Raw genomic sequence first — 61,758 nt, 5'->3', positions numbered from 1 at the left:
TTCACCGACTTTACAGCTATTACCCCTGGTCATCGGGCTACTGGTATCTATCTATCAATCTCCCTGGGGAGTCTTTTAACTCCGCTTAGTGCAGCCGACACTTTGGCGCAACGGAATTATACCACCCTCGCAGGTACCCATTTACACCTGGGTGAAGTGTAGCAATCGCAGGTAAATTTCTTGCTCAAGGAAATTAGCAGTGCCCCTGGTGGGGTTCGAACCCGGGACCTCTCGATCCCTAAGCGCGTGTCCTACCACTGGACTACTGCTCCTACTATTGTACATTATTCCGAATGTTTTATAAATCATTTTTTGCATAATTATACTTATCGTATGCACTGTCCATTAGAGAGGGCTCAGATATCAAAATTTAAAAAAAAAATATGGTATCACTGATGCCCACCTGGTAAGGAAAGTAATTCTATTACAGACAAACAATACTTACAAGACTTGTAAATGTAATGTGACATGGTCAGTGGTTAATTGGATTTTACCAGAGTTGTATATCATAGATAAATGTGAGGACAAAAGACATTGTTCATCATGAACATTGGTAGGTTTGCTAGAGATTAGAATATAAAATGTATTTTCTTTGGAACATACAAAACAATAGTCAAAATGAACAAAGTCTGCTTTTTTCATTCATTGTTATAATTGTTACAAATAAACTAATATAGTTATATAACATGCTTTTTTCATGTCAAATTTAAAAAAAAGGTTTCTTTTAATACCTGGGATTTAAGATATTTAGTCCCAGATAAATACTGAAAGTAAAACTCACACTGGAATGAAAAAATAAATTGGGGGATGAATTTCAAAAAGACCAAATTCAGGAATAATTTTTGTCTGTTATACACGTTATATGGTGATACATTATTTATCAATATAATTGAATACATTGTACTGTTATCTGAATCTTAGACCGGTATGAGGAAATTCACTAACATAATGTTCATGAGAGTCAAAGATATAAAAGCTACTGGACATTGGCGATATATAAAGAGCAATTGTTAATTGATTTATTTAGAGATCAATATACTATTTTGTTGAGTTGCTTCAAAACCCTCTGTGTTCCTAAAAAACACCTCACGTTCAAACTGCAGACGAAAGTTTCTGTTATTAAAATGTCAGTGTTCAGCAAATCATCATTCCACTCAAAACCACCATAAAACCGATTGCCTTCAAACAAATAGCATCAACTTCTTATAGAAAAATTTCGAGAAATAAGGGTCGATTTAAATATTCACAGTGAAAAATGTCAGAAGAGCAATCAGGGCCGTCAAAAGGAAAGGAGCTATATACCGGAAAGAACCTACGGAAAAGACAATTTCATAATGATGATAATACTGTGATACAACAATTCGTAAAAAATGGCCTTCTTAATTTTTTCGATAAATTTATAAAAAGCGCAATTTATTGTTGAATATGTTTTCATTTCACTTCCTGCAAAATTCTCCAATCCGTTATTTATTACCATAGCGCGACACAAATGACCATTTCGTTAAGACTAAAACTACTTTGATAAATAGATTTTCGGACTTTCACAATGTTATGGCCATCTAGCTATTTATAGCTTTCGAATTCATGTACAATTTGTTCCCGTTCTCATTCATTAATATGACATGTTGCGAATCACCGAAGGGGAAACCAATATATGACTTTACATAATAGAAATCGGAAGGAGTTCTTGAATCCGAATTTATTTTTAGCTGTAAATCGAAGGGATTTATTGATAAAAATCGGCCCAATGGACAAAAAAAAATATTAAACACAAAAAGCTCCGCGCCTGTGGGTGATCTCATTGACCTCCTGTGCATCAAGATATTATCATCACAAATATCGTCTTGCATACATATTTAGAATCATTCAGTGCATTACTAAATTAAATACCCGTACTCTCGGTGATGGAAATGGCGGATGGACCCTCATTAACCCTATTATACATACATACATGAAAAAGATATCTCATTGTCTTATAGTCTATCCATGAATTTAAATAGGAATAATTCCACAATATCGACACTTGTTAAATGGTTGTTTTGACTCCGTCACATTTTTGAGGGCTCTTTCACATTGCCGATGGCGCCAGCGCCGTGTCAATGGCTCGATCTCATTTGAACAAATATTAATATTTTATTTTTAACCAAGCTGTTTGAAATATTTTTGTGTTGAGCCAAAGGTGAGGTAGGAACAATGTAACTTTCAATGTTATGTGGGCCAACATTTACTTTATGGTAGAGAAGGCGAATGTGAAGGCACGAAAAAGAATGTATTACCACTCCCATGAAAATTAATACATGCATATCCTACTAAACTAGCTTCTTTTTTATTTTTTATTTTTTTAACCATGTCCAAAAATATGTGATTAAGTTTAGCGACCGAATATCACTTTTTTCAATGTCCCGCAAAAAATGCGCGGACGGTTAATAGAATACAATGACTACTTATATATCATTTCAATACTTGAATCACTGCGGTATACCGTACCCCGGATATTGCTCGATATTATGAGGACTTTCATCCCATTTCGCGACTTTGAACGGGGAACGAAGGTAAGTTCAGCGACGATATTTTCCAAACTAATGGCTATTTCATTTATCTAAACGGGTTTTATATATCTAGAGGTATTTTTGTAGCTCTAAAAGACATAAAAGTATTACAGGTATTTGTAAAATTGATTAAATTACCCCTAAACGATCCACTGCTCACTAGAAAATACTGACCGCGATACTGTAGAATCGTTAGAAATTATTATATTACCAATATAAAAAAATTGAATCGAGCAATTTTTTTATTCACAATCCAAGTATGCTTTGTCCAAATTTCAGGCAAAAAGTGTGAAAGTTCAAAAAGATACAGGCCAAAAAAGATACAAGAAAGTGTACTGAGTATTGATTTTAAGTGTACAGAGTATTGCAAAATAGCCCAACTTAAGTGTACAGTGTATTGCAAAACAGAATGAGCACATTAGTTTGGAAAATCGATATTTTTGTCTATTTTTTACGTCTGTTTATCGATTCCATTTTATTTTGCTGATAATGTACTGTTTATATGATATTTATTCAAATATTTCAGATTCATTAATGCATTTTTAGTGTTATTACTGTTCTTTTTCTACGGGCAAATACAGAAATTTAATTTCCCATTTGATTGAAATTCACACTATGGATGAAATAAAGTGTGTGCAGGGTCCGAAGAAGGGCCGGGAGCAGGGTAGAACCATCAAAATTGACGATAAAAATCTTTAAATACATGTCTCAAGAAACTGTGATCAAGGAGACCCATCTCTGAAAAGAAGAAGAATAAAAAAACATATTTAGATGACATTAATAATTGGTTTTTACAGGGCATGTTTGCCTCAAGAAACATATTGACACACTTAATAAATTATTGGCCCGCGGGGTTAAGCCGTCCAAGCATGCCTTAACCTTTTACTGCATGAGCATATTGCGAAAAATGGCCGTTTTCATTGAATTAAGCCTCCTGTTACAAGTTCAAACTGCTATGAAACTATAAAAAAAATGCTTTAGTACTGATCAAACTGGGCACAAATGTTGGCTGGACCATAGCCTGTGGAATAGCATGCTCAATTTTAAATTTCCAGTTACTATTTCAACTTCTCAATTGATTGAGATAAAGTCTAAGGCTTTTCGGCGTTGATTACACGGTACCTTTAAATCGACCTGAGGCCATTTTAGCCCCCCCCCCCCACAAGTCCCAAATCTTCTCGGCGATTAGAGGGGCTACTGTCCCACTTCAAACCCCCAAACAGAAGGGGGCACATCCCCCTGTGGCACCCCCTTGATGTACCTCTTTAATGGGGGGTGGCGCTGAAAAAATTGATCACTGTTTTGAACAACATTTTCTCAAACGAAAAAAAACAGTGTTTGGGCCTAAATAGCGCATGTTTTACACTATTTGAGGCCTCAAGAGGGGTGGGTTGTAAAGCCTTCAAAAATCGCCTTTATGATGTGAAAGGTTTTAAGGAACATAGCCTTTTTATTGCATCTTCTGTCCTTTATCATAGTCTTATTTAAATCAATTATTTGGTTTTTTGAGCTGTACCGCTCGGCAGTCAAACGGTAACTCATTGCTAATGACGTAACAAATTTCACGTGCAGACGGCCTGCCGTTGCTAGAGTGCAGGTGCAAAATGACCGAAATTTACCTTTATATGGATTTTTTGCATAGTAGGAAGTCGGTTGATATTGGATATTGGCACATGTCACGGTTCAGAACTGAATAAGTGAACAGTTCTGAACCGTGACAAACACTTGCTCAATACCGTCTAATATTGACAATCTTGAGGCAGCATTAATGCACTTTGGATGCATTTTTTTACTATTTAAAGTAAGATATGCAATAATTATTAACAAATTCTGGAAAGGTTGATCATTTGATAGCAACGAGAACTTTGTAAACACAGAAAATTGCTGAGTTCGTTCGACTGAGATTTTTCATGAGCAGGAATGAAAATCTGGATTATTCGCAGATGTTTCCAGTAAAGTACCCCCGAATTCTGCCTATTCTGCACATATAGTGTAAATAAGTATACACAATAAGAAATATTTAAGATTAAATGAAGGAAATACTCTGTGTTTACTACTTGCATTTATAACCAATACTCGTTACACTAAAAAGCAATACTCGTGACACCGGCGGGCAACTCCAGCGCAATACTCGGCACACTGACATGTGTATTTATTCTCAAAACGCACTGTCATCTGAGGTTCTTTTGTTGATTGAACATTTACAACATAAACATTATCATCATTATCACATTTCACTCGATTCAAGTTTTTCTTTTAAGGTAGTATATGCACAAAAAAATCAAATTCGACTGATCCGAGCTCATTTATCACGTGAGCAAAGAGACGAATTTTACCTCCTTATTACATTTCAAAGCTATTTCTCAACATTTTTGGGTTTTCAATAACTAGAGAAATTATCGAAGTATTTGTTTTTCTATACAATTTATATCAAACCAGTTCAAAGTCGCGAAATTGGATGAAAGTCCTCATTATATCGAGCAATATCCGGGGTACGGTATACCGCAGTGTGAATATGATGGTATGAATAAGCGTAAGATGAGTCTTGTAATTTACATTTTACTTCACTATAAAAATGCTATATTTATTGTCATTTGAATGAATTGTTATGAGAGAATGATATGGATATGTTCCCGTTCACTAGGCATGTAAAACTCTATTCCCTTTAAATTTATCAAAGCATATTTATTAAGTGGTTATGGTTGTAACTACATATTTAAACAGAAAACAAGCAGTTACGGGTGACACCGCTCTGTCTACCAGGAAAATAAACTTTTTTGTATAGGTGTTAATTTATCATTTAAAGTAATTCTTAAAATAATGATACACGAAGCAATCAGTTTCGGGTGATACAGGCCTGTCTACCCTGAATAAAAAAATGTGGGCCTAAAATAATGATACACGAAACAAGCAGGGTCTTTTAATACAGGCCTGTCTTCCCGGAATAAAAAAAAGTTTCCATTTAAAGTAATTCTTAAGATAATGATACATGAATTTAAAATGTGTAAACAAATTGACAAAAAAGCATGAAAACAAGGTAAAATCTGCGTGTCATGTGTGAATTCATTCAAACTTTGTGCACCAAGAACTCCAAATTTATCCGAATTTAAGACAACATGTCAAACAACTTCAATATTAGTCTTAAAGATACAGACATCCAGATAGAAAACGCATTAAACGAACAAACGATCAAACTTAAGAAAGGTACTATATTTATAGTTTACGGACTGTATAAATATTTACAATATACATGATGTTAAAGTTTCCTATTACTCAAAATATGGCAAAATATACTAAATCATCGCACTTGAAAAACTGCCCAAAGTCGCTTACACATCACCCAATATTTGTTCTATTTTAAACACTGACGATTTTGCGAAATTAGTTTATTTGCCATCCATGACAGATCATTAAGCCTTTTCTGGAACATTAGTCGATACTATAAATAAAATTCTTACTAACATGCCTAAACGTTCGATGAAATCTACTAATAATTTGTTTTCTTGTTTCGGCGAATAACTTGATATGAATAACATACTTCTGAGGCCCCGACTGGGTAACCCTGTTTTATCTACCCCGTCACCAGTAATTGGAGGTGTAGGTCTGGGTCATCGATTACTTGAATCATGTATACATATGAACAATATTTAAATAATGTGCATTTTGGTATACACATTACATTATATATCAACATAGATTTATTATATAGTTACATTATTTTATCTGATATCTAAATATCTAAATGGGAAGAACTTTAACATGATTATGTATTATGTTTTTTAAAGAGTAACGTTACATTTGTACAAGATTGCTTGAATCTTGGGGTAAAATTCTTACATTGCTTCAATTGATAACTATGATGATGAGAATAAACATTACGTTTTTTACTTTAGATTGTTAAAAAACTGAAAAATAAACTTGACATACAATTAAAAACTCCCATAAATCGGGGTTAAAATGAATCATAGATGACAAATAATACACAATACATAATATAATTATTGTATATTGTTCGATACAATATAGCAATATACAAGAAAGCGAACAGCGATTTTAGTGTGGTACAGTGTAGTATAATAGCTATAAATAGACTGACCACGTGTACGCTATTTTTAGCTTTGACGTTCAATGATATATAAAAACATCTTCCGTCTGAAACTTGGCATATCTTTGCAACATTTACTAAGTGAAAATGGCTTTAAACTTTGGAACATATTTCGACGGTGGTAAAGTCGTGAAAGCTGGCGGTGAATCTGTCGCATTTAAACCGGAGGATCATGAAGTAATAGGTGAGTTTCACTGTTTATTAACAGAATACATAATGTAAAAATGTTAGCGTCCGTAGTTGAAGATCGATATATTCTATACTTGTGATCATAATAATAATTGATTGATTAAACATCTTTACATGCTACGTATACATATTAATGAATGATACATCTTAAGTATTTATCAAACAGTATGGGACAAACTGTGTCCGATCATTCTATTGTAACGGTCTTTATAACGTATCAAATCTTTGGTGTTCGGTTATAGGTTCGGGATTTAGTAGCTTTGCTTTTTTTGTCATCTAGGATGACTATACTGGTCAATGTTCATGTTTTAATTGAATGATTTCAAACAGGGTCTTAACTTTCGCTTTCGCTTAAGACAACAATATACGCCGATAAGTCATTGTTTTACAAAATTGTAAAAGAATTTCATCTGTTATTGACTTATTGTATCTTTTTTATTATAATATACTCAATACAACGGATATGTATAATATTCTCATCTGTTGTATTACATTATATACTATGTAAATATGTTATGTTCTCCAATTCGTGGGATAATGAAATATAGTAATAATAATAACAAAGGTCCGAGTATACATAGCAATTAAGATTATTTTAGGTATGTACTGGTCAGTGCACCAAAATAACTTGCTCTACTTTTTTTTGTAAAACGTAATATATAAGGAAAAAGTAAATAGTCTCTTGTAATTCTGTTAGAGCGGCTTTTCATGTATCCTATGTTTGTGTTTTATGATTTATATATATATTTTTATGTATACATGTAAAGATGAGACTGAAATGAATACACACTACTATAATATCATAAAGTACGTACGATTACAGATTTTATTTACAATTTTTCACACGACTGCTCAGAAGGAATTCAGTTATGAACTTATGATCAGTAAACATATTGTTTGGCAATATTAACCTGAGACTGATTAATTTTTGGGAGGGTTTTCGTACGGTACGGTTTTAATTCTCGATAAAATTAATATAATAATGGTTCTATGGCCTAGTGGTTCATATAACGGAATAGTAATCACCTAGTTCGTTTTTTTATTTCTTAGACTATTTTTTTCTTTCTTTAAATCATACGCAAAATTACTTGAGACATTCCTGTGTTTAATTTTTTGTTTCAATTTTCGTAACTTTAATAAATAGGCCTAAATACTTTTTTTTGCATTTCATAACTTCAAATATGTGTAGTCGTACAATGATTCGCATCCATAAAAGCATAACGGTTGAATTATTCAAGATATGATAAGAATATTAAATAATATACATGTATATTTATAAAAGATGTTTCTACAACATTCAATTTGAACTAAAAGTCTTATACCTTGTCTGTTAGGCAAGTGGTATGTATACAGTTGTGCCTACATGAGAATCAGTAATGTTCACTTCGAAGACAAAAGGTCATTGAATATTCAATTGTCTTAGGTCATTATTACCAAATAATACGATATTTAATCATTCCTAACTATCATCAATAGATAACCCTATAGTTTTGCCATTCTAAATCATTCAGTAAGTTTAGCTTAATGAATGGCTTACTGCGTTCATAGATGAATAATTTAATTATTTGGCAAAAAAAGAAAAAAAAACACTACAAGAATTTAAAATTTACGGCTAGATCTACTGTGTTTCTATTCAATAGCGAAATATGCGGTAAAACTTATTATTATCTACTATTGAATATAGATGATGCTTTTCTTCTAATTTTACAGGCTTGTATTTTTCTGCACATTGGTGTCCGCCTTGTCGGGGTTTCACACCTGAACTTGCCAAATACTACAACGACCTTAAAGCAAAAAACCGGACGTTAGAGATAATTTTTATCAGTTCTGACAAAGACGAGACTGCCTTCAAGGAATATTTTGCAGAAATGCCATGGCTAGCTTTGGATTTCAGGCACCGAGAAACAAAAGTGAGTCTTATTTGATAAGATTATGTTGTTGTTTTTCAAGTGAATGTAAATACGATATTTGAATATATTTAATGAAATAAAATGAATTATTTATTGATAAGAAATGAGGACTATATACAGGGAATTTTGAGAATAAAACAAAACCTTTCTACCATCCCCAACACAAAATCTTATATTATGTTTTGTCAATTTAAGTGATTGTAAAAACTTGCTAAACATTAACAGCTAGACCAAATTAATAATGTCATGGTTAGTCTGTAAGGAATTATGCGCACTTGCCTGGCTCCCTTATGGTATGTTTGCAAAGCTTCGTCATAGCTAGTGCTCATATAATGTTTAACGTGGTTTGATGCTATTTTAAAGGCCAATTATACCCCCAGAAATTTTATTTATTTTTCGAAACGTTATTATGTTTGACGTCCTGTTTATGTTTCCAAAAAGTTACACATTGACCTATTTTCTGAGCCATTTCTTGCGTCTGTTGTATTTTGCACTCAGTAAAATTATTGTTATAAAATTGTATATGGAATCAAAATACTATTTTATTTACATTTTGTTACTTTTATGACAAATAATTTCACATTTAGTGCTTCTTACTTCAGGTGATAAGCATATAACATGCTCCAAAAACATTATTAAATCGTTATTTAAAATCAAACCATGGCTGTCCTTTCTATGAAGAAAACATCGTTTCTAAGGCCCTATGTGCCTTAAACCAGTCGTTGTTTTAAGGCTATATTCACTTTATTTTCGTTTTTATTTCAGAACGAATTGGCACAGAAATTTGGTGTTTCGGGGATTCCAACACTGGTCTTTCTGAAAAAGGATGGCAGTATAGCGACAACAAATGGGAGAGGTGAAGTGATGTCAGATAAAGATCGCACTATGTCCTGGCTGTCGAAATAACTGCACATAACAATAACATTATAAAGCTGGAAATCATGTATGCACTCAGCAGAATGTTTCACCGAATTACTGTTTTCTGAAAGTAAAAATTCAAACAGCATTGACAAAAATATAATACAAATGTACAAACAAAACGTTTTGGTTTCACACAATGTTTCTTTACGAAATTTTTTTTAAAAGGAACATAATTATTTGCTTGTGAGTTTTATGTTCGCAATTTTCTATAGATGAAGTGCAATAAAAGTTATTTTTCCATATACATGTGTATAAAAAACTTGTATCGTTTATCTCGTTTTTGTTAAAACATGTAATGTATATTATATTTATTGATATATTTATGTTTCTTTGATTCTTTACTAGATTATATGCACACTTACAATAATCAGATTTTTTTTACTTTATTTTCTTTTCCTGACTCTTTCATTAAAGAATAATAAAGGACGTTTTAAAAGTCTTTGGTGGTTTCTTCATATTGTTCTGCGTTCTTTTATACATGTATATCCAGCTATCAAAATAATGATTGCTTTATCGTAGTCATGTGTAGCTCTACAAAGAGACAACCGAAATAACACATGTATACATATTCTAAAATAAACATTAGCCTCCTCTAACTGTATTTTAAGATTTGCTGGCTTAAAAAATAGTATATGAGTAATGTTTTATTTAATAAAAATGGGAAAACCTATGTATTCCTGAAATAGCAATTGTCATGAAGTTTAACTAGTTTATCTTTCTGACGTGTCCGATTTTGTTTTATAGTGTTACACAAGCGTAATATGTTTAGTTTCCATCACCTTTCCTTTTCTTCTTCTTCTTCCAATATACTGGCCACCTTCAACTAACTGAAGAACAAAATGAAACACAAATCAGATCTATACATATCCCGTTTCTGTTTCTAATATCGGTCTGTGATTTATATTTAATTAACAGAAAATGACGAAAAATACTGGAATTACCCAAACTCGAGTTTTCCCATTGAAGCAAAATTGTTGTTTAGCGTTTTCGTTAAAAGCATTAGACTGACGGCAGAGTAGGGCCGGAAGGTGATAATCGGTCCGCAAAATGAATAATGGCCCCGAGGGCATTACTAGTATTCAATTCAGGGCCGATTATAACCCTCTGGCAAAACTATGACGTGTATTAATGTCTTTAATACACTGGGTAGATCTAATAGTAATAGAAGCATTTTTTCTAAAAAAAAAAAAAAATGATATTCCATTCGTTAAATTCCTGTCTGTATTTCAACGGTACCAGTACAGTAGCTTCTACAGAGTTGTTTACTTTTGGATGTACAAAGTACACTAGAATCTAGAAGCAAGTTTAATTTTTTTTTCCGGAATGACTTTGTCGTATTATTTCTTTAAATTTCAATAGTTAAAAGACAGTGTTTGTACGAAATACGCTAAAGCTCTCATAATAAAATCAAGCGATTCGTGCTAAAAAAAACTTCTTTCAATTTTACAGTTAAATATAACGTCATTGTTTCAGTTTGTGCACGTGCACATGTTCAGCGAGCTGATAATGAGTTCTCAGCCCGGGGCAGCAAACTCATTATCGGTCACGTGACTCTCATAATTAGTCGAAATCATTGGCGATTTTGTTACTATACATAGTAACAAGTGTTTTGAGACTGCATATTAACATTGAAAAACTATTATCTACATAAAAAGTAGAAACAAGAAATATCTTTAAGATACTGGGCCGAAAGAGCCTGCTTTTACTTTTGCTCAGATTGGCTTATAAGCGACATCGCTTATAACAGGGCGACATCGCGACAACGCGCCGCATGACATCGCGCCGTTTGGCGTGCCGCCCTAGAGACAGGACGACAGTGCGACAACGCGCCGTTTGGCGTTTTGACGCGTTGTCGCTAGCGACAGGACGACAAGACGACAGTACGACAACGCGCCAACTAGACGCACAAAAGCGTACCAAATAAGCCACCATACTTTACCCCCACTTCTTTGAAGGGGAAGCATAATTATTGCGTTTTCGTCATCGTGTCTTAGGCCCGTATTCAGAATCGATACTTTCACTCACACTCAATGAGTAAATCCCATATAATTGCCTAACGGTCAAGACAGTCCTCACCTTTCAGTAAGGTGGTATTCAGGTTATAAAGTAAGTGTCGAGTGAACTCAGGAAAGTTGAGAATCTGTGAGATAAGGAATGGGCTACCTTGAGGTGTCCTCAATAAAATAATACTGAATACCACTTACCTTTGAGTATTGATTTTGAATAAATTTCGCCCCATTTACATTTTAGTGCATCAAATACGCGAACTGACAGTATTTTAGAAAATAAATGTTGAAAAACAGATACTTCGGGATTGAGATGATCCCATTAAATTTAATTTTATCAAAAATTTTGATTTTTCAAAGGGGTGTACCCAGTGTGATACAAGTAGTACACACTATTAAGAGTGTATTCAGCTCGCGGGATAACAGTACGAATGCCAAAAGAAATTAATTTATATGATTTCAAATTGGAAACTTCTTGAATTTCAATTTATCCATGAAAATGACTGTTCCTGTGTTTGTCAATGTGGCCATCAATGATTCTGGGAAGTCCTCGGATGATTTGTCGTATGCGTCTAAATATAGGCATATGAATTACAGTTAGATACAAGTTATATCACACTGTTTGAATTTTTGGATTGGCATAGAATTCCTAATCTATATATTTGAAGATATTTCAAAGCAAATATTTTAAGAAACATATCTTCATGACGTGATGAATAACCATGGCATAAAGTTAGCGTTGACGTCTGAGTATTTTAATTAAAAAACAACAATCAAAATCCACGTAGCAAAACAATATCTTGAACATTTGTTTAGCATGATTTATGTAAAATACACTTTACTAAACGAGTAGGGTGTTTCATTACTTAGATCCAGTTTGTAACTTTAATAACAGCTGAATAATGATTTACCGCTTCAGTCGTTAGGTATTCCAGCATCACAATCATAAAGGGTTGTTTTGTTTGTTTCTTTTTTTTTGGGTGGGGGGTTAGGTACAAAATCATTGAATTTGAATCAAAAAATTAAAAAAGATTAGGATTATATATTTGCAAATATCAACGACAAAGATTGAAATAAAACAGTCTTGTTAAAGGCACGTTATGAATCTTTCTATTTTAATTCTTTAGAAAAATAATTAAAAACTATTTAAAGTTGCACTGAACAAGCAGTAATGTGTTATGATGGTAGAAAAATGTAAACAATGTAGTTTTTTGACATCCATATAAAATGATAATGCAATATGATTATACCCTTTGCACAAGTTGAAATTTTGAGAAATAAAATTGATAGAATTTCTGAGGCATAATGGCCTTTAAAATGTCATAAGATGATTAAAGAAAGGAAACAGTTCTAAATGCCTGTTATAAGTCTTTCACTACTTTCTTTAACTTCTTTTTTTTGTCCTGTCTTTCAGGTTTTCCAGCATTATTTTGCCACTTTGGCATTTACTACTTGAAAACTATTAAATTCTCTTTAAATTTCTCCTCAGGCTTTCATTCTATTGTTTTATCGAACATTTACTTAAAATCGTTTTTTCTTTCTTTTACATTAAGATTTTTAATAATTAATTATTTGTATTCTTTGTATTTTGTATTAGGTGAAATACACTCTTTTAAACGACATGGTTACACTTTTCCAATGTATATCGAGTGATGTTATGCAATAAAACCGTTCAGTCAACTTTTGAAGTCTCCCTTACGAGAGGTAAGGTGAATACCACTTTGCACATTGTGAGTTACTTACCGTAAGTCTCCTCCAGCGTTACTTGAGGCGACCTTTCGTGAGTTTGAGTCGAGATGAGATTAAGTATCGTTTCTGAATACGGACCTAAGCCTTTTCGTTCCTTCGAGTTTTCGTGTTTTAGTGTGTAAGTACATAAAAATGCCTGCAAGCCTTTATCTAATGAATTGATTTGATGACACACTAAGAAAACTATAGTCGACTAATAACTATGAAACAATAATTACATTTTTTTTAAAATTCATTATATGCTCTTGTAATATTTTCATGTACATACATACAGTACTGATAACGCAAGGGTGCAAATCTGGCGTAATCGTTATTTTTTATCAATAAAATCATAACATCTTAAAATCTTCTATTATATAAATCATAATTAATGGCGATTTTCAAGGTATCTTGTGAAGGAAATATGGCTGATAAGGACAGTATCGAGTTTTTAAAGTGTTATCTCTTGTTGTATCTCTTGTTGTATGTCCAGGTCGATCCTTTCAATGTATTCTCACGTACAGTGCTCGTGGCTCGAGTCTGGTCGCTCACAAATTGCTAAGCGGAAAGCTTAACCAAAATGTTTTAAATAAATCCAAAATTGATGTCAATGCCACCGCGTCGGTAATAACAACAGCGCCGTTGTTTGTTGTTGTTGTGTTTGTGATTTTTTATTTCAAATTCAAGATTGAGCTTTGGAATATTGGATACCATCAAACTGCTTCAAAACGACAAAACTGTTACATTGTACATCAAAATGTTAAGACAACTACGAAGTTTTAAGTACTAGTAAAAAGAAAGTAAATATTATACAAAAATATTGCAAAAGATTTTTTTGTAATATAATGTTACAATTTCTAAACCTCTAAAGTTCAACTTATCTTGTAACGTATCTATTCCAATACGAATACATAGGACGCCGGGGTTTATGTTCAAGCTACAAAAATACTCAATTAAAACTTACTGTTTTTGTTGTTCTTTTTGTAGAAAGTACACGTATTGTAGAAGGCATATATTATAAACGCAGGTCAGTAAAACAGACTTAGCTTTTCACAGAATCAAGAATGGTACATCATTTCCAACAGTTCAAACAAGTACCCGACGTGTTTTTGGGGATATAATTATTATAAATAATATCTTAATTTAAAACACAATTTCAAAGATATATGAACAAATAAACAAATCAAGTTTTGTTGCTATAAAAGTTTATATTGTTGACCAGATGAGAATTTCAGTACGCTTTAATAAAAAGTTTCATTTAAAGTTATGTGCTACCTTGACTTTTTAGCTACAAACCTTGTTTTAGCGTAAGACACATTCTCTCAATATGCCAACTATTTGTACATAATTATTTCAAAATTCATGGACGGACACAACCATCTATTCAAAATAATATTATGACGTTGGATGTACGGGGTATGACCTTTACCTCCATGCTCAAAACTTGACTATTGCGTATGATTTTTTGTATTATATCAATCTTATATCATGTTTTGTACATTTATGCTAAATTATTGCGAAATCCATCCTGCAACGACAGCGTCATAGACCAGACGCGAGCCTGCATGTACGTGTTCTTTTATGAAAAATTCTTTTGATTTTGAACGCACAAGTGTCACTTTGAATTTTGAGCTAGAAACCCAACTCTTGCATGCAACACGTTGCTATGATGTCCAATATATATGTATCTGTGGCAAGTTATTCAAAATTCATCCAGAAATGGCAGAATAATTGATCAGACACGACCATCAATGCTCCTTTTATATAAGATAAATCACATCGTAAAGTTGAACGTGATCTGGACCTATGAGCTAGATACCTGACTTGTTATGAAAGAAATATTGACACGACTATCACTTGATGAAAATAATTATATCTTAACACATAATTATCACTTTGAGCGAGTGGCCTAATTCTTCCATACGACAGGTTGTCATGTACAACACATGCATGCATTCTTATTTAAAATCCAGAAATAAATTTTAAAAAATCTGTTGAAGTCAGTTGGGTTTTGCATGAATTTGTTAATATGCTACATATTAAAACAAAATTAATTTTAAAAAAATCAATACATAAATAGCACATCACAAAGAAGTATAGTTTTTATTAGAAAATGATATGAACTACGGTCAAAATATTTTTAAAGGCGTATGCTACAATTACATATAGCAGGGTTTTTTATTTAAAAAAAAAATTTGCACGATTTGAAAATATGACAAGAATTTGTAACAAGTAACTAACATCCGCCGCCTAAGGGAAGTTTTACATGAAGCAAAAAAATTGTGCTATTTCAAAAGATTGAGGTAGGGATCTGGACTTTAATTGCAATTTTTCAAAACTTTTTTTTTATCAATGCTAGATCTGCAGATGCCAGTAACGATAAATTTATTAAAATATAATGAAATAACTCCTTTGTATGTGTCAATAGATATACATTTGTATACTTGTTATCACTATTTTAAAGCCACAACATGTGACAAATACAAAATCAATACAGGATATGGTCAGTAACAGGGTATATTTCGCGTTCAGTCATCAATCAAGGTATGTGGGCAATTGACCAATGAGACTTCGACCTCCAAGTGTGACCTTGGCCTTTGAGGAAGGGATCTAGGTGTTGCGCATGACATGTCGTCTTATCATTGTTAACATTTGTGCCAAATTATTTTAAAATCCCTTGATTGATGAAAACGTTATATACCGCACATAAAGTATACACTAGAACAGACCATGTTAAGCTTTTGCAATCAAGTGTGACCTTGACGTTGAATGTCAGAATATGGCTGTTGCATATGACACATAGCCCCATTATTGTAAACATTTGTGCCAAGTAATTTCAAATTCCCTTGAACTATATAAAGAATTTTGAACTGCACACTCAATATACCCTATTGAAGACCATTTTAAGTTTGGACCTCTAAGCGTGGCCTTGATCTTGGAGATAAGAGTCCGGGCGTTGTGCATGACACATGTTATTATTATTGTCAACATATACAATTTAAAATTTGCTAAGGATCACCTTTTGACATTGCATATTTCAGTCCTATCATCATCATATTATAATTATATTTCCACTGACGATACATCTGTACGGGGACCTAATAATCGTGTACTTATCGATTTGTCATGTACACCTAGCACGATAAGCATGTGGAAAAGCATATCCATGGAAATTTGGTGTTTTATGGCTATGTGCTTTCTCATAAACGTGTACAAGCAGCAAGACTTCTCGTGTTACATTGTAAAACTGTGTTTGAAATTAACAAACTATGGCAAGTCGACAGGTTAGACGTCGTCTTAGTGAAGGTAAGATGAACAGGGGTATTGGAATGTTGGAGGCTGGCCGTTCACATAGGCATGTTTTCCATGTCCTTGGGGTATCCCAGAGCGTTGTCTCCAGGATTTGGAACCGACTGAAAATGTCTTGCGTGGCCACGCTGGAGGCCGGGGACGTTCAACGACTCAAGCCCAGGACCGATTTATTTACCTTCACGCCAGGCGCCAGCGGTTCTCAAACGCTAAGACCTTACGTAACGACTTCCAGAATGCAACTGATGTGCGTGTAAGCACACAAACTGTTAGAAACAGGTTAGCATGGTCACGGAGGCCAGCAATTCGCATTCCTTTGACACAACGCCATATTCAAGAGCGTTTGCAATGGGCACAGACTCATGTCACATGGGAAGTTAATGATTGGACCCCTGTCCTCTTCACTGATGAGTCAAGGTTTTGTGTGCACTTCACGTACAGACGGGCCAGGGTTTGGAGAAGTCCAAATGAACGCTTAGCTCCAGCATGCGTTGCAGAACACGACCGTTTTGGCGGGGGTTCAGTCATGGTGTTGGCGGGAATAAGCGCTCAGGGGAAAACGGACCTACATATCATTGAAAACGATACACTGACATCAGTAAGGTACGTCAATGAAATCTTAAACGTCCATGTTCGCACGTACGCTGGCGCAGTCGGCCCTGATTTCAATCTTATGGAATACAATGCCCGTGCACACAGAGCCAACATCACAAATCGATATCTTGCGGAGGCAACTATAGTCCGCATGGATTGGCCAGCGAGGTCCCCAGATTTAAATCCAATTGAGCATGCTTGGAATATGCTGCAGAAAGCATTTCTTCACGCGTCGTCCAGCCAACAACAGTTCAGAAGACATAGAGGAATGGACACAGATTCCTCATCACAAGGTCCGCAGGCTCATCAGCAGCATGCGGCGGCGATGCCAGGCCGTAATTAATGCCCGCGGACACCATACTCGGTATTAAACACCCTACTCCAACCATTTTCTGACTTGCATGATTTTTTTATTCCACTATGTGATCTCCAAATTGTTGATTTTCGTCCAGCACACTCTTATCACAACAGGCTCACGTCCAAAAACACTCCATTGTCGTTATTTTCATAAAAATCAATTCCTAACTAATTAAATTGAATTCCTTTTAATCAATTTTCACATTGTTTACAAATACACAAAAGTAACGCACTGTAGAAAAAGTGATCCTTCGCAAATTTTGAGTAGTATATATGCCAAGTATTTTCAAATTCCCTTGATGAATGAGAAAGTTATGCACTGGAAACAAAATATACCCTATACCAGACTATGTGTATATTTGACCTGTGCCTTGACCTTGGAGGTGAGCGGCTGGTTTTGGCATATGACACATCATCTTATTATTGTGCCATACAATTTCAAAATCCCTTGATCTATGAAGAAGTTATGGACCTGACACAAAATATTCCTGTAACAGACTATGTTAATCTTTGACCTCCAACTGTGACCTTGACCTTGGAGGTAGGTGACTGCTTTTTGCGCATGACATATCGTCTTATTGTTGTGAAGTATTTTTAAAATCTCTTTATAGATAAGAAAGATATGAACGGACACGACATATACCCTCAAATAGACTAGGTTCACCTTTAATCACCAAGTGTGACGTTGACCTTGGAGTTAGGGGTCTGGTTGTTATGCATGACATATCGTCTTATTTTAACAAACATTTGTGCCAAGTTATTTCAAATTCCTTTGATAAATGAACCGGACATGATAATGTGACGGACGGGCAGACGGACGGACAGACGGACGGTGCCTATTTCTATATCCCGCGCCTTTTCGAAGAAAAAAGGGGGACATAATCAAATTTCACGCCATTGAAGCGTTGGGTTGGATACTTGTGTATACTTATTTCAAAGGTTTGTAGTTGTAATGTTTGTTTATTCGAAAAGCATCCGGAAAACGGCGCTATAGACATTTGTCAGCATTTTGTCAACAGTTCGGGAAGTCTTCTACAGAAACATTTATATGGTATAAGAAACCCCACACATGTACCTATTAAGTCAAAAAAAAAGTTTGACACATACATTTTTGGATAGTTGGACACGAATAAGCCGAAAGCGTTCGATAAGGTTTACCACCACATTGCAATGGGTCAAATCATTCCAGTCCGTTGTAATAAATGGGGAAACGTTAGATGAGGTCCCTGTAATATCTGGCGCCCCAAAGGCTCTGTTTTAGGTCCCCTTCTCTTTCTGTTATCTATAAATGACCTGCCTGAAAATTTAGTTTCACAGGTCCGTTTATTTGCCGATGACACTGCTGTTTATATAGCTGTCAATTACAATTCACAAGAAAGGATCTTACATCATGTACATCGAGACCGTGACAGGTTCCAGCTATGAAAAAACAAATTGAACATGCAGTTCAACCCCTCTGAGTGTACGATGCTAGATATAACCAAGTCAAAACACCCATTCAAGTCATGGTGAAGTCATAAAAAAAATGTCAATGACGCGAAGTACTTGGGTGTTACTTCTTTTTCTGATCTGAACTGTAACAAACATGCCATTCAGGTTACCTATAAGGCTAGTAAGATATTAACTTTCTTAAAAGAAATATCACTTCTAAAGATTCAAGCGTAAGGGAATATGCATACAAAACTCTGGTCAGCTCGAACTGGTGTCCTTACACTCAGCAGAACATCCACGCAGTTAAAATGGTCAAGCGCAGACCTGCGTAATTGGTTACTAAGGACTTTTCTACATACAGCAGTGTCTCCCTTATGTTAGATAAGTAAGGTTGGCGTTCCCTAGAAAAAAGGAGAACTGATGCTATAGACTCCTAACGTTTTACAAAATTGTGCATGAACTGGTTGCAGTGCCCATACATGTTCAGCCCTCCCTCCGTCACAACCGACATCGCACCCTTTTTTTTTCAGGCAGATTCCACTCCATGTAACTACTACAAATATTCCTTTTTTTAGCAACTTTAGTCCTCTGGAACTCTCTTCCATATGGCCTTGTGCAGGTCCCGACCTTGGACAAATTTAAACAGGAGTGACCACTCTTTCCCGCCGTGTTTAAAATATAAATATTGTTTTTATCTGTTTTAGCTGTACACTTTCTCTTTTAAACTAACACTGTCAACTTGTTATTTCAACTTTCACAAATACATGTACAGTTTTTTTATTCTCCTTAACATTTCTTCTTTTAGACTCTCGCTCAGACACGTACTTGCATATAATACTCTAAAAGGAGGGTGTTGCAGTATAGATAGATATAGGCCGTTGGCGGGATAGAAAATGTTTTTAGAACAGAAAACAAATGCTTGAAATGAATAATACTCTTTTAGTCTTAACCGTCTTGTCAGCTCAATAAGAAGAGCTTTGGTCTGTGAATAGGGTTACCGGGTTTGATTCTCGGACGATGCAGGTCACAGTCGTTGTGATTGATATTAAAATCCTGTGTACGGTACTGTCGTATTCCGGAAGGTGAAATAGGAACACCACCATCACTACTACTTCAAAGGAAACATCAATATAATTACAAATCTAGGAAAAGTTACGTGGTAAAAACAGACTAAGTACTACAGTGAAGAAAGTTTATTTTCGTACAAATATTTGTTTTGTCACTCATCTAGTTGAATGATTACATCTTTGATTTAAATACATGATATAAAATAATGCTAAAATAGTAAAAATGGTTCATGCCTTCCATTTTCAGATGATTTAGTCGATTTTCTTTTCAATCAAATATTAGTTGAAGTCCACTATTGATGGAACAAGAACATACCCAACGAGATCAAAGGCATAAAATTAAATACAACTTTAAGGTATGACCCCCCATAATGGGTGCTATAATGAACTGAAAATTGACAACATAAGTCAGTAATATGCCTAAACGGACATCTGTATGCAACCAACAAAATTAACCATACGATTTACGAGTTATCGGCATATTTTTTAAACTAAAACTTTGAAGGCTTCCTTTTTAGAAATGAGGAAACTTTGATTAATCTGTAATATCATCATTATAAAAAAAAATGTTTCCTATCACATTGTAAAGAAACAAATAATTGCATTTAAATTACAAAAGCAAAATGACCGTTTCCACTAAACTGTCTGAAATACAATGTATGTATAAAAATGTTACCCTACCCCCACCAGCTATTTAATATTTCCATTCTAAGAGAGCCTTATTCAAAACATCCTTAACAAAAATGAGGGGCTGTTTTCAAAGTTTTCTTAATTTTTTGTAAAATGTTATGGGTTTATCCTGTCAAATATTAAATACTTTTACAGAGAAGTTTTGATTTAAATAGACTTTGAAAATGTCCGGTACCATATTTAGAAGTATTGCACCAATAAATATCTATATTGATTAAGAATTAAAACCAAACACTTTTCTGTCCAAGAAAGATCTGAGAGGTACATAAATAAATGTTGAAAGACAGAAACACTTCAAAAATACACTTCTGAGGTTTGAATCCAAGTACCTCAGTTCCAATGCAGTTGGCAGTAGTTCTAGGTTATTTGAATACTTTTCAAAGATATTGCCTATAAGAGGGATCATTCCTGAAGTATTTTTCTACATCAACGCTATATGCTGTTATATTTTTTCTTGCAAATACGATATATTACATAATATGTAACACAATAATAAAGTGTTTTTATGGACGTGTTATAAACATTATTTAATCTGTGGCTTAATTACGTGTATTTCTGGATAATCATTCTTTTATATAGGGAGTACTAGTGTACAGCACAAAATGAAATTAAATTGACATTGTGCTCATTGTTATCATTGTAAAATTGAGCTGAATCGACTAATATACATGTATGTAATTTTAAAAGAATTTTTAAATTTTCAATTACAAAATGTATTTTAATGCAAGCATGACAACATGAGGTAATAATACAATTACATAATAAATTAGGCTTCAGAATCAGACAGTATCAATATAATATGATATTAATTGTTAACATAAATGTTGCGGGAAAGTCAGTATTGCAACAAATACTTCAATACAGTTCACCACAAAAAAAGAATTTATACAATTTTTGGCTCAATTGAACCTTAATATAATTTCTTTAATAAATAAAGAAATTTGTTTGTAATCTGGAAGGTTAACATCAGTGTTCATAAGAAGATCAATAGAATGCATATTGAGTTTCTTTAAATAGTTCAAAAACATTTTCTGCTGTTATCAAAACACGGACACTCAAAAATATAATAATGGATAATAACCAATGGATCTATCCCACAATGTACTGTTACGCCTGTTAAGTTCGATGCTTTTCCAACATCCGGTTTCTAGTGGCAAATTGTTATTTCTTGTTCTACATATTATCATATATTATAAAAGATTTTGATTGAGTTTTACAATCAATCAGTTAATAAAACCGAGCCTGCAACATTTTCAATTTCGCCGTATTGGGCTTTCTTTAGGGATTCTTATTTTCTCTTTTTTACAAGATATGTCTCAAAACAAAAATTATGTTTAAATAATCTTTATTACGTGCATTTACTAGAATTCTCAGTACCAGAATACCACACATTTAAAAATATTCTGATAAATTTTGTTTGACTGACATCGTTAACAATTTATGGTTATGAAATTCATTGTAATTCCATATGTTCTAAAGTCCACATTCATACAAAATATTCAGAACAAATTTTACCCACTAAAATCGTAATCTAAATACAGTCTGGGAGTTATTAAAGTTATTTTATAACATACGATATATCAAACACGGTAACTTGTTCTGTCGTGATTTGACTAAGTCAGACCGATATCATATTCTACATTTAATTTCAATAGATAGTGGTTTAACACCAGTTTCACCGAACATCATACAAGTTGGTGTATTTGACTTTTAACCTAGAATATATTTTAAAATTCAAGCTGTACTCTTTAAATACGATCAATATTACCAAAACCCCATATCTCACATCCGTATAGTAGGACAGGTTTTACAATTTTGTTTAATAATTGTTTTGCATGTCAATTGGTAATTCTACAATTTTATAAGGCTATACATAGCTTTGTACCCCTGTTTCACGATAGATGATTTTGCTTTGAAAAAGGAACCACTTTTACTATAAAGAATATCCAGATACTTATACTCTTCTACAATTTCGAAAAGTTCATTTCCATAAGTAAAATTATATGGCATGTGTCGTCCACTTTAAAAACCAAAACTTTAGTTTTTGTTGTATTGAGTGTGAGTTTCCAGGTATCACAATAGCTTTTATAAATATTTAAACCATGATGTAAGTCATCTTCTGTTACAGCAACAATTACTGTGTCATCTGCGTAAAACAAAAAGTACAGTTTTATATAGTTTAAAGCGGTATCTTCAAAATCGTAAATGTTACATGTTACACCGGAAACAATATTGTTACTAAAATATTCATATAAATCATTTCAATACAATGAAAACATAATCGGTGAAAGATTTTCACCTTGACGTACTCAAATTTCACATATGAAATAATCAGACATATTACCATTAACACATACACATATATGTTTTTATTGTGTTTTTAAATTTTCCATTGATATTATACGAGGGGTGTTCGGGAAGTTTAAGGACTTTTGCTGTATTATTTTCCTTAATGGTGCGTTTTTATCCATATTTCACAAAATGTAATTTAAATATGTGCTCAATATGTAGTATAACGCTCACTAACAAGAATAGACAAATACCTCTCGAAACTTGTTTCTATAGGAACCGCATAACGCATACCCGGAGCACTCCGATTTTATCGTATTTAAGTTAATGGTACCGATATATTTAATTTAGAATAACTTTCTTAAATTACAATGGATAACGTCAAGAAAAAGCTCGAGCGTTAAATACAACGTCAACGTCATTTCCTGAAAATTCTACTCGTAAATCGTTACAATTGTTTGAATTACAACGGTTTTAACATCACTGGTGCTTACACAAATCAAGAGAAAAATGACGTCAATAGGCGACGTTGAAGTCCGGGCAATCATCAAGTTTTGTGTAGGAATAGAAAAGACACCAACGGAGACGTATAAAATGATTCAAGCATCTAGTGCAACAAAGAAATGCTGTAGATCGCTAGTATTTAGATGGCACGACATGTCAATAGAGGATGACAAGCGATGCGGTCGACCATCTGTGGTGAAAACTTGAGTAAAAGACACTTTGATTCCGGGTTGGAATTACAAATTGAAACCCGGAGAATAGTTTCGTCATTCGACAACATCTGGTACGAGGACACGTACGACAAATGGGTCAAGAGGCATAGAAAATGTATCGCTGTGAATGGAGATTACGTCGAGAAGTGAGTCGATATGACGATCGGGGAAATTTGACGTTAAAATATTTAGCACTGACGTGACGTTAGCGTGCTCCGGTTATGCTTCGGTGTATGTTTTGTTTTATTTGTAATTTACTTATTGTTTAATGTATTTCATTGTAATTTTTACAGCTGGCTGTAAAAGAATTAAATATTTTATGGTGTTTTTCTTGTTTTTTAATCCCTATTATTTATCAAACTACAGCAAAAGTCCTTAAACTTCCCGAACACCCCTCGTATGATAATAATTGTGACCATAAACCTGGCCTTTAAACTTTGTCGAAGGCACATTTCAAATCGATAAAAGCACAAAACTATTTCTTTTTACTATTTCTGAGCAAATCGAGTATTCAATACAAACAGGTTATCAAAATTTGACTGTTATATGGAGATTGACGGAACAAAATTTAGGATAAATTATAAATATGTCCAAAATATAAAAAGACCGCCCACTCCATAAATTGGACATTACAGGTATATTCCGGTATTTTCATAAATTTCCTTGGGCAACGAAAGTTGTTTATCGTTCATGCGAAGTAAATTATAAAATTGAAAGGAATGTATGTTAACTTAACCCCCGTTTACTCGATAAGCATAATGTCACTATAAGAAACACATATTAACTGTGAATATCCCGTTGAATACCAGATGTGAAAGCCAATTTTGCAAATCCAAGGCAACGAGTCGGTGTGTAAACGAACCATACTGTATAGTTAGAATAAATAGACTTACGCTCTAACTAATCAACATAATGCTCGTTTCCGTCAAAGATTTGTATATATTTCAAATTGTTATGGTATCAAACCCATGGTTTCTTTTCAAAATCATCAATACATCTGTTCATGAACGGTGGTGGTTTACACCTTAGAAAAACTCACATTTAGAAATGAAAAAGGCTCTTAACCAATATATTTTAAAGCAGACAATACATTCTTAAGATAGTTATAATTTAAAGTATTCAAGTAGAATTCATACGGGACCATGCAAAGATAAGCAAAAAACTTGATATACCACAAACATAACAAGAATGTTTTGCTGAACGGTCTATTATCGAAATATTAAAATCACTGATAAATATCTATAGAAACTATTTACGGCTATTATTTGACTTTCCTCATAGCGGCGGCCCTTTTGACCTTTCTTGTTTTTCATATTGTTCTTTTTTGTCCTTCTCGTCTGATATTGTTCCTGTTGCGGTCCCTAGAATATTCATTTTACACTGTTAAAATTTCTAGTTAACACATACGTATTAACAGCTGAGAAGTATTTTTATATGAAAAATATATAATATCCTACAGTGGCCCTTAATCGCCCACTCAAACATTATGTGAACTTAAACATTTTTACTTGTTTGTGAATATTACCGTCTAAGGACAATTGTTATTGTGTTTTGATAACGTTTGTTGAGTTGTTTACAAGATGGTGACTGATATTTAAAGCTCGTTTTCTTTTCAGCCAAACTGGAAATTTGGAAATAGTTTAATTAATTTGTTATCATGTCAAAGTTTCAAGTTATCTGAATGTTGCGATTTAAAACAACAACATATTGTGGTGAAACCAGTAATTTTGCTTGAAAATGTCGTCAACCTAGAGGCGGGAAGTCCATAAAATCTTTTAGTTTTGTCAGTTTGTCGTAAAAAAATCAGAATAAACTCTAAAGATGATTAATTCAACCAAAAGAAAATATCAATTGAACAGGAAACATTTTTTAAAAATTAAAATGCCGGTTTTCTGAACATAAGGTCGTGTTAGAAAGGCAAAATATGGCGTGACAAAACACTGCACAGATGACTGACGATCATTTAAGGCAACAAACATCGGAAACCGACAAGCAATTCGGAAAATTGATGTCATTAAAAGCATAGTTGTAGTTGTCCTTAAAAAGCAAAAGGGTTAGCATTAGAGAGTTGACCCTTCCCACTATGTCTCAATAATAGTAAAAAGATGTGCATAAATTATGTTGTATTCGAAATACAATAAATGTTACTTATTAAAAATCAATATGATATAATTTGAAAAATAGAATTTGATTACAAAAAAAAACAAATACTGACAAAACTCAAACAAGAGGGCTGCACAAGTACAATAACAAAGTAACTCAACAATACCTTATTTAACCATTTGTCATTGCCATACAAATATTCTGTCTTGTCTTCATTCTCTTTCTTATCATTTGTCTTCCAATTAACCTTTAAATAGCACATAGAAAATATGGTATTATACTTCTTTTAAAAATGACTTTATCTTAATTAACATAGTTGTGTCAATCTAAGTTTTGGCGGAAAAATTATAGCGGTTATAGCAAAAGTCAAGCACCATTCAACATTTGACCTTCAATGTCAATGACATTGATGAGTAAATGTCAAAATCAAAGAAGTCTACCTAGAGGTTTTGTCTAAAGTATCATCGTGTCCAAGTATGAAGACACTCAATTCATAAATTAAATAATAAAGTTATTGTCAATTATAGCAAAGACATAAATGTCATTTATGAGTTTATGTCTAGTTTAGTAAACTTGAAGGTCTTGATCAAACGATTGTTTCGTCGAAGTCTGAAGTCCAGCCATTTTGAAATATAAAAATACGACAAAGTTTTCGGATGGCTATGGCAACGGAAACATCAACGATAACATAACAGTAACAATAGCTCTTTTTTTTTCTTCGAAAGAGTCGAGCTAAGAAAATGAATTTTAAAGTAAACTGGTTGAAAACTTTCACAACGTCTACTTTCATGCTACAAGTACAGTAAGTAACAAGGTAGATTTGGTTCAAATCAATTTTACTCATTTGACAAGCAATAGGGACGACACAATTGTTTAGATCAATCAAGTGATATTTATATTGTTTCGGGAAATAAAATGAAAGAGCCTATTTCAAATATTATTAAATCTTTTCACATAACGTTTATTGTTAAAAATTATATAGTTCTTCATAAATATGCCTGAAGTCCTTATCTTTGAAGTGAAGCTCGAACATTGAACATTATTCAGTTAATCATGTAAATTCCTAATAAATAAAAACCTTTGAAATATACCTCAGATTTTGAATGTTCCGATGAATCTATACTTGTCTTGTAATCAGTAGTTTCCTTCTCATAAGTATCCCAACTTCCCTTTAAGTATCACAAATAAAGAAATGCTATGTAAAGTAACTTCTTTTGTTAAAATATATAATCTGTTCAAGCCTATTTCAAATGTTATCAAATGTTTTCACACATAACGTTTATTGCTAATCTTTGATATAAAAATTATATAGTTCTTCATAAACAAGCAATTATCATAGCATTGCAAGCAATCCATAACTCCCCTACCGGTTAGAACCCCAGCAACATTCTGATGGGCCATTGGCCATTCAATTTTACCAGTGAATGAATGACATAAATGAACTTAAATCTTTTGAGTTCTAAGTTTGTCTATATCACAGTAATGTGTTAAGTTTCCTTGCCTAGTAAGGAAATTATGTTTATACAACCTTGTCATATTATTACGATGTGGGATTTTAAAGTAAATCCTATAAGGAATGAAGAAGTTGGAGTGAAACATACCAATTTCTCGAAAAAAAATCTAAGTTCAAGGGGGACATTATTCTGGAAATAGTCTTGCTAGAGTATTTAACCTTCTCAAAAATGTTGAGTGATAATAAGAAACATATATATGAGGTTTGAAGTAGAAACATTAGGAAATAAAGAAGTTATTTAAAAAAGACAACATTTTTTTTCATAAAAAATCTAAGTTCAAGGGAGGTAATACTGATAATTTTTGTTCTAGAGATGTAAACCTTGTCACATATGATGTGGTTGATGACCAGAAACTTATATTTAAAGTTTGAAGTAAACACCTTAAGAAATAAAGAACTTATAGTGAAAAAGCTGAAAAATTTAAATAAAAAATCTTGAAATTCAGGCTATTTGTTGCCATAGCAACCAGAATTTTCAACATAGGAAGAAAAGAAAAAGATGTGCATAATTTCCATACAGCCATCTATCCATATATCAAGTTTCATAAAAGTATTCTCAGTACTTTTTGCGTTATTGCGGGATCCAGTTTTGTGGACGAACGGACTGACGGACTGACAAACGGACGGACAGACGGACGGAGGGTAAACCTAAAGTCCCCTCCGGTTAAACCGGTAGGGGACTATTTAGCATGAAACCCTTATCTTTAACTTGAAGCTCGAAACATTTAGCATTATTCAGTTAATAATGTAATATATCTAATCATCTTTGAATGTAAAAATTCGATGAATCTACACTTTTCTTGTCATCAATTGTTTCCTTCTCATAAGTATTCCAATATGCCTTTAAGTATCACAAAAAAGATTTTTTAAGTAATGTTACTTCTTTTGTTGAATTTAATTGAAACACTCCTAACATATAAAACAAACCTTTTTGATATAATTATACCTTAGACCTTGAATGACCCAATGCATCTCCACTCATCTTGATTATCTGGCCTACATTCTTCAAAGAAACCTTCAAATAACATATAGAAAGAAAAATTATGTTATGTAACTTCATTTTATATATAAAACAAGTATATACAAATTGCATTGATAAAAAAGATGAACATTACAAGATGAAACTAAAGCTCCCCTGCCGGATTTGTGCTTTACCATAACAGTCGTTGTATTTAAGTAAAAACATTTCAGTTCTATAATAAAAGTGATTCAATGGCACATAAATAGTTAACAAGAGCCACCGCCGGGCGGGGGCAACGCTCGACTTTTTACTTTCTCTAAAAGCAAACAAAGAAATGTTTGAACAAAATCTTAACGTTTCCTTTTTATAAAATTAATCAAGTTTTGTCACATTAGTTTTGTCTATATATTTTGTATATATAGATACATGTATATTAACTTATATATATATAAATAGAGACACGCAATTCTATAAATAGAAAATTCTATAAATAGAAACACACAATTCTATAAATAGAAAATTCTATAAATAGATACACGTGGTGGAGACACGTGGTGGAGACACATGGTGGAGACGCGTGGTGAAGTCACGTGCTGAAGTCACGTGGTGAAGTCACATGGTGGAGTCACGTGGTGGAGTCACGTGGTTTGGGTCACGTGGTGGGGGTCACGTGGTGGTATCACGTGGTTTGAGTCACGTGGCGGAGTCACGTGGTGGAGTCACGTTGTGAAGTCACGTGGTGGAGTCACGCGGTGGAGTCAAGTGGTGGAGTCACGTGGTGGTGTCACGTGGTGGTGTCACATGGTGAAGTCACGATAAACAACAAGGTCTTGTCCTTAAGTATGTTCTGTTATAATATGAAGTTGATCCCTTCAATAATAGCAAAGTTACAGCCAGTTACAGCCAAAACAATGACAATTTCAATAATTTGAACTTCAAAGTCAAGGTCATTAATGAGTGAAGGTCAAGGTCTGTCGGGTTATTTTTAAGGGTTATCCTTGAAGATTATTATGTTCAAGTTTGAAGACAATCCATTCAAAAATAACAAAGTTACAGCCAATAACAGCATGAACATGCAAAATTTGGACTTTTAACCTTGAAGGTCAAGGTCATTTATGGATGAAGGTCAAGGTTAGTGTGGTCTACTGAAAGGTCTTGTCCCAAGGGTTGTTGTGGCCAAGTATGAAGAAAATATACTAAGAAATAAAAAAGTTATGATCCAGGTACAAGTTTGCGGACGGCAACGGCAACGCCGCCGCGACTATAACAATACGTCTACTTTTTTTTCAAAAAAAAAAAGTCGAGCTAAAATATGATCACATGGCAGATACATTACAAAATACTGGTGGGAAAGGAAAACGTCAGAACATACATATTTACAATATCAATTAAGAACTTTTTAAAATAAACATCTTTTATTTAATATTATGACGTAAAATCAACCTATATAACATATTCAGTTAAAGGCGATGCACCCTTTAATTTGTTTAACTGTATCTTTCAAAAAAATCAAACAGATCTACCTAAAGGTTTTTAAAGGATTGTGGTGTCCAAGAATGAAGACAATCCATTCTTAAGTAACAAAGTTATTGCCAATTATAGCAAAAAACAAAGCAAAATTCAAATTTGACCTTGAAGGTCAAGTTAAGTCAGGTCAACTTGAGTGTCTTGTCTAAAGGATTGTTCCGTCAAAGTATGAAGTTTATTCACTGGGAAATAAAAAATAATATGACCAACGTTAAGTTTTTCGGACGGCAATGGCAACGACAACGACTACATGACTGTAGCAACAACCTTTTTTGTTCGAAAGAATAACTTAAATAGTGAAGTGTATGTAAACTTTTAAAGCATTTCATTCCAACACGTTTTGAGTAAGGGCTAGGAGTACAGTAACAAAGTAGCTTTTTCTTCTTTGTCAGTGACAAACATTTTGCAAGTGCAACAGATCATTCATATTGTTGTAGAAAACACGCAAAATGTATTCGTATATGATGTCTTGTCCCAAGGAATGTGGTGCCTAAGGTTGAAGACAACCCAGTCATTACTTATAAAGTTATAGCCAATTCAATCTTCTGTAAAACATTGTCCGTCCGTAAGGTAGATGAGTATGAGTATGAGTATGAGGACAAACCATTCATAAATTACAAAGTAATAGCCTTATAGCAAAGATCAAGCTAAAGTCAATTATTTGACATTCAATACCAATGTCATTGATGAGTGAAGATCATAATCAAACAGGTCTACCTAAAGTTTTTTTTAAAGGATTGTGGTGTCCAAGAATGAAAACAATCCATTCTTAAGTAACAAAGTTATTGCCAATTATAGCAAAAAATCAAGCAAAATTCAACATTTGACCTTGAAGGTCAAGTTAAGTCAGGTCAACTTGAGGGTCTTGTCTTAAGGATTGTTCCGTCAAAGTATGAAGTTTATTCACTGGGAAATAAAAATAATATGACCAACGTTAAGTTTTTCGGACGGCAACGACTACATGACTGTAGCAACAACCTTTTTATGTTCGAAAGAATAACTTAAATAGTGAAGTGTATGTAAAATTTTAAAGCATTTCATTCCCACACGTTTTAAGTAAGGGCTAGGAGTACAGTAACAAAGTAGCTTTTTCCTCTTTGTCAGTGACAAACATTTTGCAAGTGCAACAGATCATTCATATTGTTGAAGAAAACACGCAAAATGTCTTCGTATATTATTACCTGTATTAATTAATGATCCTCGATCGCCTAAAATATGTACCATTTACTTCAAGTGAATATACTCATGTGACAAGTTAAAGAGACGATTAAAATATTTAGACCAAGCAAGAAATATTTACATCGTTTCAGGAAATAGAATAAACAGCCCATTTCAAATGTTATCTAATGTTTTCACACATAACGTTTATTGCTTATCTTTGATATTAAAAATTCTATAGTTCTTCATAAATTAGCCTGAAACCCTTATCTTTAACGTGAAGCTCGAAAGATTTAGCATTATTCAGTTAATAATGTAAATATCTAAGAAATAAAAGCCGTTTAAATATACCTCAGATTTTGAATGTTCCGATGAATCTACACTTTTCTTGTAATCAGTAGTTTCCTTCTCATAAGTATCCCAATTTCCCTTTAAGTATCACAAATAAAGAAATGTTATGTAATGTAACTTCTTTTGTTAAAATTACATAATCTTTGTATTTTTTAATAAAGGGATTTACAGAAGAGATAGTAATTTTTACTTTAATGAAGCACTCCTTACATATAAAACAAACCTTTTTGATATAATTATACCTTAGACTTTGAATGACCCCATGCATCTCCACTTATCTTACTTATCTGGGATATATTCTCTGCCTTATCAAATGCTTTCCTAGTAACCTTCAAAGAACACATAGAAAGAAAAAATATGTTATATAACTACATTTTACATATGAAACAAGTATATCAAAATTGCTTTGATGAAAAAGATGAACATTAAAAGATATCATGAAGAAAGCTTCCCTGTCGGATGCTTGTTTTACCTTTACAGCTGTTTAAATAAAAACTGTTATTTGTGTAAAGAATAATTTCAGTTCTATAATAAAATTGATGAATGGCACATAAATAGTTAAAAACATAATCACATTGCAGATTAATTTCACAATACTGGTGGAAAAGGAAAACGTCAAAACATACATATTTACAATATCGATTAAGAACATTTTAAAATAAATATTTTGATTATTATCTTATCATGAATTTTTTATGACAGATGCAGTTAAAGGCATGGCATCCAACAATTTGTTTCAAGAAATTGCAACAACCGTATCTTCTTTGAGGTCTTGACCAAAGGATGGTTGTGCCTATGTTAAAGACAATCCATTTATTATATTTTAAGTTAAAACCAATTATAGAAAACAAAAATATGAATTTACAATGATTTAAAAAGGGTCGGTAAGGTAGTTATGCTACAGTATGAGGACAAACCATTCATAAATTACAAAGTTATAGCCTTATTGGATAGCAGCAGCAATGGCAACAGCAACGTCAACAACAACAACATGATTGTAGCAATAGCTCTTTTTTCTTAAAATGGGGTTATGAAAAATTACTATAATAGTGATCTGAATGTAAATTTTCAAAGTATTTCATTCACATACGTTTTCTTTCACGCTACGAGTACAGTAACAAAGTAGCGTTTTCCATGTCAGTGACATGCAAATAACGTTTTCACATGTCAGTGACATGTAAACATTTTGCAAGTGAAATAAATTTAATTATATTGTTGAAGAAACCACGCAAAATGTCTTCGTGTAATATAAACTGTATCGATGATCCTCGATCTCATAAAAATATGTACCATTTGCTTTAAGTAAATATACCGATATATGAATTTATAGATACGTTTAGTTTATTAATAAGCAAGTGATTTTTACATTGATAAAGGAAGTTCGTCAAACATTATTAAATGTTTTGAAATTTCACTAATTAAACAAGGCAGTCTGAAGGACAGCTAAATCCACCTCTGCAGCGGACATGAATGTGTACTAATTGACCTTTAACCAACCATGACCGTGATGCTGTACCATGCATGTCTTAAGCACATAGTCTCATGATGGTGTTTATTTGTGCCAAAATCTAAAATCTTCCATAAAGTCAAAACCGTTATATGGAGAAAATATAACCTTGATCATGGAGGTAGCAACCTGGATGTAGCTTGGGGGTAGCAAACTGGATGTTGTGCTTGTGTCATGGTGGGGATCATTTGTGTCAAGTAATTAAAAAGATCTTTGAATTATCAATAAGTTATAGAGCGGACATGAAAACTAGATGTTTTAACATTGGATCTTTGAGTGTGACCTTGGCCTTGGGGTAGCAACCCAATCATTGCGCTCTGAACATCTTCTCATATTGGTGATCACTTTTGCTAAGTTATTTAAAAAAAATAATCAGTGGAGTAGACACAAAATGTAGACATTTTAACACATGACCGTTAAGCGTGACCTTGACCTTAGGATAGCAGCCAAATTATTGCACTCTGCAAATTGTCTCGTTATGGTGATCACTTGTGCCAGAGACGAAAGTGTTACAGACGGACATTAGGACGGACGGACGGACTGACACACGGATGTCATTCTTATAATCCCTTATCCGCAGATTAATGAATATGTAGCGTGTAATGTGATGTGTAGCAATAGATACTGAGCTTTATTCTGTTATTTACTGGCTCAAAAGGATGCGCTGGCCAGATATGTCACTCTGAACACATTTTATTTTTCTTTAACCTGTATGCATTTTCAGTGTTTCTTTTACCTTACAATTGTTGAAGTAAAAACTTATATTTTGCTTATGAACCTATCAAGTCTAGAATAAATCAATCTCATCATCAAATCAGATCATCGTATTCCCTCCGTAACTCTTCGTCTAATTGGCGAAGGGTAGTGGAGCGACAATTAAGATATGATTTTAATATGAGATTGAGAATAATTTGACGTATTGACTTATTGAAAGGTAATAAAACTACAGATCGATTTCAAAATATTGATGATACACGTCAGAAAATACATATTAATAATTTTTTGAATGAACAAGTTGGTGATGTTTTTATCATGAAGTTAACTCGTTTCAACAAATAACGCTTAAAGATTTCGAAATCACATTTATAGCACATAAAGCAGAGACATCCGAAAATTTGTTTCATGAGAGGGAAAAAACTGCAATAGAGAACTGATTGTAAAAATTAAAAGTATTTCAATCACATACATTTTCTTTCATATAAAGAGTAAGGGCTAGGCGTACAATAGCAATAGTAGCTTTACGTAACCAACAAGTACACTATTTTAGCCATTGTCAGTGACATTCAAACATTTTGCAAGTGCAAAAAATCCATTCTTTCTTGAAATCCGGTAAAATGTCTTTGTCCAATATAAATATCCCTTGCTTGAAGTGATATACCAATATGTCAATTTATAGAGACGATTACAAATTTTAAGAAAGTGATATTTTCATTTTTTAGGAAATTAACAAATTATTGAATGTTTTCACACATAATCGGTTATTGCTTGCCATTCACGTGTAGCTATATATACTGAGATTTGTTCTGTCAATCAAGTATACATTCCTTAAATATAAAACTTTTTAATGTATACCACATATCTTGAATTTCCCCATGCATCTCCACTCTCTTTGTCTACATTCTCTTCCTTATAATTAACCTTTCAATAGCGCACGAAAAGAATATAACGTCTTTGAAATAAGCTTAACATAGCACATAGAAAGAAATATTATTTAAAATAACTTCTTTTTTAATAATCACATAAATATTGCATATAGAAAAGATTAACATAAGCCCTGAAATAGCTCACCTGTATATAGACCCCTGGGCCAAGGCCAATTTTAAACCAGGGGCTTTTATTTGAACAAACTTGGTAGACACCCACTAGAAGATGTTTCATGCTTAATATTTAATCTCTAGCTCTTTCGGTTTTCTAAAAGAAGATATTTTAATTTTTTTCTTTCAGTTGCCATAGCAACCAGAGTTCTGCTTGGAATTAAATTATTTGAACAAGTCTTAAAGTTGACTACGAAAGACACATTCCTGTGAAGTTTGGATGGAATTGGCTTAGCAGTTTATAAGGAGATGTCGTTTAAAGTAAAGGTTTACGGACGGACGGACGGACGCCGGACGAAAAGTGATCACAAAAGCTCACCATGTCACTTTGTGACAGGTAAGCTAATAAAAACAAATGTTCCGCTGCTTGAGTGCAATACCTCAAAGTTCATTCTTTGAAACTGATTTTGAAGACGTGCTGGTCAGATATGTCACCCTGCAGATATTTTATGTTTCTTTATAAATGAAGGTGATTATATAGAGGATATTGAATGAGTGTAAGTTCCATATTGAATTTATTGCACGAGTTGAATAAAATTATATTATGCGAGACTCTGGCGAGCATAATATTATTTTATTTAACGAGTGCAATAAATTCAGTAATGAACTAAAACGAATTTAATATTCTATTTATCACATACCCAAAATAAAGACCGTTTAAAATGAAATAAAAGTCATTTTTCATTGACGCGCCTATAGTATAACGCTAACATTTAGCGCTCTTTACACTATGTTTGTATAACGCTAATGACGTCACGTCAAAATATATGCACGACCGTGCAATACCATATTTACGGAGTCGCAAAATCGGCACGGGTGTGTGATAAATAATTTTCTTTCATTGCATTTTGGATTTTTGTTTTAACATTGTTGATAAACAGCCAATTTCAAATATTATTTTATGTTTTCATTAATTAAATGTGTAGCGTTTACCTTTCACGCGTGAGTACATTCCTAACATACAAAACATGTTCATATATACCGGATATATCGAATGTCCCCATGCACCTCCACTCTTTTTTTCTTCTTTCTCTTTCTTATTATCAAGCTTTAAATAGAACATAGAAAGAAATATTAGGATACGTAACTTCTTTTTTATTAAACACATACACATAGCATTTTAACTTAGAAATATTAACATAAGAACATAAAAGAAATGCCTCACTACCAAAATGAAATGTCTTAAAGTTTACTCCTTATTAACTGACTTTAAAAGATGTGCTGATCAGATATGTCACTCTGAACATATTTTAATTTTCTTTATGAATGATTTACCTTTATGCAGTTTGAATGTTTATTTTAACATTACAGTGTTGAAATAATTGCGATTTTTAAATGCAACAGATCCATTCTTCTATGTTGAAACCCCGTAAATTGACTTAATATCAAGTGTTTCGATGTTACTCGATCTAAAACTAATAACTTATCCATTGCTTGAAGTGATATACCAATTTGTAAACTTATAGAAACGATAACAAAAATTTTAAGGCAGTGACATTTACATTATGTCAGGAACGTAATGAACAACTCATTACAAATGTTATTAAATGTTTTCACAAGTAACCGTTTATTGCTCACCTTTCACGTGAAGCTATAAATTGTTAATCAAGTATACATTCCTAAGATATAAAACCTTTTAATAAATACCGCATATCTAGAATTTCTCTGTGCATCTCCACTCTTCTTGTTTACATTCTCTTCCTTATAATCAGTCTTTGGAATACGCTTTCAATAGCACATTGAAAGAAATATTACGTCTTTGATAAGCTTTAGATAATGCTTAGAAAGAAATATTATGCAGTGTAAATTCTTTTTATATTAATCACATAATCGTTACATATAGAAAAGATTTATATATGATAAGATAAAAATACATGTTTCGGTGTTTAAAATCCGAATTCAAATAACAAAGTTATGGGCCGGACACGAATTGGGACGTACGTACGGACGGACTGACGGACGGACAACCCGACGACTATATGCACCCCCGAAATTTTTCGGGGAGCATAATAAATGCAGAATAAATGACCACTAGAGAAGGATTAATTTTGACTGGACAATTTTTTTTATAACTTTTATAACTTTTTTGAATGAAAACACAAAATGTCACATTCAAAACATGTAAGGTGTGGATATTTGAAGTTTACAGTTTGGGACAACAAATTTTTTATACATTCTGATGGTAACATAAATGTACCATAAAAAAGACAATAGGACATTGCAAAAAATATGAAAAGTAGGCCAGTTGATATCCAAATTCAATTCAGCATCCCCTAGTCCAAATTTCAAGTCTGTATGTCAAAAAAGCACAAGAATGAAGGTCAAATTACATCAAAAATATCAAAAGTAGGTCAGCTGATATCAAAATTCATTTCGGCATCAGAAATATTTACAAACCTGGTCCAAATTTAAAATCTGAATGTCGAAATACAAGAAAGTAGGTCAAATGGTGTCAATAATACCTACAGTATCAAAATTGAATTCAACATCAAAAATTACACAAATTGCACCCCTAGTCCAAATTAAGTCTTTACATAAAAGACAAAAAAAGTAGGTAAAGCGATATCAAATATATCAAAAGTAGGCCAGTTCATATCAAAATTCAATTCAGGATCAGAAATTAAACCCCTTGTCCAAATTTCCAGCAGGTACATCAAAAAACAACAAACTAGGTCAAACAATATCGAATAATAATATCAAAAGTAGTCAGTTGATATCTTAATTCAATTCGCATCAGAAATAACATTCCTGGTCCAAATTTCAAGTCTCTGTACATCATTCCAAATTTCAAGTATCTATACATCAAAAACAAGAAAGTATGTGCAATGGTTTCAAAAATATCAAAAACAGCTCAACTGATACCAAAATCAATTAAGCACACGAAACTCAGGTATGTCCCAAAATTTATTGAAATGTGCTTTCTCCAAGTTTAAATCCAATTCAACAAAAAAAATGAAAAAAATACAATTTTTAACAAAATTCAATAAAAACAAGATTGCATTTGTGAAAAATGCTATGCCACAGCATTAATAGAACACTAAATATTAATGTAGGAACACATTTTTTTTTGTTTCTATACAATGGCATCAATCACTGACCTATCTAATTGTTATTATCAGATTAGTGGTTATATCTATTGTTACTCAAATAAAAGATCAGAGTAGGAATCTATCAATGCAGTTGAGTCTAGTGAATTTGGTGGTGAAAGTCATATTTCACATGGCCTAAATTCCATGACTGTACATCAAAGGACAACACAGTATACTAAGTCAAAATCTAGGCCAGCTGATATCAAATTTCACTTTACATCTTAATCTGTGCACATGGTTCAAATTTCATAGCTGCACATTAAAGGACAAGAAAGTAGGTCACATCATCAAAATCTAATTCACCTGATATCAAAGTTCAATTTTACAACTAAAACTGTGCACATAGTTCAAATTTCATGGCTGTACATCAAAGGACATTAGAAAGTAGGTCACTGTCCCCTTGGGCAAGGCAAAATTTTGACCCAAGGGTTTAATTCAAACAATCTTGATACAGGTTCACCAAACAACATTTCATGTCAAATTTCTAAGCTGTAGTTTTCTCCAATTCAGAAAACATTTGTTTTAGTTTCATATAGATGATATTATATACAAAATATCAAAGCTCTAAGCCTTGCACCTTCAGACAAGAAGATTTTTAATTTTTTACTATATGACATAGCGACTGAAAATCAATGACCCCCGGGGCAGGGCCAAGTTTTAAGTTTTTACTATATACATAAAGAAAACCTATGACCCCGGGGCGGGGCTAAATTTGACGCTAGAGCCAAGAAGATTTTTAAAGTTCACTATAAAATCTATATAACACACAAACACACACACACAGGTGAAGCGCTATATGCCACCGCATCGCAGATTCTGCGGTGGCATAAAAATATCACAACTTTCGTGTGTCCTTATTACAATAATTATGTATTTGTTGGTAAAGGTCATATGCCACTTTACTGGTGGAGGAAAGACCTCAGATGCCCCTCTGTGCATTACTTCAGGTACAAGCAGACACACAAGTAGAATCACCAGCCTAACATAACCTGAAAGGCTTTGAACCAACAGTGTTGAGGAGCAAGTGATTTAAAGTAGCCAAACAACGTAAACCACTCAGCCACAGAGGCCTCTTCCTAAAAGCAATATAGGTAGTTAGTCCTACTCAATCCTCTAAATTCTATATGCAGACAGAAATCTTGATGTATGACTTTAATGAAGGCCATTTTTCTAACTAATAAATAAACAAGGTCTCCATGTGCAATTCAAATTCTGAGAGATTTAAATGAGGTAAGCTGCGAGATTTCTGCAATATACATTTTCAATAACATGAAAAATTAATACCATGTTTCAGGAAAAAAAGTTACATCCTTGCTGGTTGGAGCTGGACAATATAAATCATATAAGTTCCAAGTAAATAGAAAAGGCATCACTTTCTATACAAAAGTTAAATATACTTTCTGTAGAATAAATACACATAGAACAGATGTTATAAAATGGCCTAACAATAACCTCTATCAACAATTACATGACTAAGATTATTATGATTTTTTTCGTTTGTTTGATATTTTACCTTTTGCCTGGGTGATGTTTTCCCATCTCTCCCCTCTGCAAGAAATTCCTCCAAGGTAAGAAATTCAGGTGGCGAGGCTACAAGATTGTTTGGCTTGAACCCTCCCTTATCATCACTGATAGGCTGACCCATACCTGTAACACAGTCATTCATGCATTATAAAACTTTCTTTCTTTTAACTATTTACTTGCTGGTTATGACTTTATCTACCAATGATACCAGTACAGACCAAGATCTGCCAGCATATTCAGTCTGTCTTATCATGGTCTGCACTGTTCACTATTTTGTCAGGACATATTTCTTAATATTCCCTAAATGATGACAGATGGACGAGTCCATTTAAGATATTTAGCAGAGTAAAGATCAAAAACAAATTGTCAGAAAGAAGATTTTTATGTTATTTTAAGAAATTTATTGTATTAAATCTTTTTATCATCATAAAGAATAACCTACACACAAAGCTTTTATATGTGTCAAAGTTAACATTTAAAGGAAACAACACTACAGTAAATTATGATTTTATCTATTTTTTCAAGTTGTAACATATACTGAACCAAAAAAGAAACTTTCGCAAAGTATGTGCCAGTTGTTCAAGGGTACCACTTAGATGTGCACACTTATATACATGTAGTAGCTTGTAAAACTCGTTTTGTTTGCAAAATCGGTCAGCTAATCAGCGTATAAAAGCCCGATATGTTTATTCAACGTAAAATTCGAGTTTCAAAAGGATTGAAAAACTATACTAACATATCTACATTCAAACTTGGAGAAAGTTTCTTTTTTGTTTCAGTATATATTGCTATGTACCTACACTGTACACTTGTCAAATATCCTAATATTTCTTGTATAGTAGATTACAGCTGGAATCCCCCTACCCTTACTTTACATTTTTTTTTTCATTTCAGTTTTTTGTTTGTTTTTACTGTTGAATAAATTTAAAAATCTTCTTGTAAAGACCCAAAAGGCCTAGAGCTTAGATATTTTGCATAAGGCATTGTCTGGTAGACCTCTACAAAGATTGTTCAAATTATAGCCCTGGGGGTCCAATTCGGCCCCGCCCCTGGGGTCATTGAATTTTACTATATGTACATATAGTAAAAACTTAAAATACCTTCTTGTCTGAAGGTACTAGGCTTAGAGGTTTGATATTTGGAATGTGTTATTATCTAAAGATACTCTACCAAGTTGTTCAAATTTTGCCTCTAGTGTCAAAATCAGACCCACCCCGGGGGCCATAGGCTTTCCTTATATGTATATAGTAAAAAATTAAAAATCATCTTCTCTAAATTCACAAAGGCTAGAGGTTAGTATTTTTGCATGAAACATTGCGTAGTGAACCTTTAGCAAGATTGTACAAATTATAGCCCTGGGGTCAAAATTGGCCCCGCCCCGGGGGTCATTGATTTTCAGTACGTATTGAAAATCAATGACCCCCGGTCAATAGTGATACAGATGTCTATTAGACAGTGTTAATAAAAATAAGATAATACACAAATATATTAATATTCATGTTACACATTATAAATCAAACAATACTTTATTATTTAGTCCATTTGGAATCATAGTATTTAATTTATGGATCCAAAAAGATTCTTTACATAACCGGTCCATGTTGTTATCCATAATTTCTATAGGCAAAAATGAAAAATCTGACAAGGAACACTTATCGTTTGATCCGAAATGGATCGCAACATGTGAAACTGGATTTACGTCACAATTTCTTATATCAAATCTATGTTTATTCATTCTGCATGATACATTTTGATTAGTTTGACCTTCGTATTGCTTTTTACAGCCTTTACATGTAATGAGGTAAATTATATTACGCGTAGTACAGTTAACATCATTGTGTAAATCAAAAGAACGACCTGTTATGCTGCTATTAAATTGTGAACCAACAATTATATTGTTACAATGTGAACATCTACTTCGTAACATTGGCTAGATAAAAATATACGATCAAGTAAAGTACTTCTCATAAGATAATCTCGAATGTTTTTTAGGACGTCTATATGCTAAAATAGGTTTGAACTTGGTATGTATATTTTTAACGCTTTCCTTATCAAACAAAAGTAATAGATCCCAATATTTATTTAAGATTTCACCAATATTAGGCAGAGATGCATTAAAACATACAGTAAAAGGTATTATTGAACTAGTACTTTTAACGACAGAACAAAGAGCATCATTTTGGGACATGTCTTCAATTTTAGAAAACGCTTTCTCAATAATAGATTTTTTTTATCAGCATTGTTACTGTCACTTTTAATGTTATGCACTTCACTGTCACTCAGAGCATAGTCAGACATGATCACATCCTCGACTTCTTGGGCTGTACTCTGGCATGGAGCACAAGAATCACTATCCTTCGGAATATCATTCACTTTATCTGACATTGAGTCCACTTTGTTTGATAGTTGATGAAATTCTGAACTAAGCTTACTAAGCAGCAATGACTGTCTCTCAACACTTTGAAGTAACATCTTGTTGTCCTTAATAAGCTGGGTGTTTTGATTTACAAGGACATTCACCGTAGAAGTTGATGGAGGATTCTAATACCACTCGGGCGTAAAGCGCGTGGCGTCAATGGTGATGAAGGTTCCGTTGAAACAACAACGGGCGTGGTAGGCGTTGTTACTTCTTCAAAGCGAAAAGCACCTGTTGTCACTGGCGAAGAAGGCTATCCTGGCTGTGTATTTGGAGACACATGGTTCTCTTCTGTTGAAGGCACACTACACTCGGACGTCATATCACTTGATGACATATCACTTGACGGCATAGCCAGACGAAGTGGTTTACACATCTTTTTTTGGACATCCCCCTGTAGAAGTGACCTGAAATGAAATATACTTTTAAAATACTGCTTATACATAATGGCAATTTTTATAAGCATTTTATGTCGCGCTACGATCTCTATTGCTATTGCTGTATCTGGCTACTATGCTATTTAACATTCATGCATATAAAAAAAGTCATACGCTTTTGCGACTCCATAAAAATGGTTTTGTATGGCCGTGCATATTTATTATGAGGAGGTGAAATAGGTATATACTATAGGGCGGCAGTGACAATTGTTTTTATTTTTATAATAAATAAATAGATATTAAAACTAAATTCGTGTAATTTTATGTAACTATGTGAATGAATTTATCTTATGCTCGCTAGAGGCTTGCATTATTTAATTCTATTGAACTTGTCCAATTAATTCGCTCAATATCATTTATATACTTAACAAGAGGTTCGACTGTATGCACCCCTAGAACAATTTTATGGGATATCAAAATTAAAAGACATGGAAGAAAGAAAGAACGTTATGTAAGTGTCATGTACACACCTTTCTTTTTTTCTGTTTTCCATCATCTTCCAGCGTTGTTTTCATAGCAGCATTGCACTCGTCGCTGGTACCCGCACTCAGAACTTCTGCTGTGGATGCATCTTTTTTGGACAGGTCCCATTGAACAGTGTACATTGTACGTCTTCCCAACCGTAATCTGTTAAAAGAAGATACAATTGTTTAATATCAAAATATTTATAAAAATATAGATGCTGTAAAGGCTTATTCTCAGACAGTGTAGCTAAATTGATTTTTTCAACAAATTGTGTATCAGATTTTCATCGGACTGTTACATATATATTATAAACTGCAGTGAAACATTCACTGCCACTTGTGAAATATTTCCACTCAATGAAGAAAAAAAATCCTATATTTAATAATTCGAATAAAGATTGACGATGTGATGTGCCATCATCTATATCAGTTTCCTATGGGAAAGGGTCTTTTCATGTTTGTTTGTTTGATTGGGTTTTACGTCACATCAACACAGTATGTATCATATGGCGACGTTCCAGCTTTACTGGTCAAGTTATATCTCGGGTACCATTCCGTGCATTATTTATTTTTATTTATGATATGTTGTAATCACTGTATAACATTAATGAAGTTATAATAAAGAATAAAATATTATATGCTATTAATAACTGATTTAGCAGTATTAATCATATTTCTACTGCGCGACTTATGCAAAACGGGCTATTTTTGACGTTTTGTGTAATGCCATCTTAAATATCATGCCATTGCGTGACAAACGCAGAACGGGATATTTTCACGTTTGACGTTTTGTGTAATGCCACTTTGCGCAGATTTTCTTAAATTGCATGTCATTAGCTGTGTAATGTCACCGAACTTTGGGTGTAATGTCAAACTACTTGTAAAATACACAATTCGTGTGTCAAATTCATTCAATATAAAATGTTTGCAATCCTTATCAAAACCATTATATTTTGAGTTTTTGTCAAGTAAAATTAAGTCAAGTAAATTATAACGTCATACGTAAATAAACAGCTTGTATAAGGCGATTATAGGCAATGAAGGTGCGTAAATTTTGTGTTGCAAGGGTAGCATGACCGAAATATCGTAGATTGCAGTACATTTTTTGAAAAAGGCAGACATCTCACACACAGTATGGGAACCAGTAAAATCTTTATTTTTAAATAATAATTTTAAATATGAAATTCATGAAGTAATAGCAAAGGAACATAACATGTATTAAGTATACGTCAGACAGGTACCATGGCTGTTGAAATCGGAAGAAATTAAATAGTTGGTAAACATGAATTTAATTTGACGGCATGGATGTTGTCAAAGTGCTCCATGATGATGTATATATAATTATGTTGTATGTAAATAATTTTAAAATACAAACGTAAGTCACAGTTCAGTAATTTTTGATAAATGTGTTCGCTAGATATGTATATTTATGCTGACAAAATTTGGATGTATTGTTTAACAATACAAATGCAGCAGATGTATATGACATGTATGAACTTCCCGGACATCCCTCGTAAACATTTAATTGAATATCAGTGTTGAAATTAGCCTTATAGCCAAACTACTACAGTTATAACGCTGGAAACAGCATTGGTGGCACTTTACAAAAACAAATTGGTTTATAATCTCACAACCTTCACCTTTCTGACATTCTCTTAGACCCAAACAAATTGAGCGCCTTCTGTGCTTTGATTTTTTAATGTAAGGCAGATTCACATAAATATGAATTGTTTTCAGTTGCCGTTATAACATTAATTCAAAATATTTATTAATCTTAATTTGACAATGAAATATGGTCATAATGTCAATTTAAGTAATACATAATTCTCTTTAGCTTACCTTTTCGCCAGTGTTAAAAAAAACCTGCTGTTCTGACTTGCAATTTCTTGTCACAATCGTATCTCACTAGATAGTGAGTGTCTCTTTGACACCTGACGCAAAGCCGACATGGCTAAAAGTCCTATAATCACCAGTCTCTTATCGGCACAAACACTTTATTAAAAAACTTTTAAATCCAAGTTTATCGTTTTGAAACAAAATAACAAACACTAGTATATCCAAGTATTTCCCTTTGGACAAATAATAACAAACTTTTGAAATGCACAATTATAGAAATATACAGTCACAGATTTAAAGCAGAATGAAGGAAGGAAGATAAGAATGTTGTAATATTTAAGTGAGCTGTCTGTGACACGCAGTTCTCAAATTACTCTTACTCAAATTCTAATTATGAAAACTTATCTTTGAAACTTTAACACCTTGCTTTAATTAACATACCTGAAGACGTGAAATTGGCGAGAGAAAAAAAGACAACTAGTTATGACAACCGGTATTTAAATTACATGTGCTCACCTTTCTTTGTTTTTATATATTCTTTGAAAATGTACATTGTAACACCTGCTTAGTAATTATCAGTTTCAGTTTCAGTTTTTATTTGGCAAATCGGCATATTTTAACATACCTTAACATACCTTTGGCCAATTTAATAAATACAATTATATTAATTATCGTATTGAAATCAGAATTAAGTACAGGATTTTATTACGCATTTGAACTTGAGACAATGAAAGAAATATTTTGGTCGCAAATTTGTAACTGCATCTTTAGAAATGCCATTAAAACATAGTGTGGTTTGTGTTGAAGATTTAAAATAAATAGAACAACACAGCCATATCAATTTTATCTTTCCTTTGCAGACACACCCGAAAATAGAAATAAAAATTATAACCTAATATAATGTAATCGGACATGCTAACATGTTTTAAATAAAAACTTGTTAATCCAATTGATAAGCATATTACAAGTACCTTGTTATCGATGATGTATTTACGTCATTTTTTTAACAAACAAATATAAAAAAAATGCAAACAAGTAACGTTAACTATATGTAACATACGACATTAATTTAGTAAAAAAAAGGGAAAAACTGTAAAAAAAAATATGTAAGTACATTACTTATTAACCGATTATATTATTGATTTTCTCGGAGAAACTCCGAATTAGCGCTTTTACCCTCTCTAAAACTCCGCGATACGCGTTGCAGTTGTATTTCCGCGATTTAGGAAGTTGATTCGCGGAGAAACAGAGATTTGTCTCTCACGTCGATCGCGGAGGAAGCACAAAAAATGCACAATCCGCGCGAGCTGTACTGTATGCTCCGGACAAGCTTTAGCTTTAGCTTTTCCGGACAAGCCCACAAAAGTAACCCCTATATGTCGCCTTTTCAAGGCGACACAAAAACTGTACAACTTAAGCCTGTGATTTTATACAAGGTGAAAAATCACTGACACCAGTACAAATGTATATACATACAAAAATGCTCCATTAATAAGCCAACCAACCAGTAGAAATTCAAAACAATACTTCCAGATTACTGATATACTTACAGTTAGCTTTGGGTTGTGCCTGTGACGTTCCATAGTGACTTTTAGAGAAATCACCGCTAGACTGACCAGTCAGATTGTCATACACTAAAAACAATTAACAAACATCTCGTTTAAACCCTGAACCTCAAAAATGTTTATAATGATTTTTTAATACACTTTTTACTATATATAGTAACAAAATTGCCCATGATTTCAACTGATTATGAGTGTCACGTGAACGATTATGAGTTTGCGGCCCAGGGCTTTACCCTGAACCTGACAAATGTTTGTAAAGCTCGTCTCCTGCTTGAATTTGAATCAATAATAATATCAAGGAATTTCAATAATTAATCAAGGTGTACAATAATTGAGCTTCCGACATTCGAGTGTTGATTGTAAAACTGTTATAAGTCCTTCTTTATTTCATGTAAGTTACTGCAGTTTTATGGCGAAGGTAGTATTGAACGTCTACTAGTAAGCATTTAAATCACAAGATGGGACAGAAATTGAACCATCTACTTTTTGTTGTTTTTATTTGGGGTTGGGTTTTACATCACCCCAACACATGGTGACTTTTCTACCTCAACCTTCTGGGAAGTAGTTGGATAGCTTTCTCACAATAAAGGATTTCAAAGAACTTAGCAGAATTTGAACCCAAATCATGAGGCGTAAATACCATTAAGTTATGTACATATTTTTCATATTCAAAAGCATTTATTTCTAGTAATTATAAAAATGTTTGAACTTACTTTTATTTGTTCCATATTGTACATGTGAGCCATAGTTTTTCTGTTGGTACTTTGTGTTAGCGGAAGTGCCGGCGTGGGCAGCATTGGTTACCTGGGGCATCTATAACAATATTGGTATAGGGTTCATACATTTTACCTCAAACTTACACACTTTTTAAAAAAAAGCTATTACCACTGTTAAATGTCTTAAATTCATTTGCCCATCTTTAAGTTTAAATATAAACAGAACAGAACAGAACAGAACATATCTCTTTATTTCTTTCCCAGGGTATATGGTAATACAACATGGGGATATACTATATAAACAGATATAATATTATAAACAAACTTCCGATAGTACTTTATCAGCTGATGAATAGTGTTTTATTCAAAATAGAATGAAGATTCAGTAACATTTATAGATAAAAATGTTAATTTTGGGGGAATCCTTCAATAAAGATTTAATATGCACATTATTCATCTGATGATATAGTTCTTATCTATATAAGTATTAAATAAAAACAACAAGAGAAAAAAAAACAAAAAACAAAAAAACTAAACTTTTTTAATTGACTTATCATGGAGCAGAGACCTTAATGTTAATGTGTTCAAATCATTACTATGTTAAAACAAGAAAAGAAAGAAAAAAAAGAAAAGAAATGACCAATAGCACACTAGAGTGTTTTCATTAACATTTTTTTATGCTAGTTATCCTTTGGAAAAACATAAAAAAAAAACAAAAAACATTTCAATGTACAGTAAAACATAAACACATATTAAATAATATTCTATACATTAGACAAAATTTTGCATGTGATCAGCATGCTATATAGAGACTTTTAAGTCATAAATTATACTACATGTATTGTACTTTACAAAATTATAGAGAGAGAAAAATAAAATGAAGTGTGTTTTTTTTTAAGTAAGATTAATGATAGAGATAATTTAAATTCATATAAGTCAATATCAGCCTTTATCAAGGAGCATAAATAATAATCTTACATGTACGCCCCTGTAATCTTAAATCGTTAGCCTAAGTACATATACAATTCGCAATGTTAAATAGTTCGTAATAAAACACGTTTAATTAACAACAATAATGCTATGATTAATTATATTTGCTACCAATGAGTGCTTTGCGCAAATATATATTTTCTATGAACTGTTTAGATCAACTAAAAGATTTCTAGGGAAAAAAAAAATAACAATGTAATTTCTTTAAGTAGGGAGAGTTTGTGGGCTATGCACGTGAAAATCATGGACTTAATACATGTAATTTTACAACAAAAAAGAATGTCATTCATAATTTTGTGCAATATTTACATGGATTTATTACAAGGTAAAGTTCTTTTGTCTGAAAACGGTAGCTATTATAAATGTATACACAATGTCTAAGTGCTGTAAGATGATTACACGTTCATTTAGATAAAGATAAAAAGAAGAAAGAAAAAGGAACGCAGTTATTTCTTCTATGGCATAACTTATGCTAGTTAAATTTAGACATAATAATGCCGGTAAATTTACTTAAATTAGAAAGAGTATTTTCATTTCTACTTGATAATATTCTTGCAAAACAATGGACGGTATCTGAAATATAAGTTTGCTGTAGGAGGGAGTTTCTTTCTGTATTAAAGAATGGGCATTTAAGTAAATAGTGTTGTTCCGAGCCTATATCTCCGGAGTTACAGAGTCCACACGTGCTATCTAGAAAAGCGGTTCCCCGTCCCCAACGCGCTGTTTCAATTGGTAAACGATTATTACATGTACGAAATCTAAATAAGGTTATGTAGCTTTCTTTTGGGAGTATATTGAAATATGTCTCGTATTCTAAAGTGTTTTTAAATGAGCTGTAAATTCTACCTTTATTCGACGCTTGTAGATCATTATACCAACTTTGTTTAAATTGATCAATTAAAGTTTGTTTTACAATTTTGTGGATATTTTTATGCACTAAAATTTGCTGGTTTTGCCAAATATCAGGTCTTCCTACATTAACGAGAATCTCTTTAATTTTACTTGTCCATTTAAATTCAGTATCATTCCGATTTAACATGTAATTGTAAATTTTAACGGATAGTTTATTTTCATTTCCAAGCACTAAACGTGACCAAAAAGAGATCATTTTAGCATATACATTAATATAAATCGGATGTCTTCCAAGCTCACCGTTGAGCATATATTTTGGGGTGCTTTTCCTAGCCGACGTTATTCGTCTCATAAAGACGTTATGGATTTTTTCAAGTAAATCTAGATTTTCAAAACCAAAAATTTCTGACCCATATGTAAGGATCGGCATAACAGTGTAATCAAATAACTTTATTATTAGATCAGGGGGTAGGTCTGAGTTATTTGTTTTTGTAAATAGAAGGTGCATTGCTTTATTGGCCTGTTGGCTTATATGTTGCCTAGCTTTAAGGAATGAACCGGACGCAGAAAATGTTAAACCTAGATAATGGTATTTGTCAGTTATTTCAAGTTCATGTTCGCCTAAATTAAAATGATATGAATTTCTATTTCTAGCTCCGAATATTATTACTTTTGTTTTATTTGGATTAACAGTTAATTTCCATTGAATACAATACGAGTTAAAATAATTTAAACTATGTTGAAAATCGACAGGGTTATCCGAGACTATCACGGTGTCGTCAGCGTAGAGAAGAATTAAAAGTTTAAGCCAAGGTTCATCTAGCTCAATACCAGCGGCACCGTGTGCCTCCAGATATGTTTGTAAATCATTTAAATATAAAGAAAAGAGGATCGGACTTAAATTCTCGCCTTGTCGGACTCCTATTTCTGAAGAGAAGAATTGAGAATGTTGACCGTTATGCTTTACACAAGATTTAATATTTTGATACATGTTAAAAATTGTTCGAAATAATTTTCCATCGATAAGGTTTTGCGTAAGTTTCTGCCAGAGTCCAAATCGCCAAATTCTATCAAAACATTGTGAGAAGTCTACATAGGCACAATAAACCTTTTGTTTTCTTTTCCTTAAGATCTCAATAAGTGCATGGAGCGTGAAAATATGATCAGAACATGAATACGAGCTTCGGAATCCTGCTTGATTTTCATTAAGTAAATGTGTATTTTCAATATAATTGGTTAGTCTTAAGTTTAAGACTGCTGTAAATAGTTTGCCTAGACATGATAGAATGGTAATTGGTCTGTAAGAACTAGTGTCTAGAGAGTTTCCTTTGTTTTTATAAATTGGGATAATGAACCCTTCGAGCCATGATTTTGGAATAATGCCGGAGTTTAGTACTGAATTGAAGAGTTTATTATAGACAGGTAAAAGCAGGTCTTTGGTCGATTTAATGTGCTCATTTAATATATTATCCGTGGGACTGCAAGCTTTTCCGTTATTTAAATTTCTTATACATCTTAAAATTTCAGCATCAGAGATAGGTGCATCTAAATATTGGTTCGAATGTTCTAAAAAATCATGGGATAGAAAACGATCATCTTCCTCATCAATATAGGGGTTTTTATTAATATTTTTAAAAAAATTGTAAAATTCTGTGGTTGATGGCGTGTCATCAGCCTTTGATTTCGGTTTAAGTTTTTTAAGGAATTTCCAGTATTGCTTCGGGTTTTTGTCATGCATGTTTCTTAACAAGAACTGTCTTAGGCTATATCAATCATGACAATACCCATGAAAAGCTACCTGTATTAAAATCATTGACAGGTGATTATCAATTATCACTTCTTGGAAGATTATCTATATCAGACAATACAGGTGAAAAAGTATGCATTTTACCTAAATCAGATCAATGGTTAATGTGCACAGAATTCAGATTAATTGAATTTAATTGAATTAAATTGACAATTAAATGAAGAATTTCACAAAGTAATTAATTAATTACAATTAAAGTAATTGAGTTTTGGCTCAATTAACAAATATTTTTAATTATATGATTTTTCATACTTAATTGTAATTAATTAAATTATAATTGTAATTGTACCCATCCCTGCTGAGGCCAGTAAGGCTCGACTATTCGAAAAAGTTGTCACAAGGGTGTTTTATTGAGTATGATAATGCTTACCTATCAAAACATAAATTGACCAAAAAGGTACAAAGGCTTGTTATTAAGATGTTTTATCAAGTAAATCACTGCTTTATTATTATGAATGCATAAAATTGTCCCAAAAAAGGCACAAACCCTCCATTAATTGTTGAAAAAGGGGAGAAAAATCAGCCTAAATGCAAGATAGAATTATGGATCTTGGTCAGTGACCTACAATTATGACCCTAAATGCATATGTGAAGTTTTAAATAAATATCTTTAATAGTTATTGAGATATGTAAAACTTGCATGTAAACATTAACCAAGAGACTAAGTAGAAAAGGGGAGATAAATCAGCCTAAATGCAAGATAGAGTTATGGAACTTGGTCAGTGACATACAATGATGACCCTTCATGCATATGAGAAGTTTCAAATCATAATCTCTGATAGTTATTGAGATATTTGACTTTACAAAAATCTGATGAACATTGTTACTATAAATAAGTATTGTAAGTTTCAATTGAATATCTCAAGCAATAATTGAGATATTTGATTTTACTAAAAACTTTAACCAACGCAGAAGCCGACGCGGACGAGGACGCCGACGCCTGGGCGACTACAATAGCTCTCATATTCTTCGAATAGTCGAGCTAACAAAACCATACATCTTTTCACGAGGAAAATTTCAAAATACGTATTTGACCAAATAGTCAACAGTTGCCTAATGGTTAATAATCACATAAATATTGCATATAGAAAAGATTAACATAAGAAGACCATGATGGACCTGAAATCGCTCACCTGTGTAATAGACCCCTGGACCAAGGCCAATTTTAAACCAGGGGCTTTTATTTGAACAAACTTGGTAGACACCTACTAGAAGATGTTTCATGCTTAATATTTAAACTCTAGCTCTTTCGGTTTTCTAAAAGAAGATATTTTAAGTTTTTTCTTTCAGTTGCCATGGCAACCAGAGTTCTGCTTGGAATTAAATTCTTTGAACAACTTTTAAATTTGACTACGAAAGGAACATTCCTGTGAAGTTTGGATGAAATTGGCTTAGCGGTTTATGAGGAGATGTCGTTTAAAGTAAAAGTTTACGGACTGACGGACGAACGGACGCCGGACGAAAAGTGATCACAAAATATCACCATGTCACTTTGTGACAGGTGAGCTAATAAAAACAAAAGTTCTGCTGCTGGAGTGCAATACCTCAAAATTCATTCTTTAAAACTGATTTTAAAGACGTGCTGGTCAGATATGTCTTAACTTAGAAATATTAACATAAGAACATAAAAGAAATGCCTCACTACCAAAATGAAATGCCTCAAAGTTTACTCCTTATTAACTGACTTTAAAAGATGTGCTGATCAGATATGTATTTTAATTTTCTTTATGAATGATTTACCTTTATGCAGTTTGAATGTTTATTTTAACATTACAGTGTTGAAATAATTGCGATTTTTAAATGCAACAGATCCATTCTTCTATGTTGAAACCCCGTAAATTGACTTAATATCAAGTGTTTCGATGTTACTCGATCTAAAACTAATAACTTATCCATTGCTTGAAGTGATATACCAATTTGTAAACTTATAGAAACGATAACAAAAAATTTAAGGCAGTGACATTTACATTATGTCAGGAACGTAATGAACAACTCATTACAAATGTTATTAAATGTTTTCACAAATAACCGTTTATTGCTCACCTTTCACGTGTAGCTATAAATTGTTAATCAAGTATACATTCCTAAGATATAAAACCTTTTAATAAATACCGCATATCTTGAATGTCCCTGTGCATCTCCACTCTTCTTGTTTACATTCTCTTTCTTATAATCAGTCTTTGGAATACGCTTTCAATAGCACATTGTAAGAAATATTACGTCTTTGAAATAAGCTTTAGATAATGCTTAGAAAGAAATATTATGCAGTGTAAATTCTTTTTATATTAATCACATAATCGTTACATATAGAAAAGATTACTATATGATAAGATAAAAATACATGTTCCGGTGCTGGAGTGAAATATATACCTAAAAGTTAATTTTGATGACGTGCTGCTCAGATATATAACTCCGCATATATTCTGTGTTTCTTTACAAATGAAGGTGATTCAATAACCTCCTTTTATTGCAATGATAAAAAGCCCAATTAATTTTTTTTTTCACTAAATAAATGTGTAGCGTGTGAGCATTAACAAGCACACATTCCTTACATATAAAACTATACATATGTTCATATATACCGGATATATCGAATGTCCCCATGCACCTCCACTCTTCTTTTCTTCATTCTCTTCCTTATTACCAGCCATTGAATCAAGCTTTAAATAGAACACAGAAAGAAAATTACAATACGTTAGTTCTTTTTCATAAAAACATTGCATCTTAACTTAGAAATATTAACATAAGAACATAAAAGAAATGCCTCACTTCCAAAATGAAATGTCTTAAAGTTTACTCCTTATTAACTGACTTTAAAAGATGTGCTGATCAGATATGTCGCTCTGAACATATTTTATTTATCTTTATACAGTTATTAAAGGATATCGGTTATTTTCCTTTATGCAGTTTGAATCTTTCTTTTAACATCACAGTTGCTGAAAAAAATGTTTTGCTCATGAACCAATTATGGTATATTCAGGTCTACAAAAGCTAATGCAAAGTAAAAGTAAAAAAAAACAAGAGCCATATCCGGGCGGGGGCAACGCTCGTCCTTTTTGTTTTACTTTTTCTTTAAGCAAACAACTTACCGGTTTAAACAATCTTTAAAAAGAAAATTAAAGATGTAAGGTATGTATCATTTCCATTGATAAAGACAAATTTGAGAAAATATAAGTAAAATTTTATCATTTGACCGTCAAGGTCATTTTAAAGTCAGTGTCACATTTGAATTATTCAACTTGCCCGTATGGTCATCAGAGTTGCTTTGTCCACCTATGAATCAAATATGTACATAAATTACAAAATTATGACAAAATAACTAAAATTCAATAATTTGACCTTGATGGTCAGGGTCATTTAAAGCTGTAGGTCAAGGTCAGTTCAACATTTAAAAGGTCTTGTCAAAAAGGCTGTTTTGTCCAAGTATGAAATAAATTCCATGGATTGATAACAAAGTGCAGCCAATTATAGCATAAATCAGTGAAATACAATCACTTGGCCTCCAAGGTCAATGTCATACATGGGTCAATGTCAATTTGAGTTTGATATACATTAAGGTACTGACCTAAAAGATGTTGTATCTAAATGAAGTTAATCCATTAAATAACAAAATTATAGCTAGTTAGGCAAACAAAAAGATAAGTCCCTAATTTGACCTTGACAGTTAATGTCAATTAAAGGTCAAGTTCACATCTAAATTATTCAATATGTTTTTTCGTGACAAGTCTAGTTTTGTCTAAATATAAATGAAATCCGTACATAAATAACAAAATTATGACAATTTTACCAAATTCAATAATTTGACCTAGGTCTATAAATTGTCATGGTCAAGGTAAGTTCAACTTTTTATTAAGTCTTGCTTTAAAGGTTGTTTTGTCCAAGTATGAAGATAACTATTGATTAATTACCTTCCAACATAGAGTCAATTATAGCAAATATCACTGGAAATTCAATAATTTAACCTTTTAGTTCAATGTCATAAATAAATCAATGTTAATTTAAATTCAACTTTTAAATTTTCATGAATTTGACCTTTATCATTAAGGTCATTAAATTGTCATTTATAAGTGAATGTATGTCTGGTTCCCTTCAAGGTTTATCCTAGAAGGTTGTTATGTTCAAGTTTGAAGATACTCCATAAGTTTGAAGACACTCCATTCAAAAATAACAAAGTTATAGCAAAAGCAAAAATAAGCAATAAAAAAACAAGAAAAATTTAGACATTTGACCTTGAAAGTCTAGGTCTTTTATGAAAAAAAGGTCTAGGTTAGCCTGGTCTACTTGAAGGTCTTGTTGTGGTTAAGTACCAAGAACTTAAAAAGTGATATCAAGGCACACGTTTGCGGACAACAACGGCTACGGCAACGACAACGCCGACATGATTGTAACAATACCTCTATCAATTTTTTTAGTCGAGCTAATAATCAAATGATAAATAAGTAAAAGAAAGAGCATCGAAACACGAGGCTATCTGATTTGTACGAGGGGCGTAGCCGAGTGTTTTGATGTTCTTTCTCTTTTGTATCATAGTCAAACATAAAAACACGTTCCCTGATGTCATAATATGAAACCCCAGAAAAAATCAACCAATGAACGAGGATCTGAATATGATATTTCTGTCGCTTTCCGTTTTTCTGCCGTCACAATATGTAAACCCCAGAAAAAATGAGCCAATAAATGGGCATGCTCTGGAGTGCGGGTAACTAATACCTGCACAACAGTTAACGCACTGTGCATGTATATGTATACAATTTGACTCTGACACATTTTCCATTTTCAACAGAAAGGTCCCCAGACTATGATACAAGTAAATAAAAATGTAAAAATTTAATGTCTAATTCTACACTATCGATTGTAAAGAAATTTTAAAATAACCTGGTGAATTAAATCGATAAGACATTTCTAAAGATCAGCAAAAGAAAATCTTGCAACCAAGCTGTAACAAAAAGTGTTATTTTATAGTTACGTTATAGTATTGATTTCAGAATTGTAGAAAAATATATTTCTTAATCTTAATCAGAAATTTAATGTTCGAGTTATCATTAGTTATAAAAAATGGCTGACGTATTATATGGCTCGGCATAAACGACTAACTACGGGTGTTATTTTATATAACCAGAGAGCTAGGCTAGGGTTTTATCGCAGACAAAGTCAACCGTTTATACTACCATATAATATGTCAGACATCTCTATAACAAATTAATAATGCAGCAGAATCGCTTTTTAAGAACAAAATTAAAAATTACTCTTTTACTTGACATCAGCTGTGTATATATAGAATATCCGAGATCAACGTCACGATTATTAAATAAAAGGCGAAGTTACAAATGTGCATTATAATAAAATATAGTTTGACGCGTTACATAGAATATTTGCAGTTAAACTTTACTTACATTATGGATATGCCCATGTTTTATTGTATTCTTCTGTGGATATTCATATTCACTTGTAACCTTTGCACATAAAGGATCGTTTTCATTTTGCTTGTCACGAAAAGTCAATTTAATCATTTCGCGCAAGGCTTCAATATCACACTTTATTTCGTAATGTCGACTTTTTGTACATTCTTTAATCGTCTCCAACTCTCTTCTATACTCTTCTGCAGACAGTTCTGAAAGCTTAGCTTCAGTGAATAGTTGTGATATCTTCATTTCTGCTTGTTTTTTCTCAAGAACAGACTGGCGTAATTTTATGTTTTTTAATATTTCTTCACATGTTTTGAGAGAATCCTCTATATTATTTTCGTCACATTTACTAACATGTTCGACATTATCAACCAACCTATTGCATATGCTATCGAATTCATCTCTTAATTGCAATATGTGTTCTTTTGCATTCTTTTCATAAGTTTTAATTTTCATCTTGTCTACACTAAGTGTGGCAGAATATGTATTTATATCTTCTTTCAAGCTTTGAAGTGTTTCATATGTCTCTTTTACTTCTGTACTTTCTCTGAATTGGTTGGCTATGCCTGGTATATAATCAACGTCGTTGCACAATCGATGTTTTGTAGTAATACATACTGGACAACCTAGCTGAGAATGTGTCTGGCAAAAATATTCAAGTACTTTTGTGGAATGCTCAGAGCAAGGTTCGGTACATTCATAGTTCAACTGTTCTTTCGTTGTCTTTGATGATGGCATATTTTCTTTATCAAGGAGAACATGATGACGCCAAACAGCGGGACGGCGATGAATCTTGTAGCAAGATGCACATAAATATTCTTGGCAATTTTCACAGAAGCCCTCGGCCAGTTGTTCGCCTCCTTCGTTTCCGCATGGATCACAGTTGATAATAGCATTGGTTCTCTCCGAATCCTTATAACTGATGTCGTTCTCTCTTGATGTTCTTCCTGTCACTTCCATTGTTAAACTATTTGTAATGAACAGTATATATTGGAAATAAAGTTATTAAATTTGAAAGAATTTCAGAAATATTACTTGCATCTGGGTTATTTCATATACACTTAACATATGTTCTGAGTACTCCCCTGAACTAAAACATAAAATACATGGTGTTTTATACATAGAGACTTTGTCTTCTTTATTGTTTTGGTGTTTAAATAATGAAAAATGGCGTTTGCTGCGTCCCCGAGTATGATCGCTTAATACAGGTTATTAAAACGTGCAATACAGATTTTTTCGCAGAGTATGTATACCAAATAGTAAATTATATGTATGACGTGTGGACGTTAAGAAAAAAAACACAAGATTCCCTTGTGTCTATTACAAAAAGGGTATTAAGTGTTGGTCTGAATCCGGAGAATGTCGTAGTTCGCGCATTTCTTTGTAATAAAGTCTTTTTATATAAAACGCATGGAATCCTCTGCCATTTGTTGCTTAAGTGTACTGCAGGCAGTTTTCTTTAAGGAAGCAAGAATTTTAAAATACTCAAGAGATTAGCCGTCAAGTTTGAGACGGTATGACGCCGAGCAGGAAGACATGTTTAACATTTTACGTAGAATATCTATACCAAATAGGTATTTTTTATGACGTGTGGACGTTAGGAACGCGTCACAGCTCGATATACGAGCTGTGACGCGTTCTTAACGTCCACACGTCATAAAAATTACCTATTTGGTATAGATATTCTACGTCAAATGTTAAACATGTGTACATAATCTCTTGACACTTATAACAAAAATATCGTCTTCCGGTATGGTGATAACAAAAACAATATCAATATGTTTAGGTATTTCTATTGAACATGTTTAGGGCATTCAGTTACTCGTCTAGCACAACAAATTTAAATCATGGATTCCGAATTTATATCATTTAAAATATGTCGCCTACCTGGTGTAGTCTGATGAACTTGTTAGCCTTTCCATAGATTACATTGTATATAGATTTGTTCAACTTTCTATTTCAGAAATGTATTTTCCATATTTGGTTTAAACATATTTTATTTAGAACATTTGTACATGTGTAAATAACAACGTAACAATAATTATAGATTTTCCATATTTCTATTGAACATTTCACAAATTACAAATCAATAATCGCATTCAAGTTTTCAAATAAACTTGAGCTAGAGTAACCTATTCATTATTTATATTTTATCGATATTCTAAATGTAAACATAAACAGAAAATCGAAATATTAACACTATCGCATATTTTCGTCACATGATAACTCGATAAAGGACAATCGCATCTTCTCGGCCATTGAATCCGTCAAACTTCAGATAAGAATTGCCGTATGGTGGCTGATTTGTTCCATTCGTGTTTTTGTCCCGCGGTCAAAATGGCGGGAGCGCGGAGCGAAAACTCGCTAATAAGCGAGGGCGCGGGGCGAAGTTTAAAAAATAAAACTCCGCCGCGCGCCCCCGCTTATACATAAAACTTCGTCCCAAGGGGGGGGGGGGGCAGAGCGAGATTTAAGAAATAAAACGGCGGGGTCGCGGGACACAAACACGCTAATTAGCGATGGCGCGGGGCGAAGTTTGATAAATAAAACTTCGCGTGCGCCTACGCTTATAAGCGTGTTTTCGTCCCGCGTCCCCGCCAAACAAAAAGTCGATAATTAACAAGTTAAAATAGCGGAGGCGCGGAGCGAAAACACGCTAGTTAGCGAGAGCTCAGTTTAATAAATAAAACTTTGTCCCGCGGGGGTGCGGAGCTAGAATTAACAAGTTAATGTTGTTCTCTTAGCGGAATCGGCCAATGATTTACAGATTCTATTAGATAATCTTAATATGTGGTGCGACACAAACAATATGACTGTAAATTGTGAAAAATCTAATGTCATACATTTTAGAACGGGAAGCACAGCTTTAACATCTTTTAATTTCAAAATTGGGGACAGTCATATTGATGTTGTTCATAGTTACAGATATTTGGGCGTTGTTCTCAATGAATTTTTAGATTATGCTGAAATGGCTAAGTCTATTGCATCGTCAGCTGGAAGAGCACTGGGTCTTCTCATAGCAAAGAGTAAATTGGTGGGGGGTTTTCAGTATACAACATTCACGAGGTTATATGATACTACTGTTTGGTCTGTTCTTAACTACGGTGCTGCAATCTGGGGTGACCGCTCATTTTCATGCATAAATGCTATCCAAAATCGAGCAATGAGATATTTTTTAGGAGTTGGGAAATATACACCTAATGCAGCGGTTATTGGGGAAATGGGCTGGAAACCATCATCAGTTAAACAGTGGGGTTCTGTAGTCAGGCACTTCTGCAGAATGTCAAAAATGGATAGTGGTAGAATTAACCAAAAAATCTTTGATTGGGCAAGACGGAGTGCTTCTTCCAGATGTAAGAACCAGTATTTTAGAATATGTAAGATGTTTAGAAGTATTGAGATAAATATTAATGATGTACATGTTTTTAGTGCTAAGAGAATAGTTGAAATGGTCGAGAACAAGTTACGGTCAGTTGAATTAGATAAGTGGAAACAGTCACTAAATAGGAATGATACCAATAGAAATACTGGTGGTAATAAACTTAGAACATATAGTTTGTTTAAAGATACTCCGGTTGTTGAAAAATACCTCAAGTACAATTTACCCTTCCATCATAGAAGTTCTTTGACAAAATTTCGTTGTGGTGTTGCGCCTATCCGGTTAGAGACAGGCCGTTATGAGAATTTACATGTAAATGATAGAACATGTTTCAATTGTACCACAAATGTTGAGGATGAGATTCATGTAATTTTACACTGCCCAGTATATAATGATATCAGAGAAGATTTGTTGGTAAAAATACGTCAAATTAATACTGTATTTGATACTCTGTCTGACATGGAAAAGTTATGTTATGTACTAAACAACTTTGAAATTGTTAAATATTCTGCCAAAGCCTGCTACCAAATACTGCAACTTCGACGTTTAAGGCTGTATAGGAGATAAATTTTTTACTTTAACTAATCTAGTCATTAGTGGTATTTTTACTGAATTTTATATGGTTTTTTTTTTTTACATGTTTTTAACAATACAAATTGTTGTAAATACATGTATATAAGTACAACAAGTATGAGTATGGTGCTTTTAAAGTTCTTTTATCAAGATATTTTTTATGAATAGGTTAAAATAGGAATATTGCTATTGATATAGAAAACATGAATGAAATTGTATGGTTTTAATGCCTATGTGGTATAATATTGATCTTGCCAATTTAAAAAGCAGCCTGGAATTCCCAGGTATACAGACTCCTTCAAAGTATTGTAATAAAGGAATTTATTATCATGAATTTTATATTTAACTTTTAAGGGTATTAGCTAAACGATTTTATGAATTAAAAAGTATTAATACACAAGGTTAGCTCAAACAACAATTATTGTCATAGTAATATTATTAATAGACAGACAGGCACAAACTTGACCTCTTTGATCATATACATATGTAATTCATGTTAGATTGTGTCAAAATATTGACTTTTTATTCTTAAAAAGTAGATATTTTAGAGATTATTTTAATAGTTTTACAGTCTCTTATAACTCCTTATGTAGGAGTGGCTTTGTGTTGTGTAAAAATGCTGTGTTTTACTTCTTAAATATATGTAAAGATGCACATAGATGAGACTTAAATAAAAAATATTTGAGTTGAGTTGAGTTAAAACGGCGGAGTCGCGGGACGAAAACACGCTAATTAGCGAGGGCGCGGGGCAAAGTTTAATAAATAAAACTAATAAGCGTGTTTTCGTTCCGCGACCCCGCCAAGCGAAAAGTCGATAGTTATCAAGTTAAAATGGCGGGGGATAAAATAGTGGGGGCGCGGAGCGAAAGCACGCTAATTAGCGAGGGCGCAGTTTAATAAAAAAAAACTTCGTCCCGCGGGGATGCGGAGCGAGAATAAACCAGTTAAAACGGCGGGGTCGCGGACGAAAACACGCTTATTAGCGAGGGGGCGGGGCAAAGTTTAATATGATCCTTCTCTTGTTAATAATTACCGACCAATATCTCTCATAAGTACTGTCAACAAAGTCTTTGAAAGAATCGTATTTAAACACACATTTAATTTTCTGCGTGATAATAATATCATTACATCTCTTCAATCTGGTTTTGTTCCCGGAGACTCCACTGTCAACCAATTAACATATTGATATAATCTGTTTGCACAGGCCATTGATTCTGGTAAAGAAGTCAGGGCTGTGTTTTGTTACATCAGTAAAGCGTTTGATCGGTTCTGGCACAAGGGACTTATTTATAAATTAAACTGTATCGGTATTTCTGGCCGTCTTTCCTCTTGGTTTTCTTCTTATCTTAAGGACAGAAGACAAAGAGTTATTTTACCAGGTTGTAGATCTTCTCTTAACTTTATTGCCGCTGGTGTGCCACAAGGGTCAATTCTTGGGCCTTTGTTGTTTCTTGTTTATATAAACGATATTGTTATCGACATCAATGCCAATATAAGACTTTTCGCCGACGACACCTTTTTATTGTGGTCGAAGACCCCGTGACTGCTTCAACTATCCTTAATTCAGATCTTGATAAGATAACTTCTTGGGCCGAACAATGGTTGGTAAAATTTAATCCCATTAAAACAGAATCACTAATAATAACACGAAAACAAACCAAAATGCAATCCATCCACCTATCTTTATGCATGGCACACAAATAAAAGAAGTACGCATTCATAAACACTTGGGAATTACTTTCGCTCATGATTTAAGATGGTCCACTCATATTGAATATATCACAAATAAAGCTTGGAAAAGAATAAATGTTATGAAAAAATTAAAATTCCAACTTGATAGGAAAACATTAGAAATAATTTATCAATCTTTCATAAGACCGATTTTAGAATATGGAGATGTGCTTTTTGAT

General features: G+C 33.0%; 2 protein-coding genes across 2 annotated transcripts; one reads left to right on the top strand and one right to left on the bottom strand.

Annotated features, from left to right (window-relative positions):
- The first annotated feature begins 6,678 nt into the window (after positions 1-6,678).
- LOC132750596 (nucleoredoxin-like) lies at positions 6,679-10,046 on the top strand. Its single transcript, XM_060740609.1, has 3 exons — positions 6,679-6,838; positions 8,554-8,753; positions 9,519-10,046. The coding sequence occupies exons 1-3, from the start codon at positions 6,742-6,744 to the stop codon at positions 9,657-9,659; spliced, it is 438 nt and encodes a 145-aa protein (XP_060596592.1). The 5' UTR covers positions 6,679-6,741; the 3' UTR covers positions 9,660-10,046.
- Positions 10,047-20,285: 10,239 nt separating this feature from the next.
- On the bottom strand, positions 20,286-58,181 carry LOC132750587 (uncharacterized). Its single transcript, XM_060740594.1, has 14 exons — positions 57,784-58,181; positions 55,885-56,863; positions 53,074-53,151; positions 46,840-46,939; positions 46,112-46,195; positions 39,398-39,531; positions 35,778-35,843; positions 31,717-31,803; positions 31,475-31,552; positions 28,424-28,492; positions 27,056-27,133; positions 26,131-26,211; positions 25,118-25,222; positions 20,286-23,002 (listed from the first exon to the last, which is right to left on the bottom strand). The coding sequence occupies exons 1-14, from the start codon at positions 57,816-57,818 to the stop codon at positions 22,991-22,993; spliced, it is 1,986 nt and encodes a 661-aa protein (XP_060596577.1). The 5' UTR covers positions 57,819-58,181; the 3' UTR covers positions 20,286-22,990.
- Between the last annotated feature and the right edge of the window lie 3,577 nt (positions 58,182-61,758).

The sequence above is a fragment of the Ruditapes philippinarum genome, unplaced genomic scaffold, assembly GCF_026571515.1.
Source record: "Ruditapes philippinarum isolate M1 unplaced genomic scaffold, ASM2657151v2 ctg2143_1_1_1_1, whole genome shotgun sequence".
Classification (NCBI taxonomy): domain Eukaryota; kingdom Metazoa; phylum Mollusca; class Bivalvia; order Venerida; family Veneridae; genus Ruditapes; species Ruditapes philippinarum.
Note: the sequence above shows the minus strand (reverse complement) of the source record. Positions and strands in the feature narration are given on the sequence as shown.

Excerpts from the sequence above, each read along its gene's own strand:
- LOC132750596 (XM_060740609.1), top strand. The coding sequence starts at position 6,742 with ATGGCTTTAAACTTTGGAACATATTTCGACGGTGGTAAAGTCGTGAAA. Across the intron at positions 6,839-8,553 it reads GGAGGATCATGAAGTAATAG|GCTTGTATTTTTCTGCACAT; the intron begins GTGAGTTTCACT and ends CTAATTTTACAG. Across the intron at positions 8,754-9,518 it reads TCAGGCACCGAGAAACAAAA|AACGAATTGGCACAGAAATT; the intron begins GTGAGTCTTATT and ends TTTTTATTTCAG.
- LOC132750587 (XM_060740594.1), bottom strand. The coding sequence starts at position 57,818 with ATGGAAAGGCTAACAAGTTCATCAGACTACACCAG. Across the intron at positions 56,864-57,783 it reads AGTTCATCAGACTACACCAG|TTTAACAATGGAAGTGACAG; the intron begins GTAGGCGACATA and ends CATTACAAATAG. Across the intron at positions 26,212-27,055 it reads CGGAACATTCAAAATCTGAG|GTTAATTGGAAGACAAATGA; the intron begins GTATATTTCAAA and ends TGCTATTTAAAG.